Genomic DNA, 72,089 nt, shown 5'->3' on the forward strand with positions numbered 1-72,089 from the left:
CCTGATTTATCCCTTAATTAAACGTGTTGAATTAAGATAAAGTTTTCAAAAGAAAATTGGCAAGTGAAGAGCACGGTTATTTCTTTATAATTGAGTTTTCTAGAAGAAACAATTAAAAGTCAAGAAGTGTCGAAGGAGTTTCGGGTTCATCAGCCTCTGGTATGGACACCTGTCTTTGACCAATCCCATTTGTGGTCGGATGGCATGCCCAAATCTTGAACAATGTCATTAAAAACAAGATACATTACATTATTCTATTAACACGGAGGAAAACACCTCCATTATCTGATTATGTAATGGATCCTATGTCATCCAATCATTAAACGAAGCTTCGAATCTCTAGAGACCGCAGTTAAAAAAGATAATATTTTCAATAACTTGTGTCTTAATCAAATCATAAATCTTTTACTCTTTTTTTTTTGTTGAATGGAAATAATATAATATTATAAACTATTAAAAATAAAAAATTATAAATACAAATTCTCATCCTATAGCTTGAAATATTCCCTGGGCAGCATTCGATTCCTCTGGTTGCACAGCCATTCGAAAAGCTTCGACTCCTTAAGCTTCATAAAACACAAGCAGACAATTCGACCTCCCTTGATGATTTAATCCAACAACACGATTGTGCAAGTTTCTCTAAACTGCCTTGCAGCTAAAAAACTTGAATGCATGTTTGAGGTGGAAAATGAAGGAATTGATGCATGAAAATGCAATGGAGTTTTAGTCAAAATCTTGGGCATGAACTCAAACTCATAAGCATGGTGAAACATAATTCAAGATTTCCAAAGCCTCTTTGCAGACTCCCCGGAATCAATTGCTTTTTCTTTGTTCACTCAAAATCTATATAATCAGTAGCAAGATTGAGATTCTTGGAATTGAATCCCCAAATATAAGAGAATAGAATTCTAGCAAAACTACCTCAGTGGATCTGACGTTCATCAACAGATTTAGAAAGGCTCTTGAGTATCATAAGTTGTGATGAGTTTATCTACTCATAAATGTTTCATTATATTATGTATATATCAATAGTTGTTATAATGAGTTTTAATTTATATGTGGGTGAATTCGACTGAATTAATATGTACTTTTTTTTTTATTTATGAATCTTCATGTATCATAATTTGTAATAAATTTCATCAAATAATACATGCTTTCTGATATTATTAAATTATTTTTTTATATGCCAACCTCTATGTATGTATGAATATCATAAACTGTAACGAGTTTATTTACTTGCACATGTTTTTTTCTTTATTAAACACACCCTTATTTCTTATTTTTTTATGATTATTGAAAATTATAACGACTCCATCCACTTACATGTGTTAATGGTATATTATTAATTTAATTTACTTTTTTATTTGTCAATATATATTTATAATTATTTTACTTTATCAACTGATATATTCATACATTCAGCACAAAGGAGATGACAACAGAAACCCTGAACTGACATATATATATACATATCAATATCAGCACCTGTAATAGTCCAAATTTCAGCGATGTCAGAAATAGTAGTTCGAGACCACCAAATTCAAAAAATGAACTCGTAGATTATATTATTTAATATTTATGAGCCAAATGTAGCTTTTAAAAGATTTTTGAAATAGTAAATTGTGTTTTATAAAGATTTATTTAGTCAAGAAATTAAGAAAAAAAAGTATTGAGATCTCGATGTTATAAACCAAGCCATAAATATTTTTATAAATATTTACGGAGTGTCAATAAGTTAGTACTAAAATTTCATTAGAAAATTTTGACGTTTGGGAGATTAATTAAATAAAAAGGACTAAATTGAAAAATGTGTAAAAGTTGCTAGAAGGATTAAATAGCTCAATTTTCAAATGAGGAAGGACCTAAAGTGAAAATAAGCCTAAAGGAGATACTTTGGGTGGCACAAGAAATAAGGAAAATTGAGGAAATAAGGGAAAAATGGGAAAATAACAAAATTTATTAAATAAAAAGGGGACTAGAATGGAATATCTAGAATTCTCTTCATTTCTCTTCATTTTCATCAGCTGAAAAGTAGACATGGAAGAGGGTTCAAGCTGGTTTTCATACTCTAGCTTCATGTAAGTTTAATTCTTGCTTTCTCCTTGACATTTCTAAGATTTTGGACTTTTACAATTGGGTCCAACTTACTATGTCATTAGTTTTTTATTCCATGGCTAATTTTTAAAGTTTCTATGGATGAGTGTTGGAAGCATATGATGAATAAATATAGAATTGAAGCTTTAATTTTGATGTATGATGATTTTATCAAGTAAAATTGATGGAAATTGATTTTAGGACCTAATTATGAAAGAGTTTGGAATTAAGGTCTAGTGCTAAAGTTCTGATTTTCAGGGGTTATGAAGTAGTTTAAAATGATAGAATAAAGTATAAATTTAGAAAATTTAGCTCAATTGAGGGGTTAATTGAGCAAGGACTGAATTGTATGAACTGTAAAATTTGGGGTAAAATGGAAATCAACATTTTGCATTAAAACTGTTTTGGATAGCAGCAGTAGTCTAACTTTGAAAAATCACCAAAAATTGTAGAAATCGAATTATAGGATGAATAAAATATAAAATTAAAGCTTATTGAGTCTAGTTTCTTACAGAAGAAGCAATGAAATTGTAAATCATGAGATATAATAAATTTTATGACACAAGGTCAGAATGATTTCGAGTTCCCATGTTTTGACTTTAGAATATCATCAAAAATTGAATAAAAATAATTAGGGGCTTAAATTTATATGTTTAGAATCCTGAATGAGTTGATTTTCAAGAGAAACAAACAGGAACATTATTCAAATCCCGTACAGAGAGATAATTAATTTTTAGTGAAGAAGGGCCGGAACCATCAGACAACAGAACAGGGGTGACTTTAAAGAATAAACTGTACTTATTGGTTAAACTAAAAATTCTAAAAATTTTATGGTAAGAAGATACGTGAGTCTAGTTCAGGGAAAATTAGCGGATCTTAATTTGGAGTTCTGTAGTTCAAGATAAAAAAAAATTAGTGACTATGACATAGATGGACAGCTTGAATATTCATATAAGTAAATAGTAAAAATTATAGATAATATTACTTACAAGTGTGTTATATACATTAAGGATGTGGAATGGAGAGGAGGAGGAGGAAAATATGTGAGTGGCTTATGCATAAATTGATCACATGCTCGATTATATTTGGTAAATATTAAACTTTGTTAAAATGAAAAATGTTATAAATTCATGTTTGAATTAAATGTTATATATGTTAAAGAATAATTTGAAATTGTGATAGACAAGAAGAAATAGTGAATGGCATGCTTATGTATGGTTATATGTATTTATCTGAAACACAAGAAAATGATGGTTATATATTTGATATATGGGGACATGAGACTATGATATATGAACATGGAATATATTTTATAAATGTGTTCGTTCATAATTATAGAATTGTGCAACTCAAGTGTACTATTTGTATAAAGATAGTATTTCAAATGATTTTATGAGTAAAGTTCCAATGTGAGATAGTCTGAAATCAAGACAAATTGTTATGAAAGCGTATTTAAAATACATAGATATGATTGATATAAGTTATGTGAATAAATGATGTGTAAAAGTATATGCATATGAGAAATTTAATGAAAGTTGAGCCCATACATGTTTCTTGATATTTATATGAATTATATGACTAACACTGTGATAAGAATAGGTATTAGGGCTCATAATCAATTCGAATAATTATGCTTCGCATAATTATGTTGAATATAGAGAAGCGGTAAGTTAATTACCATGTTATACGAATTTATTAAATATTACATGTTTACTTTGTTTTACTTTTTCCCTTAATTAATAATGATTCGGTAAGCTCCGATAATGCCTCGTACCCTGTTCTGATGACAGATACATGTAGAGGGTGTTATAGCACCACCCTAGATTTTTTTCCTTAAATAGGGAGTTCTAAGTAGAGCTGACAACATTTTCTCTGACATAAAATGAGAATCCATGGCAGACCCATGGAGGACAGGAACAAATTATTACAGGTGCTTGTTTCCCTCAAAACCCAGTAGCTTCAACTCCAATTCCAAATCCCCAGTTCTTGTACTTTAACCAATTTGAACATCAGCTTCCAAATTTTAACCTGTATCACATTAATAAACGGAACGAACGTTCACATTTGAAAGTATAGGTACATATTAATACTAAATCTAAAATACAAAGGCCATTTGTGCTATTATTCCTTATTTTAGAATTTCTTTCTTCGGCTTAAAACTCAATGGATCGCCTTAATCAAATTTCAAGCATTGAAAAGTGAAAGCTAATTAATCAGATCCAACCCACCATTAATAGAGATTAAATGAAATGAGTAATGACGGCCACAAAACCATTAACTAGTTGACTTTCCATTTATTAGCTTTGGCATAGTGGAGCTGCTGCTATCCACAATGGCAAAAGACGAAGAAGACAATGGAAGAGGGGGTGATCGATGCCTTGGAGCCACTCTAACAGGTTCTAAGTTACTTGAGCCTATCAAATGAGGGAAATTGAGCTTAACTTTTGAGCCACGAATCTTGAAAGCGGCTTTATCATAAGCCAAAGTAGCATCTTCAGGTGTTTCGTAAGTTCCTAGCCAAATCCTCAACCCATACTTTCCCCACGGTCTCTTTCTCACTCCCATGTAATTCACCATTTTCCCATTACCCACTGCCACTTCCTCTTTTAATTGACTTGCCTTTACTTCCACAGGCTGAGGAGTGTTATAGTTACTGTTAAAGAAAGTTAGTTGAGTAGTAGTTAGTTTGTTAAAGAAGTTACAGTAGCCTCACTCTGCTATAAATGCGTGTATCAGTTGCATATGTAATTCAATGAATGTATAATAGAAAAACCCCACTCTTTTGTATTTCAACATGGTATCAGAAGTCCATTTGTTCCTGGGGTGGTTTTGGCTACTTTCATAGCTTCACCATCTAGTCTGTCCATTCTTCATCCTGCTACTCCCACAATTGCATCCAGTACTGCCGATAACACTGTAGATAGCAGATTATTTTCTACTAAGAAAGTTAGTATCCTTATTGATGATTCCAATTACCTTTTACGGCGACAACAGGTGCTTTTGGCAGTTAAAACCTATAAGCTTCAAAGCTTTCTTGATCTCCACACTGTTCCACCCTCTTAGATGGTTACTGGAGATGATGGTGAACTTTAAGAAAATGTTGAGTTCGCTAGGTTCGAACAACAAGATAGTGTCATTGCCTCCTGGCTTTTGTCCTCGGTGATTCCGGGTGTGCTTCCTCATCTAATTGGTATAGATACAAGTGCCCAAATTTGGAATGCTATTGTTTCTTTATATGGCAGTCAAACTACCTTTCGACTGATGTTCTATCGTCGTGCCTTGCACTCACAATGCAAGGGTGATCTGTCTATGAAGGAATTTTTAATGAAAGTCAAGTCCTACTGTGATAATCTTGCCAGCTGTGGGGAAGTCATACGTGACCATGAACATGTCACTGCGATTCTCAATGGACTACCCCTAGAATATGAGTCCATCATCTCAATCATTGTTGCTAGTCAAATTCCTTACAACGTTCAGGCTGTCACGACCATGCTAATTGATGCCGAAGCTTGACAACGCGTTACAATGGCTGAGATTCCTAGCTCTGCCAATTTTGTGTCTCAACACCAACCAAAATATGTTTCTGACAATCCTATACCAGCTTATCGTCCCTCCAGCTCTCGTGGCTGTAGCCGTGGTCGTTCTTCTAGAGCCTGTGTTCAGTGTCAGTTGTGTGGCAAAACAGGACACCTGGTTGATCGATGTTATCACAGGTTTGATACCGCCTACAAAAGCACTGGCTACAGACCTCCTCCCTAGGCAAATATGTGTTTGTATACGCCTGGCTTGTCTCCCTAGGTATCGCTTTCTGTACACTCTATGCCTTCTATGCCTCCAACTCTTGTGCACTCTATGCCTCCTATGCCTCTGACTTCCTCATCAGGTTGGTCATATCAGACTGACCTTATGTCAAACTGGACAAATCTATTTCTGGGCTCCTCCGTGCAGTCTGCTCACACTCCTGCGCCCACAGCAGTACAGCCTCATGCATTTCTGGCTACACCTAAAATTATAGAAGACAACAACTGGTATCCCGACTCTGTCGCTAAACACCACCTTACACACTCAGCTCCTTCTCTTAATGATAATACTTCACATAGTGGGCTAGGTAAGGTTTATGTCGAAAACGGTAATGCTCTTCCTGTGTTATGCTCTGGTCAATCTTCTCTGCTTACTACAACAAGACCATTGCACTTGAAATCTCTATTATTTACACATGGAATAACCAAAAACTTGCTTTCCGTGTCAAAATTCACAAGAGGTAATCAGATAATGTTTGAGTTTTTTCCTACAAAGTGCCAAGTGCGTGACTTACGGGCCAAGGAGGTGCTTCTTCAAGGCTCAGTGTACCTTGGACTGTACAAGCTTCATTTACAAGATGCGCTCACGAATGGCCAGGCTATCTACAAAGCTCGTTATCTTACAGCCAGTACATTAATTCCACTAAGTGTGTGGCACTCTAGACTAGGACATCCTTGTAAAAACATACTGCTCAATGCGTTACTACGTTGTAATGTGTCCGTCGATGACAATAAATAGTTTTTTACTTGTGTTGCATGTCATCTAGGCAAGGAAATTAAGCTACCGTTTCTTCAGTCCATGTTACAGTACACTGCTCCTCTACAACTAGTTATAGCTGATGTTTGGAGGCCAGCCCCTGTTCTGTCTAATGGATTTCGATATTATGTGGCCTTTACTGATGCATACATTAGTTATACATAGCTCTATTTTCTGCATAAAAAATCTGAGGTGCTCAACGTGTTCACACTGTTTCACAGGCAAGTCAAGAGAGCCCTTGGTCTACAACTTCGCACTTTACAAACCGATGGTAGAGGAGAGTTTCAAATGCTCAAACCTTATCTAGCTCAAAATGGGATCACATATCGGTTCACATGTCCTTATACATCCACACAAAATGGTTTGGTTGAACGCAAGCATCGTCAAATAGTGGAAACAGGCCTCTCCATGTTAGCTCATGCTTCCATGCCTATAACCTACTGGAATGATGCCTTTAGCAATGCCATATACCTCATCAATAGATTACCTTCATTCCCCTTAAACCATATTTCCCCATATGAGAAACTTTTTCAAATCAAACCCAACTACTCCTTCCTTAGAACCTTTGGTTGTCTTTGCTTCCCAAATCTCAGGCCATATAATAACCATAAGCTTCATTTTCGGTCCACTCCTTGTACCTTTTAGGATACTCCTCCCTCCATTAAGGGTATCGATGTCAAGCCAGTGATGGCCAAATGACATCTTACTTTTCATGAAACCATCTTCCCGTTCGAAAATGCCATCACCAAGCCTGTCTCATCTAAACCACCCATTCAAACCAATTCCAAATTACTCGTCATATCTCATCAGCCCAACAGACGTCTATCATCGGTTATTATGCCTACCAATCCTCCCTTATCCTTACCCACCAACTCTCAACCCCGCTCACCTGCACCAATACACTCAATCTCCATTTCCCCTGTATCCTCATTTTCCTTTCCACCTTCTACTACTCTTGAAAGTCAGCCAACACACCCTCCTATCCCTATCCATATTCAACCTCCCCATACTGTCCCACACAACACACATGCTATGACCACCGTCAGTAAAGCTGGTATATTCAACCAAAAGCCTATTTGAGTGGCACGCCATGTCCAACTCTAGTCAACATTCATACAGCCATGACCCATCCCTGTTGGCAAGATGCAGTACATGCTGAGCTGAATGCTCTCGTATGCAACAACACCTGGACTCTTTGCTCCCTACCACCACATCATAGAACCATTGGTTGTAAATGGTTGTTTAAAGTTAAACAGAAAGATGATGGTACTATAGAACGGTACAAAGCTTGGCTAGTGGTGAAGGGGTTCTCCCAACATGTAAGAACTGATTTTCAAGATACCGTCAGTCCAGTGGTTCGTGCGGTCACTATCAGGACGATTCTAACGGTCGTTATTATGAAGAGATGGCCATTGCGCCAAGTTGATGTCAAAAATGCGTTCTTAAACGGGGAACTAACTGAAGAGATTTTTATGGACCAGCCACCTGGGTTTGAGGTACCAGGATCCAATAGTCAGAAGCTAATGTAAGTTGAACAAAGCCCTGTACGGTCTACGCCAGGCCTCTCGTGCAGGTGTCACACCCTCAAGCATTTTCTGATCAACAAGCTCGGGTTTCATGCCTCGAAGGTCGATCCGTCTTTATTCATTCGCACATCTTCAGCTAGTCACTTACTGCTTGTGGTATATGTAGATGACATAGTAATCACTAGCATCTCAAGCCAAGATATCAATAGTGTGGTGCGCCAGCTTCATAGTCAATTTGCCCTTATAGAAATGGGTCAACTTAGCTACTTTCTAGGTATTAAAGTTCAGTCTACTCCTCATGGGCTGTTCTTCAATCAGAAGAAGTATGTTTAAGAAGTGTTGCGAAAAACAGGAATGGAAGGCGCAGCTGCTACACCTATTCCCATAGTAAGCTCGCCTAAGTTGATGGCTACTGATGACAGTCCGACCTTTGTAGATAGTCATCTCTATCAAAGTACTATTGGCATGCTTCATTATCTCTGTATTACAAGGCCTGATCTATCGTATTGTGTCAACAAACTCATCCAGTATATGAACGCACTGAGTGACACTCATTGGCGGGCTATTAAACGTGTCCTACGCTATCTAGTTAGGACTATGGTGTATGGTCTGTGGTTTACTCAAGGTCAGTTCAAGCTGGTCTGCTACTCTAATGCAGATTGGGCTTCCTCAGTTGAAGAAAGACGTTCCACTATGTTGTCTACTTAGGCTCGAATTCGATTGCTTGGTGTTCCAAGAAGCAAGCAGTGGTTTCCAGGTCATCCTCAGAAGCTGAATATCGTAGCTTGGCAAATTGTGTATCTGAACTGCTATGGGTCAAACAGCTGCTAGAAGAAGTTGGTATATCCATGAAGCAAATCCCAATGGTCTGGTGTGATAACACCTCCACAGTTTCTATGTCCGCCAATCCAACTCATCATGCACTAGTCAAGCATGCTGAGGTTGATCACCATTTTGTTAGAGAAAAAGTACTTGATGGCACACTGCAGGTTAATTTTGTACCATCAGCTACTCAAGTTGCTGATGTGCTCACTAAACCCCTCACTTCCAAGCAGTTTACAATGCTTCGCTATGCTCTTAGGGTCACGACAACAGATCCAACTGTTGTTTTTCAAAAGATAAAAGGACTAGGAGAATGTTAGAGTTACTGTTAAAGAAAGTTAGTTGAGTAGTAGTTAGTTTGTTAAAGAAGTTACAGCAGTCTCACTCTGCTATAAATACGTGTATCAGCTGCATGTGTAATTCAATGAATGTATAATAGGAAAACCCTACTCTTTTGCATTTCAACAAGGAGGGCCAACATTCAATGGATTTCGAGGAAGGCTGGAAGTATCCCCGCCATATAAAGGCTTCCGATCAAAGGAGATGACGTCGTCTAACAAAGTGAAAGAAGCCTCAAAATCATTAGCTAGAATATGCTGGCTAATTGAGTCCAAAAAGGCAAGATCCTCAGATATTACTGAATTACTCTCAGACTAATCGGTCAACATTTTTTGTATTCAACCTTAAGTAACCTAGGGAGTGAAACAAACAAGCTAGTAATTTGTTTAAGAAAGTGATGAAGAACAGAGCGTTCTCTTGTTGGAAGATAACCCTAAACCTAAAGTTTATATTTAGTCCAAAAAGAGTTGCTCTCTGCCACTTTCATCGAAGTTTCAGTCTTCTCTTGTACAGTATAACATATAGTTTACTGAAACACGTGCTTATTATGGAGAAATTTGTTAACATATAAAACATGAACTTCCATTTGTTATTTAATTTCATGGAAAGGAAAATCTTTTGTCCAATGCATGGATCTGATCAACTTTAATCTTTTATTTCTATAACACTTTATTCACCTAATAAACTTAGGATGGGTACCTTTCAAGGACGTCACCCTGTGCTTATCAAATAAATAAATGTATGATAAATCAGAAATCAACTTTTATTATTTTAGATATGTTTGATAATTATTTTTTAAAAAAATTATTAAAATATGTTGAAAATATTAAATTTGATTTTATTTCACTAAAAATTATTTGAAATAATGTTTTTTTTTAAATGTGATAATCAATTTATTATATTTAACCTTTGCCAAACTCTATTCAAAATAATATAAAACTTGTAGTATCATGTTAATGGAAGAATTAATTTTTTATCATTATAATATTAAAAAAAAAAAAGAAGAAATATCAAAGTTCAACCTCATGTATCAAACACACGTTTTAATTATTACTTCAAATAAATTTTAACAATACAATGAGTATGACTTAAACCTGGACATTAGACCCATGGGCTAAGGGTATTCACCCCATCCATAATTTAATAACCTATATGTCAAGGTGCATGACTTATACTTGAATGATATTTTTTTAAAAAAAAACATAAAGAATAAAGAAAGATATATATAAAAGATGGAAAGAGTTTTGATAAACTGTTAATAGAATTTTTAGACTTTTAAATTTTAGAAAAAATATAATTTTTTCAAAAGTTTCTAAGGCTTAATTATTTTTTTAAAAATTTCAAAAAATAATAAAATTGGGGGAGGCCCCTGCCGCCATAAGGATCTGTCTCTGCTTATATGTGAACCATTATTAGCACCATTAACATTTAAACCTGTTGACTCTTTAAAGTTACCGGACGGTTTCAATCATCGTCTTCATAGGAAAAAAGAGAGTGAAAAAATTTTAGACTAATTATAAAAAGGTTTTTAAACTTTACTCAAAAGTAAAAAAAGAAAATAATATGTTACGTATCAATCATTTCATGCTAAGTTAATAATCTGTTAAAAGAAAATAAAAATTTTCACGTCAGTAATTAATTTGTACAATTATTTTTTCAAAATGATTAATTAAAAAAATTTAGAATAACCAAAATAAAGTTTATAATAGATGTTGTTTACTCTAATTATAATTAAAAATGATAGTTACAAACACTGAATTAAATAATTAATTAACTATATTAATTCATCGAAATAAATTTAAAATTCAAATATAAAATCTCAAAATTCAATTAAGTTAAAAGGCGTTTCCCATTACTATTTGAATAAACAGAGTTTCGAAAATTTTGGAAAAGAAATGCATTGAAAAAGTTTTGATTTCGAAGACTTTTGAAGTATTTCACATTGACGTGAAAAACATTAAAATGTTAAAAAAATATTAATTTAAAATAATAATAATTCCCATTTTAGGTTTATGAAAATAATAAAATTATTTCATTTAAAAATTCCACTTCTAGAAGTCCAAAAAATATTTTTTTTATGATTTTTCAAATCATAATTTTAATTGTAGAAATTAAAATATTTTTATGCACATCATTCAATTTTTTAGCTTGGAATTCCTGATGATATGTTAATTAAGTGTATTTTAATCTCTAAACTTAAAAGAATGTAAAAGATTAATAACTTATAATCATTAAGTCCACTTTTTTAAATACAAATTTAAAAACTTAAACAAACGTATTTTCGATAAAAATAAGTACAAGGTTGACCTAACCCTTAATTTTATTACGAAAGATATTTTCCATGTAAAAAACTGTGCTAACAACCCTAGTAAACACCAAACCCTAAAATTTTGGTGGAATCCGTGGTGACCAACCTTCCTTCCTCCTTCCCCGTTCCCACTTCTTTTGAATTTTAAATCAGAATTAAAAGGATATAGGTGATGTGTATAATCCCCAATCACCTGACCATCACTCACGAATATTTAGACAAATAAAATAAACCAGAAGAATATTGATTTTTTTTTAATAAAAGAAACAAACCTGAAGCATTTAGTGAAAGAAATACAGCATGTGCTTAATTTTAATTAATAATGCTGCACGCCGCAGGAAGATGCACAGAAATTAATCTCAGATTGTTTCTTCCTTCCTATATATAAATCACAATCACCTCAGCCACGTCTTCACTCTCACATCCTTAGTTACACTCATCACTCATCCATTCTTTTTTAACCCAAAATAGAAGAACAAAAAAATGAATGTGGAGATCTTGTCTGAATCAGATTTCAACATCCTTGAATCTTTTCAACGTTTCTTTGATGGCTTTGACGAATCTCCACGGCCACCGCCGACAACAACTCCCACCTGCGATGATATTGTTCTTCAACCTTTCCATAACCGGTGTTTAAGTTTTAGTGGTGTTTTTTTGAATGAAAATTGGGGGGATTTGCCTTTAAAGATCGATGATTCCGAGGATATGCTGGTTTACAGTACGTTGCGTGATGCAGCAAACTCTGGGTGGAGTCCTTCGAACGAGGCTGATTCAACAACAGTGTCCTCCGAGGCATGTAGTGAAGGGAAAGAAAAGTTGAAGGAGGTGGTGGAGCGTGAACCCAACGTGCTGCTGCCGCCGTCGTCGAGGAGGGGGGCGAATTTTAAAGGGGTGAGAAGAAGGCTTTGGGGGAAGTACGCGGCGGAGATCAGGGATCCTAAGAGGAACGGTGCCAGGATTTGGCTGGGGACTTACGAGACACCTGAGGATGCTGCATTGGCTTACGATAAAGCCGCTTTCAAAATGCGTGGGGCTAAGGCTAAACTGAATTTCCCTCACTTGATTGGCTCTAGTTATTATGAGCCAATTAGAGTCGGCTCAAGGCGTCGCTCACTGGAACCTCCTTCAGCTTCCACAACGTCGCCAAAGAGAAGGAAGAGTACGGCTGCTGTAACTAACTCCACGGCGCCTACGGAGGTGATTCAAATGAGTTCTTGTAAACCTGGAGGCCAGGTTTGGATTTTCTAGTTATTTAAAAAGAGTCCAACCAACCAATTTTATTTTCAAAAAATAAGATTAATTGAGGAAGATTAGCACCAAAAAAACAAGTTTTTTTTTTTTTTTTGTGATCAAAACTGGTCATTTGAATCTGGATCGGCGTTAAAGCCTCTTAATTGCATCTGTTTTTCTTTTTTACTTTTTTTTTTTTCCAATTTTAGTTCATTTCTTCGGGAAGTGAAAAATTGAGGCGTGATAAAACATTTTGTAAGATTTAAGGTGGTTGTTCGATTGATTTATTCTAATAAACAATTTGGCTCTGGTTTAAATCATCTGATTACTAGTCTAATTTCATCTTAATTCCCAACAAGTAGGGCTTGAGAAAAAAATTGAGAAGTTAGGAAACCGATTCTAACTAGTGGTGTTTGAACCTTTTTTTTTCCCAAGTTAAAATTTGCTAACTAAATTCTATTTCTTTTATTTAAATAATAATTCATTTTATTTTTTATAATGTTAAAATTAATATTTTATAATTTTTTGGTACAAGGACAAAACGATAAACAAATATTAGAGTTAATGAATATCATCAAAACTAATTGTTGATGTTTGTGTCGTTGCTCACCCCAAATAAAGTGTTCCATCAAATGATGTCAACGTCGAATTGTAAGATGCACTTGCTATAGTAGCCAGTGTATGTCATCGCATGAAGGTTCTAACTTCTAATGGACAATACAGCTAACAGATATTATCGATTTCCTTTTCTTTTTTTCTTTTTTTTTGATAAATAAGAGAAGGCATTACATTGCCTTAAATCATTTTTATTCTTATATGGAGATCACCTATTTTATCTTCTAAAGGTAGTCTCCTAACATGAAGCATAGGAACATTAATAGTAACTAAATCAACATCATTAGAAAGACATGATCGGGCTAGCCAATCAGAGACCATATTTCTTTCCCTACTCACAAATTGGAACTTGACTATCAAAAACTGTTGACACACTTCCTTGATTTTCCTGACAAGAGTCGTTAATGGTGTACTTCCCAAGAATTCCTTAATCATATCCACTGCCATCATACAATCAATTTCTACAATTATGAGTCATCGACACACTTCCATGATTTTCCTTGATTTTATCGATTTCCATTTGTTGCCACTTGTATTGATTGTCCCATAGCCGACTATGATAGTAACTAGTTTTGTAACACCCCTAACCCGTCTTCTTCGCCGAAGTCGAGTCACGAAATATTACAACGTCAATTTAAACCTTTATCATTACTTACTCATAAATATCCAACCATGAATATAAACAATTAATCACATTGCAATTATAACAAACATACACTTATGGGCCTTAAATTGAGTTTGCAGGGCCCTAAAAATAGTTTGGAAACATTCTAGGTCCGATTTGAAACAAAACAGAAAAATTAGAAAAAAGTTGAAAATTTTGAAAATAGGGGACACACGGCTGTGTGTCACAGCCCAGACTGTGTAGTCATTCAAAATCCAGACACAAAGTCGTGTCCCAGTTCATGTGTCCGCCCGTGTGTGCATTCAATGTTGGGTCACATGACCATGTCACAGGTCGTGTCACAAACCATGTAACTAATCGTTTTAAGATACACAGTCATGTCGCAAGCTATTTCCCAACCTATGTGTCCGCCCTTATGTGCATTTAATGTTGGGTCACACGGCCATGTCGCAAGCCGTGTCTCAGACCATGTAACTAACTGTTTTAAGATACACGGTCGTGTCGTAGGCTGTGTGAAATCTACACCTAAATCATTATAACACATGGCCATGTGGATAGACCGTATGAGACACATGGCCATGTGACAGCCGGTATCCCAAGTCGTATGCACCAAATTTTGCTTCTAAAACAAGGCAATTTTTGCATCTATCTTGGTTCCTAAGCCAAACCTAAAACCACATTAAAACCATGACCAAAATTATACTTAAACAAGTAAAAAAAATACATATTAAAATCCTACAATTCATGTGCTTAACAAATGTGCCACTCAAAGGCACCTCAACAAGAATTTAACATTCAATAAAGCAAGATAAATAGACGCATAACTCAAACTAAGCTCTCACATTCTAACATCAACCAAATGACCAAATATATATATAAACATGAGTACATATATATAGACTTTCTTCTAATACTAATTCAAGCACTTCAATAGCATAATATCAAAGTGACTAATTCACTAGAATAACCACCATGTGAAAGCATTGACATAAATAACTCCAAACCTCTATATATAACTATGTTTTAAAGTAACACATCATTCACAACTTATAGAACTACATTCAATACAAGTAACCTTCACTAGAATTAACCATAATCAAAAGATCATTGTTTCAATATTGACAACCTAGGTACATGCCAAGACACAAAAGAAATATATCACCAACTTGAGTTTGGGATTGATGTTGGATGCCGAAATGTCAACCAAAAGTAGGTACCTAACCTGCACATAAGGTAACAATCAATTAACGAATACTTTACTTGACTCAAAAGAGCTACAATTTCATTTAATAACCATTATTTCATAAATTAATTCATATTTAATCCAATTTAGTTATCATTGAATTCAACCCGAGTATACATAATTATATATATCTTTCTTAATAATTCTCATTTACCAATCTTCTTCAATGTTTTGATTATACCTGATTTGTACGAGTCATTTAGTGGATGGCACCTAGTGCCTAATGGATAAATCGTAACAGAGATTTACGCCCAGCACTAGTCGGATAACTGACGATAGATGGGCTTAGCACTAGTCCAATGAATCGACGAAAGTTGCGCCTAACGGTAGTCGGGTAAACCAACAAATATAATGGTGTGCCCAGCACTAGTAAGATAAATTGAAAAAGGTTGCACCTTGCGCTAGCTGGATAAACCGACAAGTATAATGTTGTGCCCAACACTAGTCGAATAAATCAACAAAGATTGCGCCCAGCGCTAGTCGGATAACCAACAATAGTTGTGCCCTGCACTAGTTGGGTGTACCAACGATGAGTTGCGCCTAGCGCTAGCCGAATAAATTGACAACTTTGATTGCATAATTCCACATTCCATCAATTGATAATCAATCTTTCGCATTAATCAATTATGCTATATCCCATGATCGAATTTCAAAACATTCAATATAATTCTATGATATTTCATTCAAGCAATTTAAATTCTAATCATTCATTGATTCATTTCATAATATCACATTTCATAAATATAATTCACAATTTCTCATTCCATAATTTAATCATTTGCATATATATAAATATAATTAAGATATCAAAGTAATAATTTATTATTTAAGTTAAATGAATAGAGTTAGAATTCAAACACTACGAACTTACTGAATTTACGATAGTTTCTAGTGATCGAGGTTGATTAATCGACAACTTTCTCCTTCCCTCGATTAACGACCACTTTACTCGTTTCTTGATCTAAATACAATTAATTAATTCAATTAACTAACTCAAAACTTCAATAATTCAATTTGCAATCAATTAAAAAATCATATTTCAACATTTAACCCTTAATATTTGGTCACTACACAACTTAGTCCTTATCATGAAAATTAACTTCATCTCATCCTCATTTAATTTCCATAGCTAATCGAACATACATATAATTCACTATCAGCCCCTAAATTCTTGAAATTTATAATTTAACACCATGACATTTTAATTTATAAAACTTAACTCTTTTAAAGCTAATACTAACTAAATCACTACTTAAAGTAATAATTTCTCATATCATACAATTTAATACCTCAACCAAAAATTCCTAGAAAAATACATAGTCTCAACACAGTCCTTATATTTATCATAATTTATCCATTTAGTCCTTCAATTAGTAATTTTTTATATAAATTAGTCCTTAATGCAAAATTTCCTACATTCACTCTACAAGGTAGTCTCACTTAACTTCGAACCCCAAAATCTATCAAAACAACTTCAAAAACTTAAATTCCTCAAAGATAACATTTTCCACAACATTAAGAATTCTAAAAATTCCAACATGGGTAGTCTAGCTTATGATCTCAAGGTTCCGAAAACATAAAATTTATGTAAAAAGGACCAAATTTTACTTACCAATTTGAGTTCCAAGGTTAAAGATTAAGGCCGAAAATGCTTCTTCCCCCTCCCAAGTTTGGCATGCAAGAAATAATGAAGTTTAAATTTGTTTTTCTCTTCTCCCACTAAGCTATTTGTTTCTTCTATTTTATTATCATTATCATTTCATTTTCTTTTTATTTTTATTTTATTCTAATATAATTTACTAACTTAATTATTTCAATATAATTAACATACATATAATATATAATACCCTCATAATAATCCATGATAAAAACCCATATAAATATTGGTCTATTTATTTAATAAGTCCCTTAATCTAATCCCAACTCAGATTAACGGCCTCAACCGCGTAATGTAATGACCTGAAATTCACGGGCACCGGAAAAGTGAGTTATATGGCCTCCGTCTTAGTGAAATAAGTTCGAAAATGATTATTAAAAATATTTATGAGCCTAGTGGTGTATCTAATTAGGATCTAATTAAGTGAATTTAGCTTAATTTAGAGTAAGTAATAAAAAGGATTAAATTGAATAAAGGGTAAAAGTTTAATTATAAAGCAATAGAAAATAAAAAGGATTAAAATGGCAATTAACCCATTGACTACAAATGAGGTGGCATATTGGTGAAATAAAATCAAAGATTTTTTTTAGGTTTTATATATTATAATGATTATTATTATGGTTTTATATTAAATTGTTATGATTATTTAATTGATAACATATTATAAATAAATTAAATAGTTGATAAATGTATGGTAATAAAATATACATGTGTAAAAATTATATTGGTACATTTGTAATTTAAATATTTAATTACTTATAATTTAAGTATAAAGATATTTGTTAATTAAATAATTAAATTATAAGATTTTTGGTATGAAAAACAAATTAAATAATGACATTTGTAATAATATGAATATATACATTTGTATTATAATTATGTATTTACTTAAATTTTAAGTTAAAGATATTTATTAATTAAATATTAATATTATAAGATTTTTATTTGTTAAATAAATAAAAGAAAGACAAATGGATGGTAATAATAGTGTACAAATGTACAAAGATACATGTATACAAATGTGTTAATTATATTGTTATTAAATTAATAATAATATATATTAGTTAAATGATAAAATAAATAAGTAAAATAAATGAAATAATAAAAGAATAAAAAGAAAGACAAAAGAAACAAAGAAGAAACAGAACAGAAGCATTTCGAAACAGGGAAAGAAAAAGAAAGAAAGAAAAGAGAAAGGAAAAACTAGGGTTTTAAGGTTTGAAGCTTTAAAAGGTAAGTCAATTAAGTCGTTTTCTCTTAATTTCGATGTTTTAGAAGCTTTGAAACAAGATTTTGATGAAATTAAGTTGATAGTTCAAGAGTTCATATATTTCCAAGTAGGGTTCATGTTGGAAAAATTATGGAATTAGGGATTTAATTGAATGAATTCTAAGTTAGAATTGATTAAGGGATTAAATTGTAAACTAGGCTATAAGTTTTATGTTGTAGGGACTAAATTGAAGAAATTTAAAAATTAGGGAAATATTCTGGAAATTTTATAGTTAAATATAAGTTTAGACAAAATTTGAATAGAAAAAGAGAGAGAATTAGATTAAGAAAATAATTAAGTTTAGTTAGGATTAAATTGGAAATAAGGTAGGAATTGTTTAGAAATTTAATTATTTATTATAATTAATGCTGTAAATAATAATGTAAATTACTATTATTTTCGTAGCCAACAAAGAACCTGAAGCATCAGCATCGAAAGGAAAGGAGAAAGTCATCGATGACTAAAACGGGAGAATTACGGTGTGTATTACTATAATTCGAATTTTAATTATTATTGATTGCTGAAATTTTAATTGTCATGTATGGTAAATAAGACTTGAGGTAAGTATGTGAAATTGATATGAATATTGAGCGAAAATGAAAGTGATATAAATTGAATTAAATTGAATTGAATAAGTGAATTATGGAATATGTGATTATTTGAAAAGTGTATTGATTGAAAATAAATAAATTGTGACAAATGTATGGTGTTGATGGTATACACTTGTGTGAAAATTAATTTGTATATGAATTAAGATAATAGATATTTGAATTGAATGAGTATTGAAAATTTTTGTGTAAATGAAATTGAAATTAGAAAAAGTAAAATACCCTATTAACTTGTCGGACTAGATTCGATACAAATGGCATGCCATTGGATTTGTGATGTGATGAGGAGATTGTAGTTCGGCCGAGAAGATGTTTCTGCTATTATATACTTCGGTTTATCCGAATAGGCATTTAATGCCTTATTGGTGTGTTTGGGAGGATATATTGTACCAGTGTGTTATGGAGGATTTACAATATTCCGGGTGTGTTTGTGTTGGATATTCTGGTGTGTTTGGGTGGAAATCCGCGTATCTGTCATAGTCCGAGCTTTGTTAATAGGGTAAATAATTGAAATGAAATTTTGAAAATGAGATTATTTGTTTTAGCACTATTGAAAAGTACGAGAAAGAATGTATGAATTAAATTATGAATTGAGTTAGTATGAGAAAAATGAATTATGAATTTAAGATTTATGAAGTAAAATAATTATATATAAAAGTAGTTTAAATAATTATAAAATTTATGGTTGATGTTTGTAATTTATTAATATTAAATAGTTTTGATTTATAGTAATACCACTGAGTATATCCATACTTAGCGTACGGTTGTTTCCATGTGCAGGTTAGTAAAAGTCAAGTGTCCCGGCTCAGCATCCAGAACAATCCCGACTCCAACACAAACTTGGTGATGTATATTTTTCTTTTGGGTAAAGGTGGCATGTACATAGGTGTTATTTAGTCACTTGAATATGTATATTACTTTGGGTAGTGAATGATGAATTATAAAATTTAGATGGTTAAATGAAATGGTAAAGAAAGTACATGATATTTTGATACATGAACTTTAAGTTGTTAAATGAATGAAGTTTTTAATCAATTTTGAATGATGCTATGATAGTTATTAAATTAAAATTTTGTTAACAATATAAATATTAGTATATGAATGTGAAATATTGGTGTTGGTTGTTTTGGTTTGAATTTGCAGGAGGTTTAGGTAAAAATAAGCAGAAATGCTGCCGAAATTTTTATTAAAAAAATTGGAATACTCGAACAAGTCCCGTTCTACTTTTAATACGTGTTTGAACTTCGAGAGTTCAAGATAGGGACTTAATTATTATATTATACTATGAAAGTTATATTAATTGTAAATTATTCGTAAGTTGTCTGATATGTCCGGTAATGCCTCATAACCTCGTTCCGGTAACGGTTTGGGGTTAGGGGGTGTTACACGTAAGACATTTAAATCCGATCAAATCTCTCTTAACTTGTTCGTAGAAATCTGAAATACAATACGGCCAACTCGTCTTTCCAACTTTATGCCAAAACAACTCCAACCCAACACGCCTTTTGAATTGAACTCGAGTTAAATTTAAGGGATAAATTTGTCAATCCTAATATTCTGGAGAGATGGTGAATACTGATTTGAAGGATTTATAGTGCAGATACGTTTCTCACGATTCCTGACCGGAAAGAATACCGGCCTAAAGCTAATTTGAATGTAATGAAGTATGAATTTAATCATGATTTGATGGGTTATGGAAGTGGATTTGAATGGAAATGGTGAAAGATGAAAGGGGAAGGGCTTGGAAAACAATTAAGTCAAAAATTGAAATGAAAACAAAAGTTGGAAGAATGCCTACATTCTTTCATGCAAAATAAGAAAGAAAATAAATTGATTTCTATTCAATTGCAGACAAAATCAATGTGTCTCTTTTCAAGTGTGCCACACCACCTATTTATACATAAACTATATACTAATTTTAGGCTTGTTCCACCAATTACTAACTACATAAATTAATATCAGATTTCCTTTTTAATTTTGAATTTTACAAGATCAAAATCTAACTAGTCCCTCAAATGTCTCAAATTTACGATTCAGTCTTGTTCTATTTCCCATGCTTCAATTTAGTCTCTTCTTTGCTTGCCTGAAACTAATTTAAGAACAAGTCGAGTTAAGCACAAAAAATATGCAAAATGAACAAGCTATCAATGACAAGAATTTTAATCCTAAGTTGTTCCATTGTTGCATTTTCCTGGTATTTGTTATTTGCATTGCTTCTTTTTTTATGTCTGTTCAAATGTTCCCTACCAGTACTTTTACTGCAGATTTTTTGTAGTTTCTCGAAACATTGGTTTATTGACGCCTGAATATTTACAAGTTTAATTGGCTTTCTGTTTGATTTTCCATGAGCAGCAGGATGAGGGCAAAGCACGATATCTATATGTGGAACTAGATTTTAAGGAGGTTCAATTTTGAATTTATGAATGCAATTGATTTGTACTACGCTCTGCTTTAAGTGGTGATTTCTTTTTTCAGGTAACTAGTAAAAGGCTATTCTTATTGAATCCCATAGGCAGTTGAGGGACAAAATGGGAGCAACAGTATCAATCTCACAAGGTAGGTTCCCAGGTTATTGATACATAATATCATCATGATATTAGTTTCGTGATGGTTTTCTTTTCTTTTCTTTTTTATTTCGCAAAATGTCGTTTCTTTTTTCTAGTGTATATGGATACATAGGACTATAAACTTTAAAGAATTCAAGATGCCATGCAAAACATAATGCAGAAAACTGTCACTTTCAATTGTTCTGGGAATAATTCTTATTTGGTGTGAATTGGTTTTCATTTGTCAAGAATGCCTATAACTTTTTTTTGTTTAAGAATCATATATCTAGTAATTTATTAGAAGTTTCAAGGCTTTAGGGATAGATTTTTGTTTTTTATGAGCCATCATCTGTCAACACACTTTTGATTGAATGAAATCTAGCTTTTTTGGTGGAATGATAGGGAGTCAATGCATTTGCAGAGAATGGAAAAGTGCATGGTGACAACTACAAGCTACTTCCAGCTGATTTGTTTGGCATACAAAAATTGGATGATATCATAACCTTGGCAAAAACAGATCCTGGGTTATAAATCGATTCTTATTCTTTAGCATTTGTTATCATTTTGCTCTTATTCTTTTTTTCCATTTCATTTCTCACCTCTCATTGTTGTAGTTATTTCCTGAATTTTATGTTGTTTTCCTTGTTTGTGCGTACAATTTGCAATTTATTTTAGCTTTATTCTTTTCCCCATGAAATTTATTTCTTTGTTGACTTTCTTGAGTGGAATCTTTTTAATCTTTCCCTGGTTGGGGACATTATGGGTCATCTGATATTGGTATCAGTTTGCCAATATTTATAATTACAGAATGTGTCTTAATATACCTGGATCTAAAGTCAAGCTGTTCTATCGTTGGTCGGACATCTAGAACTTTCTCAACAGCGATATTTTTCTTGTATGAATAGTGTAGTAGGCCCAATTTGCCCAACCCACTAAACCCAATGAAACCCAAAATGATAAAAATCAATTAATAGTCCAAGTAATGTTACAAGCCTAATTCACAAAACCAATTTACAAACCCAAACAGGCCCAAATAATAAAAACCCTAGTGGCCCAACAGCCTATAACTTAAATTAGAAATAGAAACCCTAGACTCCCTAACCCTCTTCAGCAACCACTGGGGTCGCGCCGCGTCAACTCTGCACGCCCCGCTCCACCACGTTCACTCCACACTTTCACGCCTTCACGATACCTGCAATAGGGGCAAGAAAATAGCAACAGAAACAGATATTGTATTCGGCTATAAAAAGCCACAATATTATTTCTGTTTTTTTCACGGATACTACAAACAAATACGAACAAATCAGTGAATCAAAGAAAATTTCAAAAGGTTTTTATCCTGTTATTTTCTTTTTCTTTCTATTTTTTCTTCACTTTGTTGTTGTTTCTTTTTTTTTTAAAAAAACAAGGAATAAAAACAAAATAAATAAATAAAAAGAGGAGGAGCCAAACCTTACCTTTGGCGTTCGCGTCGTCGTAGGGCTAGGCTGAGGTGGCCATATCCGATAAAATATGGTATTTTCTAGGACTAGAAAGCAAATAGGCCAAAAAATGACCATTTTTTTATCTTCGGCCACCGTGGACGGCGGTGTCGTCACTGGCGACCGGCGGCCGCCACTGTGGTCCGGTGACTGGTCTTAGGCCGGAGGCTTAGGGCTGGATGAGAGAGTTGAGAGGATTTTTGAAGTTTTTTTTTTAAACAAGTGTTGAAATAAAATTTTTGTTGAAAATTTTGCTTAAATAGAGGGCTAAAACGACGTTGTTTTGGCTTGGGTCTTTAAACCCCAAAGCGGCGTCGTTTCATGCTCAACCCGTTTGACCCGACCCACTCCAGCCTAGGATCCGCGTGTTTTGCTTTAAAATGGTCTAATTGTCCTTTAGGTCCCCTCTGCTTTTTACATTTGTTTCAATACGGTCCTATTCCCATTTCTTGTATCCTTTTAAATTCATCCCGCTAAATTTTAAAATTTTTATTTAGGTCCCTTTTTAAACGATGCGCATATGCGGAGGGATTATTTCCCAGTTGATCCTTCCATGTATGCGCGCGTTACAATTTGACCCTTCTCTTTTATTTTATTCATAATTTGCCCTTGAATTTATGTTTTAAATTTTAAATTGGTTCCCTTTTGTTATTTGCGCTATTTTATTAATTATGTTAGTGTTATTATTGCTCTAATTATATTTTCTTTTTACGCATATTATTATTATATTACCATATCATTATATCATTAATTTAATATATTATTACTATTATTATTATATTTCCAGATATTTTCTTACTCAAATACTATTATTTATCTATTATTGATTTATCTATTTATATTTCTATCATTATTATATTTCTATGTATTGTATCTCTATTTATATTTATATACTAATATCATTTTTTATTATTATTTTTATATATTATTATTATCATTATTATCACTATTAGTACTATTATTATTTTTTATCATTATTATTATTACTTTTTTCCTACTATTATTATTTCGTACTATTATTGTTATTATTACTACTATTATTTTTATTATTTTTTACTATTATTATTGTTGTTATTATTATTATTATCTTTTTAATTTGTGTTACTTAATATCTTATTATTTTTATTAAACTTTTACTTGCTGATTTATTTACTCTTTTAGTGTTTTTTACCAGCTTATGGGTTTTATTTATTTTATGCATTATTTATTTTAAACATTTTTATTTGTTGTCTAAAATCGTTTTTTTGGTTGTTTTATATGTTATTTTATTTTAGATTGTTTTACATATTAATCATTTTAAATTGCTTTGCATTATTTACTTCAAGTTGTTTTTTATAATCTATTTTAAACCCTTTTTATCATTTATTTAAAATTGTCTTGTTATTTGTTTTTAAATTATTTTATATCATTCGTTTCATTTTTTCTTGATTATTAATATTCGCATTCAAATGATGTGTGTTGTGTGATTATGACCGTCATATGTGCTATGAATTGTTCACTAGTGTATCCATAATGTTGTCATCCATTAGCATACTGTTTTATTCATTTATCATTTCTCTAAACTATAACAATTGTCACCCTAAAATTCATAAAAAAAAAGGGATTCTTTAATAAAGGCAAGATTTTTTATTTGGAAATTTGAGAGGTCGTGCCCTAACGCACTGGGTTCCATTTTTTCTGGTTTGATCCACATGACCGGATAACCTTTGAAAATTAAAATGCATGAGTTTTGAAAATCAAAGGACAAGCTTATTCTCGAGGGTTTAAAATGTTGCGTCCTAACGTACTGGATGTGACATTTTATTACTTCGAGACAAGAAGGTCTTTAGCATCCATTTCTATTTACTCAAGCAAATTCTTTATAACAATCAACATTAATAAAAAGATTGTAGTTTTTTAAATCTGTTCAAATATTCAATCTCGACACTAAGACATTAATTAATCAACTAGGTACCAGTTTTGGGTGTTACGAGGGTGCTAATCTTTCTCGTGGGTAACCGACTCCCGAACCCATCCTTCTGAATTTCGTAGACCAAAAGCGTTGTTTTAATAAATCAAAAAGGTTTATTGAAAACGACCATTTTACGAGGTAACCCGATCACACCTTATCAAAAAGGATTGGTGGCGACTCCCTCTTTTCGTTTTCAAATAAAAAGTCGACATTGATTTTTTCTTTTTCAAAAAAGGTGGTTTCGACAGCTTGGTGACTCCATTGGAGACTGAGAGAGTCAAGCCATAAATTGATAAATTTATGTCTTTTCGTTGAAAATTGAAATTTTGATTTAAAATACAACCCTTTCATTGCATTTCATCTGTTATCTTCGTGATCTTGGTCATAATACATGCTTTGTTGGTTCGCCTCTTTAAATATTTTTGCATATTGCATGCAATGACCGCTCAGTCTTACCCTTTAATTGGGAGTGAGAAACTAGTCTTTTGTGAGGTTTTCATCTCCGTATAGGATAATGGATTACTTTCGGGATGCATCCGTACCTATGTCTTCGTGAGATTTTCATCTCCGTATAGCCATAGGGAAATGTATTCCCTTGAATCAAACTCGATCTATATAAGCCTATAATGGGTGAGGATCGAGGAATCTGCTGGTTCAGTACCCTGTCTTTAGAACTGAACCAAATGTAGTGACCCATAGGAGCCCACCCTAGGTAGAGCCACACCAAACCATTAGCGATCGTCCGAATAGGAGTTCTGCTTGTTATTTCTTGCTTGCTTTAATTTCATATGAATTGTACTGACCTGGGTTGTTTTGCTTGTGTTTGCATGGCATTTCATCATAAAAGGGTGTCGGTTCGAGTTCGATTACTAAATAGAAGGCTTGTCATAGAGAACGAATTTCTTGATAAAGGGGAGGATAATGCGGCTGTCCGTATATGGTCAGAGAAAAAGTAATTGGAAAAGGAAGATAGCTTGACAGTGGGGTATACATCAGAGTTATGGGACTTCACTCGTATCAGCGTGACACAAAATGATCTTCGGGAATTGAAGAAAATGTGGGCCCAATGGGGTGATGAAATCAAACAGCTATTTTACAACAATTACGGTGATCTACCCTACTAATTCGACATCAAGATAGATAAGCATCTGTTTCGGGCTTTGGCCTAATTTTGGAATTCGGCCTACAGTTGTTTCACCTTCGGGAGTGTAGATTTGGCACTAACAGTGGAAGAATATACCGCCCTACTTTAATGCCCAAGGGTTCAAGTTGACAAGGCCTATTCTAGAGCCGCTAATGTTCCGACCTTTACGAAGAAATTAATGAATATCACCGGAATGAGTGAGCAGTGAGTTACGGCTCGGATCAAACAGAAAGGGGAAAGCAAATGTATTCCCTGGAAAAGTGTGCAAGACTTGGTTTTGGCACACCTAGATGTGAAGAAGAGAGTAGATGTTTTTGCTTTAAGTATTTACGGGTTAATGGTTTTCCCTAAGGCGCTAGGGCATATGGACAAGGTAATTTCTGATCTGTTTGACAGACTGGATAAGAGGGTTACGCCGATTCCCGCAATTTTAGCCTAAACATTCAGATCTTTAAATGCATGTCGAAGTGCTGGTGAGGGTCGATTCATAAGATGTGCACAACTGCTGCTAGCTTGGTTCCATAGTCATTTCTGGAAGGTAGACAAGGTGTCATATCGAGTGTTCTCCGAGAATTACTTACCATTAAAGGAAATAATGGTTACACCAAGACGGGATGACATATCAAAAGAAAGATGGATAGCGATCCTCCAAAATCTCCAAGAAAAGGATATCAAATAGAGAGCCCCTTGGTTGGTTCCCGACGAGATCTTATATCGAAGTGAGAATTTTGACTAGGTCCCCTTACTTGGGATTTAGAGAGCCATAGGATATGCTCCTTTACTCATATTAAGGCAGTATAGATCGAGACAGTTCATATCGATGACCCATAGGTTAGCTTAGTGTGAGTTTCCATATAAGGGAGATACTTATAAGAAGAAGGTACGAGAGATGTCCAACACTTGGAATTAGACTCGCCGGCTGAAGAGATTTGCAGTAGGTCCGATAACGACCCCTAAGTATAATGGGTGGCAGAATAATAAAATCAACGATAATATTCCCGAGCCAAATCAAGAAAGAGCGCAATTGATGGAAGAATATCTACAAATGGTCCCATCCGAGTTAGAAATCATAAGGCAGGACTTTGAGAGAAGGAATGCATAACTCAGAAAGAAGACAGAGCAACTGGAAGAGGAGAATATGCATTTGAGACTAGATGCTGATGTCCAGAAACTGGAAACTGAGAAAGTGAGAAAGGGCAAGAATAAGGCCAAAAAATATTTGGATATTCTAAAATCGGATTATAAGAAGCTATGTTTATCAAATAGAACCGCCGGATTGGGGAAAACACCAGAGCAATGGCGACATGAGATTCAAGAAGAAAAGACCAAAGTTGATCGATGGGAGAAAAAATTCCAAGTTACTCAAGATCCAAAGGAAGCCTTAGAAAAAAGCTTATCGGAAACTCAAAATGAGAAAATCAAGTTAAAAGCTAGAGTGGTAAAATTGGAAAAGTCGCTTCATCAGTATCGTAGCTGAAACTTTGCAATGGAGTTGAAGGCGAGCTCAAACAATATTGAAGAGCTGAAAAGGAAGATAGAAGAACTCGAGACTGCGTTGCGAAACTGAAAACTCCGGGTTGAACTCTTAGAAGCAAATGAAGAGGATTGGAAATAGCAACTCCATCGTTCCTAGGAACAAGTTAGGGACAGAGATTATATTACGGGTGAAGCTGTGGCTCAGATGTGAAAAGTGGCTGATCATTTACAGACTCTAACAGTTCAGGCTGACGTACTAAGTGTGAAATATGAATTAGAATTGGGCTGGGTTCGAGAGCTCGCCTGGCTCCTTAGGAAGCTTAAAACCTTGAGCATTAGGGCGAAAGCATATATGTAATCTGTTTTATATAAAAAAATTTATTTTCTAGTAAAATTATTCTAAATGGAATTGAATCAGAGTCGACGCATTTTTGCATTCATTCCATGCATTTGCATTACATCGCATTACATGCATTAACTTTCACAAAAGGACTCTAATTAATTAAAAATTATTTCAGTGAATCTGGAAACCGACAAAAGCCCACTGATTAAGTATTATTACGGTACACGAAAGAAAACTAAGGCAATGGACCAAAGATTGGAAAGTTTAGAGCAAATGTAAAAAGAAATACAAGATCGGCTGCAAATACAGATGCAAGAGCAGCTGGCCAAGATTCAATAGGATATAAAGGATCAGATGTTAGAATCCCAAAAGTGCAAGATGAACCAGTTAACTCAGTTGCTGATTGGAGGGCAAGAAAAAAGGAAAGAGCCCTATGGTCAATTCTGGGGATGACAATGAAGACCCTATCTATCCATCGGGCTTCACCCCAACAAACACTCAAGCACAACCTAACGCATATCCACATAGGGTGTCTGTTAACATCAGTTCCCAACATCAAGCAGGTGCTTAAGTAATAACAAACTTTCTGATAGGATCGGGCTCTGAAAACAATCCAGCAAATCCTGTTGTCCCGATATTCATGACATGGCAGAGGTAGAAAAGGTAAAAACGGAGCTCTCAATGTAACTCGAAGATCGAAGCAGAAGACTGAAAGAGAAGTTCAAGGAATTGGAAGGTTCTAATTACCATTATAGAGTTAATGCTAAATGCTTAAGCTTGGTTCCAGACCTAGTTCTCCCACCCAAGTTTTAGACCTCAAAGTTTAAGAAATATAATGGGACTAGCTGCTCCAAAGCTCACATTACAATGTTCTGTTGAAGGATAACGGGCTATATTGATGATGATCAGTTGTTAATTCACTGTTCCCAAGATAGTTTGACTGAGGCAGCGGCCAAATGGTAAAATCTATTTAACCGTGCCCAAATTAATTTATGGAAGGACCTAGCACAAGCCTTCTTGAATCAATATGGCCACGTAAGAAATACGGCACATGACAGGATCACCTTGCAGAACATGGAGAAAAAGCCAAACGAGAGCTTCAGGCAGTATGTTCAAATGTGGAGGGAAGTCGCCACACAAGTCCAACCACTTCTGCTAGAAAGGAGACGGCAATGCTCTTATTAATACATTGAAGGCTCCATTTATTAATCACATGCTGGGGAGCACAACTAAGAGTTTCTCAGACATAGTAATGTCCGATGAGATGATAGAAAATACAATAAAGTGCAAAAAAATAGATGTTGGGGAAAACACCAAGAGATCAGCCCCAAGAAAAAGGGAGAATAAGGTAAATAACATGAGTGTATACAAAAGTTTCATTCAAACTCAATTACTGTGAGCTAGCTGAAGACAGTAACCACTAACCAATAGGGCTCCCCAATGCAGGAATCCAATACAAAGGGAAAATATAAAAAGACTACAGTTCACACCTATACCCATGACGTATAGGGAGCTGCATCAGAACCTATTTGATGTGCACGTGGTATCCCCTTTGTACCTAAAATCGATGCAACCCCCATTTTCTAAATGGTATGACGCAAATGCTCAATGCGAATACCAATTAGAATCACTAGGCATTCAATTAAAAATTGTACTGCGTTTAAAAAGTTAGTCGAAAGGTTTATAAAAATGAGAATTGTAAAGTTTGATGACCTATCAAGACCAAATGTAGCAGGAAACCCGCTACCCAATCATGCTGACCAAGGGGTAAATAGGATAGCTGAAGGTGGGAGTAAGAAAGTAAAAAATGAGGTTACAAAAGTCAAAACCCCATTGAGATGGGTTTGGAAATAGATGGTAAAAAAGGGGATTGATCATACCAGATTTAGAGGGAGACCTGAAGGAATGAGGAACTACTGTGAGTTCCATAATGGAGAGGGGCATGAGATCCAAGAGTGCATTGATTTCAGGGCCCTAGTACAAGACATGATAGATATTAAGGAAATAGAATTTTATGAAAATGTTAAAAGCCCTGAAGAGGGAAATATATGCTTGTCGGAGGGAAAACCAACAATGAAGGTACAGAAAGTTAACTACCCAGTGGTCATCATTTCACGACCAATAAACAATGAAGCTAGAATACAAATGGCACCAAAGATCATAATCCAGAAACCTGCAGTCTTCCCCTATAAAGACAGTAATAGGGTTTCTTGGAATTACGACTACAATGTGACGATCCCAAGAAAGGAGAACCCGGCTGGTGCTTCAAGGGAGAACCAAGATGTGGGTTTCTATACACGTAGTGGAAGGTGCTATGATTCAAAAAAATACAAGAGAAAAACCTGTAAAAGGAAAAGCTTGGGCGGTCCAACCAAAGGAAGGAAAAATGGCCAGATCTGAGTCACCTGTTAATAAGCTAGTGAGTGAAGAGGAGGCTAAAGAATTCTTGAAATTTTTAAAGCACAGCGAGTACAGCGTTGTAGAACAGCTGCATAAACAGCCGGCTCACATATCAGTACTAGCTCTACTTTTAAGTTCGGAAGTACATTGTAGCACATTGATGGAAGTATTAAACAAAACTTATGTCGCTAATGATATTTCAGTCAACAAGCTAGACCATTTGGTTAACAACATAAGCGTTGATAATTTTATCTTCTTTAATGATGATGAAATACCGCCCAGAGGCATGGGATCGACTAGGCTTTGCACATCACCACCCGTTGCAAGGGGTATACGTTACAAGGGGTGTTGATTGATAATGGATCGACCCTAAATGTCTTACCCCTATCTACATTGAATAGGTTGCCTATGGATAGCTCTCACATGAAGACATGTCAAAACATAGTAAAAACATTTGATGGCACCGAAAGGAGAGTAATGAGAAGAAACAAATTACCCCTTTTGATCGGTCCAAACAAGTAAGAGGTGGACTTCCTGGTAATGGACATCAAGCCTTCGTATAATTGCTTATTGGAGAGGCCATGGATACATTCAGTGGGGGTAGTACCTTCATCACTTCATCAAAAGTTGAAGTTAGTAACAGAAGGCAGGCTAGTGACTATAAATGCAGAAGAAGACATTATTACAGCTATGACCAGTGATGTGCCATATTTAGAGACGAACGATGAAATGATTGAAAGTTCCTTCCAATCTTTAGAATTCGTGAATGCAACATTTATCACCGAAGGGAACATGATCCCTATGCTTAGGATATCCAAAACTACGAAAATGAGCTTACAGCTGACTGTTGGAAAATGGGCTTTACCAGGAAGAGGACAAGAGAGATACCTTCAAGGAAGGGTTGAAGCACTGATGATGAAGGATAAATGAGATCGCTTCAGCTTAGAATTTAAGCAAGAGGTGAGACAAAGAAAGAGTGAGTTAAAAAAGAAGCAAGAAAGGAGGAGAGCACGGTTGAGCGGGGAGAAGATCAAATAGGAACCAATGATCTTCCCCCACATATCCAGAACTTTTGTATCCAAATGAATTATTCACCCTGAGCGAGGGATTCCAAGAAAAGAAACCATAGAATAAATGTTAGGAAATCTGGACATTAATGCCATATCTGAGGAGGGAACTAGAGAAAGAAATTTGTAGGACATTTGCCCTTATGTACCTGGGAGCGTTCTGAACAACTGGACTGCGAAAGAGATTCTTGTAGTTTTTAGAGATAATTCTGAGTAATGTTCAAAACACACTTTGTAACACCCCTCGCCTGCATCCGACGCCGGGACGGGGTTCGAGGTGCTACCTGACTTTTACTAACACTTCCATACTAAACAGGGTCATGAAATCTCAAATAATTAAAAACTTTTATTTTCACATACAATCTGTCCCATATACGGGCTTACGAGGCCCAAAACATACATCCGGAGTGGTTCGGGACCCAACCGAGAACTCATGAAAAACTTAGAAAATCTCTTGCATCAAGGTTTCATACGCTCGTGTGGGTATAGAGCACACGCCCGTGTGCTAGGGACATGCCCGTGTGCTAGGGACACGCCCGTGTCCCAAACCCGTGTCCAAAAACCTAGACAAATACAAGGCTATTTTCCAAGCCATTTTGTCACACTCACAATAGATACACGCATACTTATACAATAACATGCAACATGAAAAAATTAGGTACTTAAACATTCCTAACATGTCATGATTATGGCAATTTCACATGTAATAGATATCATAGATTTTACTCACATCTTTACCACATTCATACTATAATCATTATAAACTCATCACTTAATACCATAGCACATGCATGCATAATTAAAATAGATTTCCAACCCCATAATCCAAATAGGCCAACACATATGGTTAAAGCCATATCACATACTCTAATATTTAAACTCCTATACATGCCATAGGCTCAAAGAACTTGAAATCACTACACTAATAGCGTTAGCTTGGCAGTGTGATAATATCTCTGACGGCCTCCAACCCTAACTTGGAAACTCTAGAAAACATAGGAAAGAAGAGGGGGGTAAGCTTTCGCTTAGTAAGTTCATATGAAAACAATAAGCAACTCATTAACTTGTTTTATCAATGTTTACAACATATTCTCAAGTTCACGACAAGCTGTCTTCCTGCGCAACAGTCACTAAATTATTTATCTCTAGAGCTACGAAACTCTGAATTAAGTTCCGTAAATTTTCTCTGAAACTAGACTCATTTATATTTCTGCCATAAAATTTCCAGAATTTTTGGTCAAGCCATTTAGTACAGTTTATTAGTTAAAGTATCCCCTATTTTAGGGTATGACTACTCTGACCCTTGTGCACTATGAACCGAATTTCTCCCTGTACAGAATTCCAATGACCATATCGTTTGTTTCCCTTAAAAATAGACTCAATAAGGAATCCATGCATATAAGGTATGACTTAATAATTTTTTTACAATTTATGGTGAATTTCTAAAGTCAGAGCAGGGGATCTCAAATTCATTCAGACCCTGTTTTACAAGAATTCAAATATCTCACAATATAGAATTCTTTTTCTTCCCCTGTTTCTTTCATGTGAAAACAGACTCATTAAGCTTTAATCTCATAATTTATTCTGCCTCTAACTCAGTTTCCACTATTTTTAGTGTATTTTCAAAGTTACACTACTGCAGTAACTCAAATCTGTCAAGGCTAAATTACTCATTCATGATCATTGTTCACAAAATTAATACAACATCGTTTGTATAATCATCACCGAGACATTCATATCACATTTTTATTTACCATCTTACTATATTGTTGTTATGTCGAGTTTTCAACCCGAGGGTTAAGTATATACCTGTTCAAAGTATCTATTTCACAACATTTACCAATACGCCCCTTTCATCTCGAGTATTCCTCCATTTGAGTAGAATTTTACCCGTTGAACACATCGAAATATAATTCAGATACATGGAAAGTTTGCACATAAGTGCCACAGATATAGCCAAGCTACCATGTAACCTGCCCATAAGTGAACTCGGACTCAACTCAACGAGCTCAGGCGTTCGCATCCATAAGTGAACTCGGACTCAACTCAATGAGCTCGGATGCCTAGTTACATCTCACGAACTCGGACTCAACTCAACGAGTTCGAACATTCGCATCCATAAGTGAACTCGGACTCAACTCAACGAGTTCGGATGTTCAACCATCCTAGTGACATGTCACTTGTATCCTAATCTATTCCTAAGGTTCAAACGGGATTTTCCTCGAACACATATCCTTGCCATCTTCCGTAAAATACTGAAACCAATACTCGGTAGCACTTTATATTTAACAGATAATACACATTACTTGCATTTTATTCGAAAATAACCACAAAGCATATATTTCATGATAAAAATCAGCATATCATATATTTAACATCAATAACTTAAAAATAACAATTATGCTACATTATTTACACATGAACTTACCTCGATACCACAAAGGTGAAAAAAACGTAATTATCCCTTAATCGATTTCTTTCCGTTCTAGGTCCAAATCTTGATTTTCATCATCTAAAATATCACATTCAACTTATTAAAACAATGTACTAATCAAATTAGTCCATTGACACACTTGGGCAATTTTTACAATTTTGCCCCTATATTTTGCCAAAATTACCAAATTACCCTAGGCTCGTAAAATAATTTTATCACATTTCTTTACTCCTTGAGTCTAGATGAATCATTTTCATAACTATAGCAACTCATAATTTCAACTATTTCACACATTTACAACTCATTTTACAACTTAGCAATTTAGCCCTTTTTAAGGTGTTTTCATGCAATTTCTTTCACAAAAGTTGTTTATTAGACAAATAGGACTCATAATCTTCCATAAAAACACAGAAAACAACACATTTACTCTCATGGCAAAACCCTAGACTCTTCATCATTTTGCAAAATAGACCCCTCATATGAAAGCTCATGCTTTAGGGGTTCCAAAAATGTAAAAATCATCAAGAAAAAGCATTAAAATCACTTACTATAAAGGGAGTTTCTTTGCTGAAAGTTTCCAGCTTCTAAACCCTTTCTTTGCTGCCATTTTTTTTGGTGGAGAGAACATGAAGAAAAGATGATATTTTCTTTTCTTTATTTTATTACTTATTTGTCAAATAAGTCACCCAACACTTACCTAACATGTTTGACCATTTCATTCCTTGTCTCATGGCCGGCCATCACTCTTTGAATGGCCTAATTTCACTTTAAAGACCCCCAATTTAAAATACAAGGCAATTTAACACATTTAGGTATTAAAACTCAACTTTTACCTTTTACGCGATTTAGTCCTTTTTCGAAATTGGACTAGAAATCGCTAAAATTAACTTACCAAAATTTACATGCACTTATAAAATTATATTATAACACAAAATAATACTAAAATAAATTTCTCTGGCCTCAGAATAGTGGTCCCGAAACTACTGTTCCGACTAGGCCCAAAATCGGGCTGTTACACACTTATTGCTCTAAGCCTAGGAGTGATAAGAATCCTTTTGTGAAATAGGCTTATGTCCAAAATCTTTATTATAATTAAATGCATCTTTGCTATCATTCTGAGCAGATATTCTTTTATTCTTTCCATTTCATTCATAATCATGCTATATAGATGATTTTTCTTAGATTCTTTGGTCCTATTGGACTTTCTTTCAAATATTCTTTTATTCTTCATTCATCATACAAATAATTATTCTTAAACTCTGTTGTTTTTTGGATTGCCCTTCATCATCATAACAGGTTTCTGGACATCAATGATATGAGCGACGATGACAACGACTCAGGGTTTCCTTTTGAGCACGATATGTATATGAAGGATCCTCAAGATTTTGAAGATGATCAAGACTATAACCTATCTCCTGACTTGTTGAGAATGGTAGAGTAAGATGAAAAACAAATCTTACCTTACAAAGAGTTAGTCGAAATCGTGAGCTTAGGAGAAGGAAAAGAGGTGAAGATTGGAACTTGTATCACCGTAGAGACAAAGTGAGATCTCATTGAGTTACTCCAAGAATTTAATGATGTATTTGCATGGTCATATCAAAACATGCCAGGGTTAAATACTGACATTATGGTACATCGAGTTGCCGTAAAGGAAGAGTGCAAGCCTGTTCAACAAAAGCTCCGAAGGATGAGGCCTGATGTTTTGCTAAAAATAAAAGAAGAGGTCAAGAAGTAGTTCGACGCTGGGTTCTTAAAAGTGGTGAGATACTTAGAATGGGTAGCCAATATCGTCTCTGTCTCGAAAAAAAGATGGAAAAGTACAAATATGTGTATACTACAGGGATTTGAACAAAGCTAGCTCGAAGGATAATTTCTCATTGCCTCACATCGATACCTTAGTAGATAACACGACATGTTACTCACTGTTCTCCTTCATGGATGGTTTCTCGGGGTACAACCAAATTAAGATGCATCCTGAAGACATGGAGAAGACCACATTTGTAACTGTATGGGGAATATTTTGTTATAAGGTGATGCCATTTGGGCTAAAAAATACGGGAACAACGTATCAAAGAGCTATGATTACCCTTTTCCATGATATGATACACAAAGAAATCGAAGTTTATGTCGATAATTTGATCGTAAAGTCTCTGACAGAGAAGGAGAATGTACAAGTCCTGAGGAAATTGTTCCTAAGGTTGAGAAAGTTCCAACTAAAATTCAATCCAATAAAATGTACCTTCGGGGTTAAGTCCGGAAAGTTGTTAGGATTTGTAGTTAGTGAAAAGGGGATTGAGATCGACCCAGAAAAAGTCAAGGCCATACAGGAGCTACCTCTACCATGTACTCAAAAAGAAGTCTGGGGTTTCCTAGGGAGGTTAAATTATATTGCCCAGTTCATTTCACAACTAATTGAGAAATGCGACCCTATATTCCGTCTCCTTAAGAAACACAATCCAGGTGTATGGGATGAGGAATGCCAAAAGACTTTTGATAAGGTTAAATATTACCTATCCAACGCCCCGGTGTTGATGTCACCCAACCCAAGTAAACCATTAATATTGTACTTGGCCGTATTTGAGAATTCCATGGGGTGTGTGCTCGGCCAGCATGATGAGTTAAGAAGGAAGGAAAGAGCAAGATACTACCTCAATAAAAAATTCACTGAATGTGAGACAATGTATTAACCAATCAAGAAGTTGTGTTGTGCATTGATCTGGACAACTCGGAGATTAAGACAGTATATGTTATATCACACCACTTGGCTCATTTCGAAACTAGACCCTCTGAAATACATGATGGAATCGACAGCTTTGAACGGAAGGATAGCCCAATGGCAAATTCTACTTTCTGAATTTGATATAATCTATGTTAACCAGAAAGCTGTAAAAGGAAGTGCAATAGCAGATTTCCTGGCTAGTAGAGCTCTAGAGGACTATGAGCCCTTGAACTTTGATTTCCCAAACGAAGATATGATGTATGTTGCAACCACTGAAGAAGATTCTCAAGAAGGCCATCTATGGAAACTAAATTTTGATGGAGCCTCAAATACTATGGGTAACGGAATCGGGGTAGTCCTAATATCCCCAAACGAAGATCATTATCCCTTTACTAGTAAATTAGATTTTGATTTCACGAACAATATAGTAGAATTCAAAGCATGCATCATGGGAATTCGTACAGCAGAACGTAAGATCAAAGTGCGCTAGTGATTTATCAACTTAAGGGAGAATAGGAGACAAGAGATCTCAAGTTGATTGATTATCGAAAGCTGGTTCTTGAATTGATTAAAGAGTTTGATGACATCATCTTCTGCTACCTTCCACGAGACGAAAATCAGATGGCTGATGCCCTAGCTACTTTAGCTTCTATGATTGAGGTAAACAAACAAGAGGATGTAAAACCTATCCGGATGAGTATTTTTGAAGCTCCAACTCATTGTTACAATATTGAGAAAGAAGAAAAGGATAAAAGAACATTGAGAAGACTAGCTAGTGACTATGTCTTAGATGAAGAGGTCCTACAAAAAAGAAAAAAAGATCAAGTGCTGTTAAGATGTGTGGGCGTCGTTAAGGCTAAGAAAATCTTGGAAGAAGTCTATTAGGGTGTCTGTGGAACACACGCCAATGGCTTTACAATGGCCAGACAAATTATGAGATTCGGGTGTTATTGGCCAGAAAATCTTCATGTTATGACTTCTCCATGACCTTTATCTATGTGGGGCATGGATGTGATTGGGCCAATATCGCCAAAAGCTTCTAATGGACATCGATTTATCTTCATGGTCATCGATTACTTTACCAAGTAGGTAGAAGCCGCTTCATATGCCAATGTCACAAAGTCGACAATCAGCAAGTTCTTGAAAAAAGAGATCATATGTCGATGTAGAATGCCAGAAAGGATCATATAGAATAATGCGCTAAATTTGAACAATAGCACGATAGTAGAGGACTGTAGTCAATTTAAGATCAAACACCACAACTCATCGCCATATCACGCAAAAATGAATGGTGCGGTGAAAGCAGCCAATAAGAACATTAAGAAAATTGTAGGGAAAATGACTGAGACTTACAAAGATTAGCATGAGAAGTTACCATTTACCCTTTATGCTTACCGAACGTCTGTCAGGACCTCCACCGGGGCAACGCCTTTCTCTTTGGTCTACGGAATGAAGGCAGTTTTGCCAATTGAAGTCAAGATTCCTTCTCTCCAAGTTTTATCAAAGGTGAAATTGGATGAAGTAGAATGGATTCAATCTCGATATGATCAATTAAACTTGATCGAAGGAAAAAGGCTAAGGGCTACCCGTAATGGTCAGATGTACCAAAAGTGAATGATGCAAGCTTATGACAAAAAGGTTCGCCCAAGAGAATTCCATAAGGGGGACCTGGTATTGAAAAAGATCCTTCTAATACAAAAGGACTTTAGAGATAAATTGATGCCAAATTGGGAAGGACTTTATGTGGTAAAGAAAGCCTTTTCCGGAGGAGCACTGATTCTAGCTGAGATAGATGGTAAAAACTTGCTCAATTCCATAAATTTAGATTCAGTCAAGAGATACTTCGCCTAAAAAAGAGGGAGAGGCCAATGTGAAAACCCGCAAAAGACACTTTGAGACCTTCTAAAAAAATAAAAAAATAAAAAAATGGAGAAGTCAAAGCGAAAATCCACAAAGGACGCTTTGAGACCAAATGGGTTTTAAGTTGAAAACCCGAAAAATGACAGCTCAAATTTTGATCGAAGGCGGGGCATGCGGTAGTCTTGTCTTCTTCGAATTGACAAGAAGGAAGGGTGTTACATCTTGGGGCATCAACAAAGTACTGTAGGCCTTCTAGACACATATCAAGTTCAAAGGGTCCTCGAGAAGTTTTGTGTAGAGAAGCTCATACTGTGATATCTGGGGCACCTATTTTCATCTTATTCATTTTGTACTTTAGCAAAATTTGTTATCTTGGTTAATTTTTCCTCTTCGAGTTTTGCTCTTAATAAAATTTCATCTTGTCCATTGTGATAATCTTTTTCAAGCATTTTTCATTGAAACAACAATTACTGGGCTGATAATATTCACATAAAAGAAGTTTTGCATATTACTTTAAGAAGTTTCTAAATAATACAGGAACCTGAAATAGGATTGTTATTTAGAACTCACCAAACTTAAGGGTTAAAAATATTTGAGAAAGAAGAGTCTAAATTATGAATATTCCTTTAGGTTTTCTGTCAAAGATATCAGCTGAATAAGAAGACATGATATTGTGTCAGTGATAGAACCTTGAAGAACAATGAGCAATGACAACCTAAACATTAAGAAAAGATTATTCTTATGACATTTTGCATTCATGCAAATATCATTCATACACATCTAGTTATGAGCATTTGATTCATTCTGATCATGACATCCTAATCATTTGGGCATAAGCATAGGCCCATGAAATCGATTCTACAGGTCATGTTCCCTAGAGGACGATTTAACAAGATCGGTGAATCTACAAACCTCATCTCACTGAAGTTGCAGTAGAGCAGGAAGTTACAAGTCTTATCTCCCTGAAGTTGCAGTAGAGCAGACTGAGGATTACAAGTGTTATCTCCCTGAAGTTGCAGTGGAGCAGACTGAATATAGCAAATCTTATCTCCCTGAAGTTGCAGTGGAGCAGATTAAAGCTACAAATCACAAACCTTATCTCCCTGAAGTTGCAGCAGAGCAGACTGAAGAAAGCGAATCTTAGTCCCTGACGTTGCAGTGGAACAGATTAAAGCTACAAATTATAGAGAATCTTATCTTCCTGAAGTTGCAGTGGAGCAGGTTAAAGCCACCAGCCTTATCTCCTTGAAGCCGCAATGGAGCAAACTAAAGATTGCGAGTCTTATCTCCCTAAAGTTACAGAGGAGCAGATTGAAGATAGCATATCTTATTTCCTTGAAGTTGCAGTGGAATAGACTAAAGCTACATAACCTATCTCCATGAAGATGCAGTGGAGGAAATTGAAGCACCAATTACGATTCCCCTGAAGTTGTAATGGTTTGGGACGAGGCTACCTGAAGCACCAAAGATATTGAGACTTGGCAAAGCCGGGCAAAGTTGGTCCTTCTTAAAAGTTTTTGCTCCATTCTCGTTATACGACAACGAGCAAAGAGGGGCAGCTGTAGTAGGCCCAATTTTCCCAGCTCACTAAACCCAATGAAACCCAAAATAATAAAAATCAATTAATAGTCCAAGTAATGTTACAAGCCCAATTCACAAAACCAATTTAAAAACCCAAACAGGCCCAAAATAGAAACACTAGTGGCCCAATAGCCCATAACCTAAACTAGCAACAGAAACTTTAGCCTCCCTAACCCTCTTCAGTCGCCGCTCGTGTCGCGTCGCGTCACCTCCGCGCGCCCCTCTCCACCACGTTCGCTCCACACTTTCACGCCTTCACGGTACCTGCAATAGGAGCGAGAAAATAGCAACAGAAACAGACATTGTATTCGTCTATAAAAAGCCATAATATTATTTTTGTTTTTTTTTCACGGATACTACAAACAAATACAAACAAATCAATGAATTAAAGAAAATTTCGAAAGGTTTTTATCCTATTATTTTCTTTTTTCTTTCTATTTTTTTTCTTCACTTCGTTGCTGTTTCTTATTTTTTAAAACAAGGAATAAAAACAAAAAAAAAAGAGGAGGAGGAGCCGAACCTTACCTTTGGCGTTTGCATCGTCATAGGGCTAGGCTGAGGTGGCCATCTCCAATGAAAGATGGTATTTTCTAGGACTAGAAAGTAAATAGTCCGAAAATGGTCATTTTTTATCTCCGGCCACCGTGGATGGCGACGCCGTTGCAGGAGACCGGCGGCCGCCACGGTGGTCCGACGACTGGTCTTGGGCCGGAGGCTTGAGGTTGGATGAGAGAGTTGAGAGGATTTTTGAAGTTTTTTTAAAAAAAAAACAGGTGTTAAAATGAAATTTTTGTTGAAAAATTTACTTAAATAGAGGGCTAAAACGACATCGTTTTGGCCTAGGTCTTTAAACCCAAAACGGTGTCGTTTCATGCTCAACCCGTCCGAACCGACCCGCTCCAGCCTAGGATCCGCATGTTTTGCTTTAAAAGAGTCTAATTGCCCTTTAAGTCCCCCGCCTTTTACATTTGTTTCAATACGGTCATTTTCCCTTTTCTTGTATCCTTTTAAATTCACCCCGCTAAATTTAAAAATTTTTATTTAGGTCCCTTTTTAAACGATGCGCATATGCGGAGGGATTATTTGCCCAGTTGATCCTTCCATGTATGCGCGCATTACAATTTGACCCTTCTCTTTTATTTTATTTATGATTTGCCCCTGAATTTATGTTTTAAATTTTAAATTGGTCCCCTTTTGTTATTTGCGCTATTTTATTAATTATTTTAGTGTTATTATTGCTCTAATTATATTTTCTTTTTACGCTTATTATTATATTACCATATCATTATATCATTAATTTAATATATTATTACTATTATTATTATATTTCCAGATATTTTCTTACTCAAATACTATTATTTATCTATTTTTTATTTATCTATTTATATTTCTATCATTATTATATTTCTATGTATTGTATCTCTATTTATATTTATATACTAATATCATTTTTTTATTATTATCATTATTATCACTATTAGTACTATTATTATTTTTATTATTATTATTATTACTTTTTTCCTACTATTTTTATTTCGTACTATTATTGTTATTATTACTACTACTACTACTATTATTATTATTATTATGATTATTATTATTATTATCTTTTTAACTTGTGTTATTTAATCTTTTATTATTTTTTATTAAACTTTTATTTGTTTATTTATTTACTCTTTTAGTGTTTTTTTTACCAGCTTATGGGTTTTATTTATTTTATACATTATTTATTTTAAACCTTATTATTTGTTGTCTAAAATAGTTTTTTTTGGTTGTTTTATATGTTATTTTATTTTAGATTGTTTTACATATTAATCATTTTAAATTGCCTTGCATTATTTACTTCAAGTTGTTTTTTATAATCTCTTTTAAACCCTTTTTATCATTTATTTAAAATTGTCTTGTTATTTGTTTTTAAATTATTTTATATCATTCATTTTATTTTTTCTTGATTATTAATATTCATATTCAAATTTTGTGTGTTCTGTGATTAAGACCGTCATATGTACTATGAATTGTTCACTAGTGTATCCATAATGTTGTCGTCCATTAGCATATTGGTTTATTCATTTATCATTTCTCTAAATTATAACAATTGTCAGCCTAAAATTCATAAAAAAAAAAAGATTCTTTAATAAAGGCAATATTTTGTGTTTGGAAATTCGAGAGATCGTGCCCTAACGTACTGGGTTTCTTTTTTTTCTCGTTTGATCTAAATGACCGAATAACCTTTTAAAATTAAAATGCATGAGTTTTGAAAATCAAAAGACAAGCTTATTCTCGAGGGTTTAAAATGTTGCGTCCTAACGTACTAGATGTGACATTTTATTACTTCGAGACAAGAAAGTCTTTAGCATCTGTTTCTATTTACTTAAGCAAATTCTTTGTAAAAATAACATTAATAAAAGGATTGTATTTTTTTTAAATCTCTTCAAATCTTCAATTCTCGACAGTAAGACATTAATTAATCAACTAGATATCAATTTTGGGCGTTACGAGGGTGCTAATCTTTCCTCGTGAGTAACCGACTCCCAAACCCGTCCTTCTGAATTTCGTACACCAAAATTGTTGTTTTAATAAATCAAAACGGTTTATTAAAAATGATCATTTTACGAGGTGACCCGATCACACCTTATAAAAAAGGATTGGTGGCGACTTCCCTTTTTCGTTTTCAAATAAAAAGTCGATCCCGATTTTTTCTTTTTCAAAAAAGATGGTTTCGACAAGCAGGTTTTGTACTTTCTTGAAAACCCAACATCTTTACCTCTTTTTTATTGGTTGCGGTTTCCTGCTAGTGTTCCTTTCTTGAATGCCTTCCCTTCTGTGCCTATCAAGGTTGAAGAGAACATTGAATTTACAATTTATGGTCTTTGTCAACAGATTCACCCGGATGATATGTTTGGGCGGCAAATGATAAGAATTTAAATGTGAAACCGTCCTACTTTCTTATTTTCATCTGTTATGAGTTGGCTTAATTCAGTGAGTGAACTAGTTATTTCCCAGTAAGCTGTTTGCGCACATTTTTTAACCTATAGACATTTCGTATTGTTTTACATTCTTTTGATGCTAGATTAAAACTTAAAAGATATTTAGCTACGTCAGAACATCCCTTTCTCTCCTCTCTCTATCTTTGGCTGAAATTTTTTTTTATAGAGCGCCCCTTTTTCTCTTTGGTTGAAATGCAATAAATTTTGAACTTAGAGATTAAGACATATTGCAGTCAATACCTTTTATTTATTTGCAATCATGGAAATAAAAAGGCGAAAATGGGGAGCTTGGATGAATTGATGTTGGTTTATACAAACATACACTAGTTATTAGTTGAAAATCAGTAACTCTTCGTTGAAATTTTTCTTGTCAGAGTTGAGGCTATGCACTTTTGGGTATTTATGTTACGCCAACTTTGCTTGCAAAGGAAAAACTATTTCTTGATCAAGGATGACATGTATACAACTACATATTATCTTTTAATTTTTGCTTGACATCATATCTTATTTTTTATTTTTAATTTCCGTAACTTTAACTAGAAATAATGCCAATGATATAGGAGTTAGGCTATGAATATATCTGCTGATTTATTTATTTTATGGAACACATTTTCTTGGTGCCTTTAGAGTGCCATGTCTTTGATGGTAAGCATGGTAATGTCTCTGACCCAAAAGAACATAGTAATGAACAATATAAAGTCCAGGCCAGGTTCAGGCTAGACAGAGCTAATAATTTAGCAACTGTTAGTCCATATAATTTCCCCTTTCTTCCTCATAACTTCTAGAATGAACTTTCTTTTTTTGAAGGCATTCTAGAATGAACTTTCAATTGTAGAAATGAGGCATCATATAATATAACTGCCCTCCTGTCTTTCCTTGTGTCCTGAGTGAGATTCTTTCTAGGGCATGCTTTTATATATGCATATATATTGTTTCATTTACAACCTTTTGTGTAATTTCTGCTGAGATTCAGAAAGCTGTTGCCTGGGACATGAGAATTTATAGTAAATTTGTAGATGCCCACGAAAGATGCACGTAAATGCTTTGCTTATTTCATAAAAGTTTTTTCCCATCAGACAAACAATTTGCCAGCACTCTGAGCTTTGATGGAATTGCTCATTACTTATTTTAAACTTGCCTGAGCTAACTTTGAAATGTAGTACCGAGAACTTGAAAAAGAATTAGATCATGATGTAAGGTTATTTGATTACTTACTGTTATTATCTGTTTGTCGTGCGTAACCACTAAGACTTCAATTGTTCAACAAACATCTAGTTGCCAAGGTCATGGCCGGGTTAATTGGCTTAGGAACTGTGCAAGTAGTGACCATAGGCCATGAAATTGATGATTAAAATGAAAACAGCTACCAACTGTAGCTCCAAAGTTTCTTTCAAAAGATGTTCTTTCTGACAGATTAGAACTACTTTTAGAATTAGAAAGTTCAAATTTGAGTTGGATAATATCTTTATGTGTGTGCCTTTGTTGCTCTGCAAATGCCTGCTTAGTGAAAAGAAGAATTTTTGCTTCCTTTTTAAGCAGCCTTTCTTTTAAGGTTTTTGGGAAGATATAAAAGGAGATTCATTGCAATTTCTTGGTTCACAGCTTTAGCTCCTTTCTTCTACTTTTCGCTGGGAAGCTGGTCATTTCTGCGTTTCTGATATATTCTTTAAGGGGGCTCTTAAATGTGACTTATCTGGTGATCAGAATTGAGCAGCGGGAATTGTTTGATGAATTTGAGGAATGGCATATGCTGCAGGTAACGAAATCTTTCCCTGAAACAGAAAGTTCTCACCCTAGAATTTTTGGGAAAATAAGATGTGCTTTCTGTCAATGCTGACCTGACAAGTAACATGTAAAGTCCTTGGTTCTTGCAACCTGGCTGGCAGCTCAAATGGCTAAGTGGCAGTTGCATAATCTATGCTTTGCTCCTACTGATTAAAAAATTGTATGGAGTTCATTATAGTTGTCATTGGTTTTGTTTCAAGTCTTCAGGAGCACTTGTGTCGCTTATGCAATCAATATTGTCATGGTATGTCTGTCTATTTTTCTTTGTTTTGGCCTCGTATTCCTTGATTGCCGCATGGAAGCTCAGTAACACATTTGTAGGTTTATATGTACTGAGAACTATATTTGTAGGGTTATTTTCCTTGTGTGGTAGTAGCAGACCTGAAATGGTCCTTATTAGTGTTCCTAGATCAGTGGAACATGATACAGCATAAAGTATTAATTCTATCATTGCATTCACTGAAGTCAACTATTTTAGCCACTAAAAGAAACCTCTTAGTCCCTGGCATGACTTTTGCCAATGCAATCATCAAAGAGTTGGTTTAAGATCAAATTACTGCAGTGATTGAACTGCATAATTTTATTCAGTCTATCATTCTTTAATGATAACTACACATATACTGATCGAATTGGTAATAGATAATATATTATTTCATGGTTCAGGGGTTGTATGCGAAACTTGGGTTTCCTGATGACCGGCAACATGTGTCCGACACCTCTTTAGGCGATGCATCACCATGAGAAAATGAAGCTGAGCTGCTCTTCTTCTTCATCATAGCTTTGCTTACTTTGGATAAACGATGTAGTAGCAGAGACACACGTATGACATACCATGTGCCTGTTGAGCTAGGCAGGGGTTCCTGTCAGGTAAAAAAGGACCTCTCCAATCCATTCCAACTAGTAAGCCTTTAGCTCTAAAATGTCTTGAAAAGGTTCTTATGACTTGCGGTGGCTGTTTGGGTGCCTCTTTATGTGAATTTGTTTTGTTTGATTTGAGAAAATAGATCCTTTCTTTCTTTCTTTTTCTTCTGCTATGCTAGCTGTTTGCCAAAGAAAACGTGGTGGGACCTAAACAGCACCAAAAATGTCTCATACATAGCACATAAATACCCCCACGGTCTGTGGGGTCAGAAATCAGAATGAATGGTTGGTTGCTTTTGCTTCACAATTTGTTTATCTTAATATAACTCCCTTCTCTTTGATCTTTTTATACTTATATTGTAAACCACAATCCCTATTTGTCCTTTTTCCTTTCTATTTCCTGTTTTCTGCAATGAGCATGACCAAAACTCCATCTTTGGATGTTGGATTTTGAAAGTAAAACAAAGCAAGCATCTATTGTTTCAGTACCGTTGTAAGAAAAGAAAGCTTTGTGTCAAGATGGTTACGTGAGGACAGCGTTAGGGGCTTTGGAGACTTTTGGGGGGGGGGGGGGCTAGTCTGAGTTGGAATGTACGGTGAGTGTCTGAAATTACTGTGATTAAAGAATTTGAGGGGACTTTGTTTGTTAACCTTTTTCTATGTAGGAACTGTTTAATTTCACGCCTCGTTTTGACTTGAGGGCATTGAAACAATTGAAGTGTTTCTATTTGTTTGATATGCTGAATCCAGATTGATGCGGTGGCTGCCTTTAGTTGTAGTAGTGAATGATTTGTGTTTTAGAAAATTATAAGACCAAATTGTCAAAATTTACTGATTAATCGCGTTTCTATTAGCTATTTTGTCTGATGAAGCTAAAATGACTCATTTGGGTCTACTCTTAGAAACAATGTGGGTCCAAAATTATGTTAATCTAATCCGGGCATGTCCACTAAAACGATATAATAGAAAAACATTAAGATAATCAAATCTAGAAAAACGTATTCCTTTTGGGAAGATAACAAGTTCCATCTTTTTCTTTCGACTTTTAAGAACCTGCTTGGATTCTCGTTCTTGGACGCTTGCATTACAGAACCCAAAGCAGGAGCGATATAATATTTCTATACCATATGATATATGTACATCTGTGTGCAGCTTTTAGTTTACACTTGGAGAGCAAGAAGATTTGCCTCTGTTGTACTTAAAAAACAACTGTTTCAAAATTCTGGAAAATCTTTTAAAGGTACTTTTACGTTTGTTAATTAACTGCAAGTAGAAACAGATGTTTGCTGCATGTGTGTGGCTTAGCTAGTGAGGTGGGGAATTAGAATGGCTTAAGCAAGAAAGGATCTTTCACACTGTTAAAGGCTTCGTTGTTAATGGTTACATGGGCAAACTAAAAGTGTAGAATCAAAAGGTAAAATGAAGAATTAACACCAATAATAAGAAGAAAAGAAAAGACAAGAGAGGTTGGGTTGGGTCCAGTTAGAATATGGAAATAAAATAGAAAAGGATGAGGGAAAGTAAACCTCCCACTTGGTTTATTTTTGTTTTTAATGAACGTTGCTTTTCTTTAAAAGGATCCACTCATGGTCGAATTTTTATGTTACTCTTCCTTTCTATGCTTTTTAGTTGCACTGCTTTTGTGCATCTTACTAATCAGTTCAATTTTTGCCGATAAAATCTAATTTAGTTTTAATTGGAACGTAGCATACTTCACCAGTTGATGAAGATGAAAGAGATTCAATATTTTCAAAGGGAACACGAGTATTGATTCAAATCTCTATAATTACTGCATTTTACAAACAGTTACTATCAACTGCTTTTAGCTTAGTGAGCACAAAATACCCACTCATTTCATTTTTACATATTGTCCTTCTTTCCGCTAGCACAAAGAGGAAATGAATACTTAAAGCAATCATCTCTTTTTCTTCAGCATTTATAAATCTACTTTCACAAGTAATAGGATATAAAAAAGAAAAAAAAATTCAAAATCGTTTTTTCATGTAAATTTCAATTCGCTATATCTCGATACGGTTGTCATCTTTTGCTCTTTTTTCTAAAACAAAGTAACATTTGCAATTTACTAAGCTTAAATCAGGCGAGCGCCACCATTAACGTACGCGCAACTGCCTAAAGCTTCATTTGTTTTTCTATCCCTTCTCTTTTTTTGGGTTGCTCGCCATAGATTTCTTTACACTTTTTTGCTTTTTTGTTTTGACTGAGTAGTGCTTAAAAATGGGTTGTTCGGCATCAAAGCTAGACAACGAAGACACTGTAAGGCGGTGCAGAGACAGGCGCCGCTTTATGAAGGAAGCCGTTAGCGCTCGACACCACCTAGCCGCTGCTCACGCAGATTACTGCCGCTCTCTCCGTATCACCGGCTCTGCTCTCTCCTCCTTCGCTGCTGGTGAACGCCTTTCCGTCTCCGACGAAACCCCTGCTGTCGTTATCCACCCTGTTAAACCTTCTACGCCACCCTCCAATCCAATCCCTCCATCTCCTGCTCCTGCTCCCGCTCCTGCTCCTTTCTCTCCTTCGCCTTCCCCTTCTCCGACAGTCGCTAGCTCCAAACTCCCTCACATACTCTCCGCTCCTAGCATCTCATCGCCTGTACCCAATCGTCGCCGTCCACGTAAGTTACCGCCCAAACTCCCGCACATTTTGTCGGAATCGAGTCCTTCTTCTTCCCCTCGAAGCTCGAAATCCGGTTTTTCAAACAACTTTTTCCCCACGGCTTATCAAGCTAATTCCACTTACTCAACGACTCCTTCTCAAGCTTCTTCGGTTTGGAACTGGGAAAATTTTTACCCTCCCTCCCCTCCGGACTCCGAATTCTTCGAGCAAAAGCTACAACAACGAAAGCAACAATTGCCGCGACGCCATCATCGTCATTCAGATGAAAACGACCATGAAGATACTGAAACGGAAAAATCAGAATACGATTTCTTCCGTCCACAGAAACTGAATCATCGTTACGATACCAATTCCCATAACGCCAAGAGTAATTTCGACGAGGAAACCGAAAGAGAAGAAGTGCAATGCAGTGAGTGGGGAGATCACGACCACGACCGTTACACTACAACAAGTTCATCGGATGGAGAGGAAGCGGATGACGATTACTTGGCATCTAGATCCGAGATAGGGACCCGCTCCAATTTCGGGTCCTCGACGAGAGGGGAGTCGGAGAAGTTGAGTCATCTCCATAATCAGACTCCTAAGCCGGCCCAGCCACAGCAGCAGATGTATGGGGCCACCGCGGGGAATAAAATGGATAGTAAGTCGGAGGATGCGGGATCGTCTGCCGGCAGTTTTAGGATGGGTACTATGATGGATACGAAGATGGTGGTTAGGCATAGGGATTTGAAAGAGATCGTCGATGCGATCAAAGAGAATTTCGATAAAGCCGCCGCCGCCGGAGACGAAGTCTCGGAGATGCTGGAGATCGGTAGAGCTCAGCTGGATAAAAGTTTCCGGCAGTTGAAGAGTAAGCTTCAAACATTGAGAAATTTTAATATAATTTGAATAGTTCAAGTTTATTAATGTTAATTAGTTTGATATTTTATTAAATTAAAATATCTGGTTTTTTAACATTTACAGAGACGGTGTATCATTCGAGTAGTATGCTGAGTAACTTGAGCTCGAGCTGGACTTCAAAGCCTCCATTGGCGGTGAAATACCGGCTTGACTCGGCAGCGCTCAATGAAGAAGGCCGTTCAAAGAGCCTTTGTTCTACTTTGGACCGGCTCCTGGCTTGGGAGAGGAAGTTGTACGAGGAAGTTAAGGTAAATTTTCTCTCTTCTTTTAAAAATAAAAAGCTTTTTACTAATTTCGTATCTTAGACAAAAGGGCGTGACTAGGATGTCCACAAATAAAGGTGCCCTGTAGCGTAACTCCACCGCAGTTTTTGACTTTTTTCATATTTGGACGATAACGCCCCTTTTGAAACTGTTGCTTGCTTGGGATTTCATGCTTAATCAACTTTGGTTGATTAACCCTTTTATTTCTACTATTTTTAACTTTCATTTTATGTTTTTTTAATATAATTTGTTATCTTGTGCATATTATTAGTAATGTTATTAATTGAATTGGTGTTACAAATTAATTCGAAACTAATTTACAATGATAAACAATTGTAATGCATTTAGTATTGTTAATCCGATGTATTCAGTGTTTAAATTTCGTTTTACTCACTGTTTCTTTTTTAAGATCACGTGTATTTTATGTGTTAATATGATTAATTAATTTCAAACCATATGTTTCGCTATTTAAGGGGTGTTATTTTTTAAACACACATCTATATTCTAAATCCGTGGTTTCTATACTTATACGTGTGTAATAAGGATTTCTACTTATTTTTAATTCCTTTTTTTAATTATATATTATATATTTATGACATATTATAAAGTGTAATTATTTGATATACGAAGTTTTTTAGACTTCATAAATGAGTTGAGGGTGTGGAGTTTTTTTCTAATAATGTATTAAATAACTTTCCTATTATAAATATATTTAAAATAATTTTAAAAAATAATACATGATTATAAATTTTAATAAACCAATAATTTATCCTAAGACTGAAATTGATTTAACAGAGAAAGCAGAGTTAACGGAAATCAACTTGGCGGAATGGGTCTGACTTGTGCTTTCGTCGTCTTAAATCTTATATTTTGAGGTTGATATTGTATAAATTTTATATATTGTGAATCAACTAAATAAAACAAAATAAATTTATTTGTATTTACATATTTTAATGAAGTGAGATTATTTTACTATGAATAAATTTGATCATTTATTTTCAGGGTTAGAATGAAGTTGCTTTCGTTGGGACATTTGCTGCTGACTTTTTCCCCTTTGTTTTTTCCTCTTTTTCATTGAATGCTAAGGGAAAAAGTGGATAGGTGACTTTATGAGGTTACACTGTGGTGTCGTCTCATTGAGACTTTTTCAAGTTTCTTGAATGATTGAATTGGTTGGACATTAGAATTCTGATGTCATATCATCTCTTGGATAAGAATAATAAACATGTGGTGCAAAGATAATTTACCTAATTGTTGGGTTCCTCCCATGAATTTACTTACGGCATTGTAGTTATGTACGTTAGAGCTTTGTTGTGTTGGTGTTCAGCCTAATATAGGCAATAATTTTAAATTAATTTCAGGCCAGAGAAGGAGTAAAGATTGAGCATGAGAAAAAGTTATCAGCATTGCAAAGTCAAGAATACAAGGGAGAGGATGAAACCAAGATAGACAAGACGAAAGCATCGATAACAAGGTTGCAGTCGCTAATTATCGTCACATCTCAGGCTGTCACTACCACCTCTACTGCCATTGTGGGGCTTAGAGACAGTGATCTTGTTCCTCAGCTTGTTCAAATTTGTCGTGCGTAAGTACTCTTTTTCTCCTTTTGTTTCTCGAAATAGATTAGGCATTCTTTTGAGGTGTTTATCCTTCAATGTGACTATGTATCCATAGACCCCGTTAAGTACACACTTTGAAATTATATATGTATATTGGTACAACTCACACACCCTTAATAGTAGTAGATCACTGCCACGCGCACACAAGTAGGCAATCCCTGCTACTTGAACCCACAACGTGGGCTGTGGTGAACACTCTTGGCCAAAGGCCAAATGCTAGATCATGAAATCTGATCCAAGTACCAATGTAAGCATTCCAATAAATTATTGTTAAAGTTCCAATCCTTGTGCTGTATTAAACAAGAAAAGTTTCATAATTTCAACTCTTTTGCTATTTATAGATTTTTACTATAAGAGAACTTGTTCCCTGGTGGCTTGAGCTATTCAGGAAGGGATTGAATCTTGGATTATTTTATCTCATGTTAAACATTATAGTAAAGATTTCGGCATGCTGCAGAGTAGGGGAACCATTATGATACATAGCTCTGCTATGCCACTTGATCATCCCCTTAGCACCTTTGCTTTGTATTGACTTTTTACTTTTTTAAATCATTTAGACTCAGACAGTGACCCCATTCTACTTGACAGTGTTTCTCTGATCTATAGTCCTTTTAGGCCATAAAACAAGTAGGGGTTGGGTGCTCCTTAATCTGTTTTCACAGGTCGAAAATGAAATTCATCATAGTTGAACAATTTTGATGCTAAAATACTGTAAATTTGAACATATGCAGCTTCAGGTCTATGTGGGCGTCAATGCATCAATACCATGAAGTTCAGAACAATATTGTGCAGCAAGTCCGTGGCCTCATAAACAGATCAGGGAAAGGTGATTCAACTTCTGAACTGCACCGCCAGGCAACACGCGATCTAGAGTCAGCTGTATCTGCCTGGCACTCTAGTTTCTGCCGTTTGATAAAATTTCAACGCAGTTTTATCTGCTCCCTCCATGGTTGGTTCAAGCTCACCCTTCTTCCCGTCAGCAACGACAATTTCAATGGCAATACAGAGCCATCCAATGTATATGCATTTTGTGACGAGTGGAAGCTTGCTCTTGAACGACTCCCTGACACAGTAGCTTCTGAAGCTATCAAAAGTTTTATCAATGTTGTCCACGTCATATCTGTTAAACAATCTGAAGAGCTTAAGGTTAAGAAGCAAACCAAAACTGCATCAAAGGAGCTCGAGAAAAAGGCATCATCTCTCCGCAACATAGAAAGGAAGTTCTACCACTCGTACTCTATGGTCGGTGTCGGACTTCCTGATACTGGGCCTGATCACGGGCAGGTTTTGGATGCTCGGGATCCCCTCGCTGATAAAAAATCCGAGCTCGCAACCTGCCGAAGGCGGGTGGAAGATCAAATGCTGAGACATGCCAAAGCAGTAGAGATTACAAGAGCAATGACTCTGAACAATCTTCAAACAGGCTTACCAGGTGTTTTTCAAGCATTGACCAGCTTTTCTGCGTTATTTACCGAGGCCCTCGACTCAGTTTGCTCTCGTTCCTATCATATCTAATAGATGTATACATTTCTTTTACCCACTTGACTCGGTTGAAATTTATTAGAACGGGTTTTTTTTCTGGCTGTGCAGTCTTATTATTGTTATTTTTCGTAAATACAAGGAAAGTCTTTGTAGTTTTATCATATCATGTGTACAGGAAATTGCTCAGATTATTGTATGAAAAAAAAAGTTTGCAATTTCAGCAGATGAATAAATACACAAATTCCGACTTTCTTTCGTCCAAATTTTTGCATATTCTTCTTATATGTTCGTTGAGTTCTTTTTATTAAGATAAGGAGATAGTACAATCTTACAAAATGAGATGTCGTAAAGAGATGGTGGAGAAGATCAGAGCAGACAATAGAAAATAATTGCGATGGTAGGTGGTGGTGATAGAAGCAATAAACGTTCAAGGACAATGGAAGTTGTGATGGTTGTAGAGATAGTAGTAAGAAAGTTGCCGCAAGAGTTTTAAAATACTTGGAAGTTTAAACAAGAAAACCTCTATTTTTGTACTTTAGAAACTAAAAAGTGTTAGTGAGAATGAATTTGCTAAAACAGTGAGTAGTGAAAGTGAAAGAGGTTATATAGTGCGTTGTTTGTTCAATAAATATATAGGGTGAAAGTAATTGTATTCCAAAAAAAGTGGAGCTACTTAGAAATTGTGCCAAACTTCCAAGGTTAGCTCCAAAGTGTTCGCAAAAAATTGTTATGGCTATGAGAAGCTAATAAATGTTTTTGATACGCATGTTGCCTATTATTCAGCTTCCCTACATAGTTTAGCTATTGTCCATTGGCTCATTTTGTATGATGACAAATAGCTCACATCTTACCTTAATGTGTCCAATTATTTTCTGCCATTTTTTTTCATTCCTAAAAAGCCTACAAAAAGCAATATTGAGAGTGTTGAGAATCAAAAGAATAGATCGGAGAGTGAGAAATCTAGCTTGGAGTTTGCTTCCAAATTTAATGCTTCAAATGGACAGAAATTGAAAGCCTTTAGTGTCCTAAGCAATTGCAACTCCTCCAATCATATCATTTTGGCCATTACAAACAATGCAAAGTAAAAGAGTCGCAAAATGTCAAGAAGGTAAGCGCTCAGGACAAATTGGTGTAGATTATGGATCCTTCTAATTGCACTTGTTGGTAAGGAATCAACCTTTCAAAAGATGAGTTCCTTCCTTGATTTCCAAATAAACCAGAGAGTACAAGTTGTAATAGTGTAAAATCTCCTTGAGTCATGAGAGTTGGTGTTGTTTGAAGCTAATGAATAAACCTGTTTGATAAGAAAGAAACGCAGAGGGAATCAAAATGGAGAGTGAGAGAAGAACTAAGCCAAACAGAAAGGATAGAAATTATCATCAAGGGAAAGACATCTCAAGAGAAATTCCTTGGTTGAAAGGCAATTACTGCAAATTTTCCAAAGAAAAATGATATAATTTTGTAAGGAAGAAGATTGGTATTTATGCATAAGTGATACAGGAGAGTGTAAGCATTCTTCACAGAGAAACGATCATCGAAATCCAATTTTCAAACAATTTTGTCTTCACCGCCTTGAATCGAAAGGGTCCTACTAAAAAGATCAGAGGCTCGACCATGGTCGAGTATATTTAAAAATTTCTTTCGATCTTAATTGTTGATGTGCGGGAGAAGGTGTGATTGAACTTCAATGGCAAAGGTAGGTGGCTTAATAGTGTCTATAAAAGGAAAATTCATGCTACACTTATTCAACAGTTTTTACTCCCAAAGCTGAACATTATTTCCTTATATGCAGATATTTCTACCTCTATGAATGTCTTTCCAAGCCCAAGAGTTGGTTTAGATTTGACAGATTCAAAAGGATGGTGATTGTGGTACTGTTGGTGTGTGGGGATAAAATTATTTATATCATCTACAAACTATATCATCTAAATGCTAGTTACTATATCATGATTTGAATAAACAAATAATTTCGTATATTAAATAATTATATATCAAGAAGAAGAAATAATGAGTTAAAATATATCACTTTTTAAGTTGTACTTTTTGGTAAGAAACCATTCGTCCAACATTTTAAAAGTATTCGTTGAATCTAATGATGCAACTTGTTGAATAGGAGTATATTATATAATTTTATACCAATCAGAATCATGCATCTAAAAAAATCAAGCATAAAATAGACAAGTATTTGATTTTTTTGTCAAGTAATTAATGCATAAGACACCCGCATATTTTGCATAATGTAATTCAATGAACACATAACAATTGAATCTAAATCATGCAATAAGAGTAAAACAATAAGTTTGACATACATTTTCTTATGATAAAGATTTCTTTTAAATCAAAATTTGACAAGATCTCTAGACTTGATGCAACTACATTTGCCGATATCCATCCTTGTAGCATCATGCTTGTAGTGGCATATGAATACATGGTGAACAGACAAGATTTCTTTAATTTCTCATAAATTGTGAAATTAGAATCTTAAAATTGTTGAAGTGTTATGAGAAATTAATAAAGGCTTCAAGATGTGTATCAATGCCACTTTCTTCAAGATTCTATTCGCTCCCACCTATATTATTGTGTGCAAAAGAATTATTGGCAAATAAACCTCGAGGATACAATGAAGCTCAATGGTTGTTGGCGTTTTGCACTGACGGAAACAATCCATTGAGCATTGAGCGGAGCATAACAAGAATATTAATTTTTATAAAAAAAATTTGCAGTAATTCTTTATAGAACAACCTAGGAATATAAAATAATTGTGGAAAAATATAAAGAAACTTTTGATGTATTTTTCAGTGTGTTCTACAAATAAAACTTCACTCCTATTTATAGGTAGTTTTATGTCTCTTCATAAGGATATAACTATCCAAATAAATAGTCATATTTTTAATCATAACTACTGAATAAATACATTGGTGCTTCTGAGCAAACGGTAAGAGAGTCTAATCAAGCATTTTCTCTTTTACCATCTTTTATGGATGCGTTCCCCATTGATTTTTGCTTCTTGATATGCCAGTAATATTTATTATAATTCAAACCCAATATGTAGAAAATAACATATATAAACAATAATTTCTAGTGAGCCGTGTAAATGCATAATGTGTATGTATTATTAGTAATTACCTTGACTAAGTTTCAGCAAGTTTGTGTTACATGCATTTTAAGTATTGTATTAAAGGGTATGGGACTGCCGTAATATATTACTGTCAAAGTAAACTTTGCAAATTTGTAGATTTATTAACTCCCAAGGGACTAGGGACTAGGATGCTGAGGCATGCATATCTTATTGACTATTAAGGTTCATGCTCAAGTTAGTATCTTTCTGCTTGCTGCATTTTATTATTTTGCCTTAATGGTTTTGATGTATTTGTGTTTGTTGCAACAAGGTTAGTTCTCATGTATTTTGATACTCTTCTTCAAGTCTCGCTTGTGGTCAGTGTTGGATTTTAATGTTTACTCAAAATTTTAAAATTTTCTAAATAAATGAACAGTCCAATGTTGTATTTGCACATAATGTAGTTTCCATTGATGTCGATTTGGACGTCATAGCATAAATGACAGAAGGATTTAGCTGACAGAAGGATTTAGCGGAGCTGATCTCCAAGCTTTTCTCTCAGATGCACAGCTCGCTGCGGTTCATGAACATTTGAGCAGCGCGAATATCAATGAGCCTGGCAAAATGTTGGTCATAACTAATACTATTCTGAAGTCAAGGCAAGACCGTCAGATTCAGAAGCTGAAAATAGAGACTGTATGGAATCTGCAATCAGTTTCTGGATTCGAAGTGATCTGCCTCCGCATAGGTATTTGTCCCTTGCATACTAAATTCCTTATATTTGCAGCTTCTCATGTTAATCACTCACTTAACTGAATAAAATTAAAAATTTCCGTGCTGTCGAGGGATGCAAAAGGCAAGAGGGCAACTCTGGTTCGAGATATTTTCTCTAAAGCAACTGCTTCTGCACCTTGCCTCCGGTTTATATATGTATACATATATTACATGGTAGAGATTAAGCATCGTGAAAATCTAATCAATTAACCAACAAATAAAATCATGAATTATTGCAGACTTCTAATTGGTGGGAAGAGGACGTTGAGTTGAAGGTATCTTCTGCATGGCGTAGTTTGAATAGTCGAATAACAGCTAAACACAATGATACATATCGCACATAAATGGCGAAACTCGATGATGCACATAACAAATTTTCCTTAATAAGTAACATAATGTTATATTTGAATTTTCTTTTTTTAATGAAACAATATTTTATATCATAAACTTTGACCTCCTATTCCAGCAGGAATTGTGCAAGTGGTTGTGATTTGAATTTAAATATCATAATAAATCATGTAAATGCACTACTCTAACTATGTGTATGTTATGTGTCAACTACAATGGAGATAACTTGAGATAGATTCAAATAATAGTGTATTATTTTAAAATGTAGTAAATAAAATATTTTAAATATTTTAATATAAAAATAATTATATTAAGAATGTTATTAAATTATATATTATTTTTATTAAATTATTTTTAATAACAATCTTATTAAAATTTAATAATAATAATCACCTACCAAAAAAAATTTTGTTAAAGGTATTCTGGTCATTTTAGCTTTTTTCTTTATACTATTACAATCTATTCTATTCAACCAAACACAATAATACTATTACAATTTACATCCAATCAAACAATTGAATTACTAATTACAATTCTATTCTATTCCAGTGAGCTACATGTACGGTAAGTGAGTGGATATTGACACAAAGAACAAAGAGATAAAGTGAGAGGGGATCACCTCAACATAGGCCTCTAACAGGAGTAAAGCTTTCAGAAAGTGAGCCATTAACTAGAACATGATGATTCTTAAGAGTAATTGTTCCCAGCATGATGTCATTCCCAGGGCCAAGGGTAGTTGCATGTCATTCTTAAGAGTAGTTGTTTCGAAGGGTAAGTGTTCTCGCAATTTACTTTCACAATTTTCCTTTTTTAAGTATGGACCGAAAAAGTGATCCTGCAAAGAATGGTATTTTCCAGAACTACTAACGATAGAAGCATTAAAAAAATCAAGCATCTATATTCTACTTAATTTATTTTAACAAAAATTCTTAGCTCCTTAGGGGAAGGACTGGAGTGCTGGTGGGTTGGTGTCTCAAGGACGGTTATAAAGCTAGGGAAAGGACTGGAGTGCTGGTGGGTTGGTGTCTCAAGGACGGTTATAAAGCATAAACATGGTGAGCTTTGTATTTGTAGGGACCAATGAATTCATTATTGATCTCTCAGAGTAAATGCTGGCCATGTCTGCCAAGCAGGTGAACCTTTACTCTCTTTTTTCTCGTTGAAAACGAAAGTTCTTTTTTTATCAGAGACAAAAACAGTAGACATGCAAAGGAATTAGGTGCAACATTTGTCTCATGCAAATGGTGGAAGAAACGGTCAAAAATAGCACAAATGTGGTTCAGGTTACGGAAAGTTGGAGCATCCGCCTTCTAATTCCAATCCAATGTTTTGTTTCACCCTTTGATATTTCTCATACTATTTTATTTAGTACCTACTTTCATTACTTCATCCAAATGTCACTTCTGTTTATTGTTCCCATCTAATTAGAAACCACTTTGTTGTCCCATAAAGGAAGCCATTACAAACTTCTATTTTGTTGATTTTCACCAAATTATGAATTCGGTCCAAAGAGGACATGTGATCTTTTCACTTAACAGCTTCTGTTTTTATGTTTTTGTTTTTTTGGATTTCTCCAACTTTAACACTTTTTTACTAGGCTAATAAAATGCAATTCCGAATATGCCAGGGTGGGTCTCATCATCACCGAAGGCAAGGCGCAAGTGTTATACTCCTCAGCTATAAGGCTAAGCTCTCGCCTTTTCCAACACCGACACCGACAGCACGTTATACCGGAATCTGATAGCAAAATAAGCATCGATGCTTTGCTCAGGAAGATGGATTCCCCATCAGAAGCGTCAGCAACAATCATTGCTGACAATTTGCTTAGCTTTGCTCCATTAAGAGGTAATAGGGCATTGGGTTGCAAAAAGTTTTTTATACGACAATTCACAGCCCTCCAAAGGAATTTACAAGACCCTCTTTTAACTAATGCATATTAGGGAAGATAAAATAACCCCAACCCAAAAATTTTGGTGATGGACAAGACATTGGGTGAGGAGCAGATGAAAATTATTAAAAAAAAAAGGTCAAAAAGAACAAAGCATATTCGATTTAAACCATTGAGAATCGGGAAAGGGTGGATAAAGAGGCCAGCAAAGGGGACCAAAGATTTAGGCTTTTGAAATGCAAAAAGAAAAGGTGTTCTATAATGTTGGTTTTGTGGGCCTCAATTTTTCTTCCAAGCAAAAACCCTTTGTTTGAGGTTTGGAATTTGGAGAGAAATTGCTAGGGCTCAGGCCTTGCAATTGCATCGTTTTTACATCCATAATCATCAAAGAAAAGCTAATTCAGGCGGTGAGCTTAAGTATATCATCAGAACTAAGTACTGTGAACAAACTTTCGGAGGGATTGAGTAAATGGATACTAATACAACACGGCATCCTGTAATTAAGAAAACTAGAAGAACTCAAAGTCCAGATATTTACCCCCAGATTTCATGTCTGTTCCTACCTGACCTACCATCCTTTTACTGTTGCTACCAACTCCAACTGGCTCCACCGGCCCGAGTTTCCCAGGCATCCTAGGCATCTCGCTCTCCATTGGTCTTGGCACCTCAGGTGGGGTGCTGCATCGTATTAGAGCCCAATTCACACCTTCAAAGAATGGATGTTGCTTGATCTCGGTTGCCCCCCTCTTCACCCCTAATCGGTGTTGTGGCTCTTTTACCAGCAACCCGCGGATTAAGTCGCGGCTAGCATAACTGGTTGCTGGTGAATCCGGAAATTTCAGCTGTTGCCCTACAACATTGAATAGTGTAGCGCGGTTTCCTGAACCTTTAAAGGGGGTTTTACCATATAGCAGTTCATGCAAGAAAATCCCAAAGGTCCACCAATCAACAGCACTTCCATGGCCTTCTCCTTTGATTATTTCAGGGGCTAGGTATTCGTGGGTTCCAACAAAAGACATAGACCGGGCCGCAGTAGGCTCTGCAACAAGCTCTGGGAGGGTATGAGAAGGCGCCCCAAATTCTATTCGAGGTTTTCGGGTTTTCTTCTTGTTCTTTTGAGGGAATATCCGTGGGATAAAGCACGCAGGTTGAATGCAAACTGAAGTAGGCTCAATGCAGGCAGGTTGAACACAGAATGTACCAGCAGCTCCACGTTTTGAAGGATCAGAATCGAATGCTGAGGATTTTATTAGTGTGGGAAACACTGCACATCTTAAGGAAAGATCAAAGTCTGAGAGCATTATATGGCCATCATCACGAACTAGAACATTTTCTGGTTTCAAGTCCCTATAGACAACACCAAGCATGTGGAGATACTCGAGTGCTAATAGAACCTCTGCAGCGTAAAACCTGCATTTAGAAGAAAGATGGGGTTTGTAACTGTTCTAACTGAAATGCACTGATCTTATACAAACACACTTGCTTATGAAGCTGATATGATGACCAAGCCTTTAGCAATGTGTTTACGCCAACCATATGAAAAGAACTTCAGAAACATAATGAATGTATATGCAGTAACCATTTTGAACAATGAATGAGAAAAGTTTCCAAAACGAGCCAAGCAAAGACTGGGAACCCTTTCTTCATAGACTGGTAACTATTTTGGAACTCAACATAAACAGATAACAGTTTCAGTCCATGGCACCTACTCATAAAAGATGCCTATAAAGTTAAGGGAACCAAGGGAAAATGGGAAGCAAAGGAATCCATTTACACGACCAGCTCAATAGTATCACACAACCTCCTAGTTAAAATAGTTCTATGAACTCCAATTAGTTGTACATCACAAAAGACTTATAGAAAGAGATAAAAGCTAGCAGGTCCATAAGACAGCAAGCATCTCCCTGCCTAGAGTTCAGCAGTATGAAGGTGACAATAACTTTCATTAACTAGACATATTGCCCAAGATTGCATAGAGAACTACTATCTTTGTATGTTGTTAACTAGGGCTAGTTTTACTTGACACCATAACTCCAAATACATTAAGAAACCAACAGAAGTGAAATTTAAGAAATGCCGAAGGTTCCCAACGTGTGGAAAAATACAATAGAGATGAAAACCACATTCTCATGTGCTTGACGTTTAGATTGTGGAAGTGCATTACCCATCCAATAACTACTGAAAAATAACATAGAAGTATCAATACCACAAAGTAGGAGGAATAACAACTGAATAGAAAACAGATCAATAGACCAATCCTCATGGAAGTAAACTTCTGAGAAACCAGAGGAAAATATCATGAAAGACAATATGAGACTTGAGAAACAACAGTGAGACAAAAAGGGAATTCTTACTGCAGAAATTTATTTTATTTTCCTTTAAGGATGCTAATATTCAACACGAGGTGGATGTTTTCGAGTATATAAGCCATACCTTGCAGCATACTCTAAGAAATGCTTTCCAGGTTGCCGTTGTCTCAAAGTGTGTAGATCCCCCCCTGGGCAATATTCCATGACTAGACATGAGAATCTGTCAGTCTCAAAATGAGTATAAAGAGTGGGCAGAAATGGATGGTCCAGAAGCTGCAGAATCTCCCTTTCAGTCTGAGCCCTAGTCAACTTCTTACGACTTGCAAGTGATGCCTTGTCCATTACTTTCATAGCAAAATAACAAGAAGTACCACTCAGCTCTGAGAGATATACACTGCCAATGTCACCACAACCAAGCCGTTTAAGCAATCTGAAATGACTCATTCCCAAAATTCCATCTCGAGCCCGGATAGCCAGGATGGCATTCCACCTAGGATCATTTCCTTTGTGAGGCTTATTAGCACTCCCAGTAATATTGCTCCAGTTACTGTCATCACTAAGGCCACTGCTATCACTTGCTTGGCTAACACTAGTCTTTGCACTCTCAAGCGAATCTGCCCTGACACTTTCTTTTCTACTCTCACAATTCCTCTCCATGCTAATCATGCCATCACTTGTAACTGCATCACTCCTACATGTACTAGCAGAGCTATTGACGATGCTCATGGCAGTGACAACCCCAGTACTGTCAATGCTGCTATGTGGACTTACATTACCACTTGGAGGCAAAGAAACATCCCAAACACATTCTTTGTCATCTGAACCTCGATGAATGAGAGAGTTATCTACATTTTGTGATGCACGTGGACCTGAAAATGGTGAAGATAATGCAACAAAATCATTGGATTCTTCAGCCAAACTTTCTGCTGGTGAAAGAATAGCAGGACTTGGTTTCTTATGAGGAACCCTAATCGAAAGATCTTCTAGAAAAGGTCCCTTCACTGATATGCTCTTCATCAAACACCCAGGATCGGACTTCTTCTGACTGATTGGTACATACACAGTTCTCATTGGATCCGTGTCCACAGGTTCCGGAGGGTGACTAGCTCCGGAAAAAGAACTAGGTCCACCTTCCTCCAATGAATCACCACCGCACTTGAATGTAATAACATCAGGCATGATTTCTACCTGTTCAAGCAAGGAGTGTTTCCCTTTCCATGTCCTTACGGGTTCAGCTGACTCTGGCAATTGGGAGCTTCCCACATTAGATCGACCTGCTTTATCTCTAGCATATACAGGTTGCAAATTCAACATAAGACCTGCTTCTCTCTCAAAGACTATATGCGGATTTGGCACTGAACTCAGAGCGGGCAATTTCCTCGGAAGCAACTTTGATTCTGAGACCCTTTCCATTCTAGGTAATCCTGAATCTTTACATAGAATAATCTTAGCAGCAAAGCAACCCTGCAAAATGAGGTTGAGATTGAGTTCAATAATTCCTCTAGTTTTCTGGTTGGACTTCAAAAGGAATCTAATGAGCCATTTCTTTCTTTTCCAATATTCTCTAACCATATGCTTAGAATCAGCTTTTCTTCGTTATTTTTTTCCCTTAAACGGGTAAATAAATCAACAATAATATTCTCAGATTCTAGCCCACTTTATCAGCACACCAAAGTAAAATAAAGCATTAATAAATGCATACAAACAGAAAAAATCACTCACTGCCAAACCATTTTATCCAGATTTAGTCTTCAAAATAAAACTTGTAAAAAGAATAAGAAACCCAATATATAATATTTAATCTTCCTATATTTTCTAACCAAAAGTCTTTTTAACACATTTTAACAATAAAAAGAATATAAAACTTACAAGAACAGAGCAATCAAAGTTCTATCACTAAACCTCTAATTTCAGAGCCAACGCTTGAAATGATATGCTTAACTCGTAATTTGTACCCAAAATAAAAAAGCGAACCAGATCAACCAAATAAGCTCGTGAAATCTGTAACTTGAGCTGCTATTAACTAAATGCCGGAAATGGTATTAAATAAATTTGAGAAACCCTAGTTAATTTTCTTTTTTTAAAATAAAAGGATAAAATCACAAATAATAAATGTAGACATGCGAAATTCCGCCACTTCTCTCCTATTCCATTGTCACTTCAGCACATTCGCCACGTAAACCCTTCGATGCCACCCTCAAAACCTTTCAACCTCTCCCTCCTTCCAACATTTAAAACGGAAAAAAAGTGGAGAATGTTTTCTAATTCCAACTCACAGAACATACAGAGAGAAAGAGAGAGCGAGAGAGAGAGATCTAAAGGATCATATTAACAAAATTCAAGAACTAAGAAGAATAGGAACCTGTACGGACTTTTAAAACAAAATCAAATGATTAGGAAACAGAGCTCTGAAACTCAGCCTTCTAACAATTCCTCTCTCGCCAAGAAAATTTACAAACACATACGCTACAATCAACGATTCTTTTGGTTTTCTTCTTGTGTTAGTGCTTTAGCGACCTCTCTAGACTGTGCTTGTTTTTTCTTTTAGCTCTGCAACTAAGCTTGCTTTTGCTGTTGTGGTGGGTTTAGAATTGGCAGACTAGCTTTTGCTTTTTGTTTTTAGTTTTTTTATTTTTTATTTTTTTATTTTTTTATTTTTTATTTTGCTTTGTGAAGGACGGGAGGCGGGCGAGTGAGGGCGAGAGAGAGAGAGTGGAGGGCCCGTTTGGGGTCCGCATTAAAGCTGGTCCCATCTCTGTTCCTGCTTTAGCCTACATTGCTTTTCAAAGGCTGAAAGATGGTTCAAAATTGGTTAAAATCTTTCATAAGTCCCTATACTTTCTTAAAAATTTGTAATTTAGTTTATATACTTTTACTTTTAAGAATTTAGTCCTTTTTTTTAGATTTCAAAATTTAGATCTAATTGTTAACTCTATTAAAATTAATTTGTTAAGTTTAGGTTCATTAATGTTTTAGCTACATAATTATCAATTGAGGATTTTTTATTTCAAAATATCACATCAATAAATTTAACAAAAAAAATTTAATGGTGTTAAAACTAAACTTGAATTTTGAAATCTAAAAAATAGAATGATTAAATTCTTGAAAACAAAAGCACGTGGACTAAATTTCAAATTTGCAAAGAGTACAATGATCTATGGCATATTTTAAACTTATTTTTAAATATTTAATCTTTTTACTTGTCAGATTTTAAAATTTAGGTTCTACCGTTATTAAAATTTTTTTGTTACATTTAGGTTCATTGCAATTCTTTCTGTTACATAGCTATCGAGTGAGTTTTTTTTTTAAATTTAAAAATATTATATAAATAATTTAACAAAAAAATTAACATTGTTAACAATTAGATCTGAATTTTAAAATCTGAAAAGTGAAGGGACTAAATTCTTAAAAATAAAAATATAAAAATTAAATTTTAAATTTCTAAAAAATACAGGTACTTACAATATATTTTAACTTTTAAAATTTCACCTAAATGTGAGTGTTGGATGTACAAATTATGGTTATGGTCTGTGTGAATGGTTCCTAATTATAGTTTCGATTTGGTTTGGTTTGGTTGATAGAGCAGTAATCAAGGCTTAGTTGATTCCAATAACAACGACTCCACTAGTCCACTTACATCATTATTATATATTTTATCCATTAAAAAACTAAGTTAATTATAATTTTAAGAAAGTCAAATTTTGCTTAATGAAAAATTGTCTTTTGTTATTAATCTCTCTTAGTTTTGGAATTTCAATCATCATGTTATTTTTAAATTTTTTGTGACAAATATATTACCGTAAATGTAATGACATATAACTTTATTATTTTTGCCTAATACTGGAAAATATTAATTAATGATTTTAACTGTAATCGTTTGAGTAAAATTAAAAAATATATAAAAATTATGGATAATCAAATTAGATAATATTAATTAAATTCACAATGTATTCATTGTGAGGGACTAATGGTGAAATTTGACCCAACAAATCTAATTGTTATAATTTTAGATTTGAAATGAAATTTCAAATTTTGAAAATTATAATGATTAAATTAGGTATAATGACTTATTCAGCCATCCAATTAAATAAAAAATCATTTTGGCCCTCCATTTAAATTTTCACCTCTTTTAACATTAAAACTTATATTGTTTATCAAATCATCTTAACATAATGGAAATGTTAACGTTTGTTAACTTCACTGACATAAAAGTCCACGTATATGTCACGTTAATAATTAATAAATGTTTTTAAAAAATTATACATTTTTATTTTTTTAAACAATTTTTATACTTTTCAAACCTTTTTATTTTAAAAAAAATTAAGTAATTACTTACGTGGCATCCACATGCATGTCACGTCAACAAAGTTAACACACGTTAACTTTTTCAATTATTTTTGTTTGATTTGACAAACAGTACAAGTTTGAGAGTGAAAAAAGACGAAAAATTAAATGGACAGCTAAAATGAATTTTTTGTAAAGTTGGAGGACCAAATAAGTCATTATGCCTTAAAATTAATCAAATTAGAGTAAAAAAAAACTAAATTTATAACTTATATATAATGCAAGAACCTATAGCAAATTTTGACATTTTAATTAACGGTTAGAATTTGATACATTGACCGTTTTTTATTTTATTTCACGAACCGTTTTAAAAAATTATTTTGTGTCTCCTTTTTTTAAATATTTATTTTTTTAATATCTTAGTATACTCTCATAGGACACTTGTTAACTTTAACTCTATCTCTGGAGTCTAAAAACTCCACCAATAGTGCACTAAATATTTTCCTTTTAATTAAATGAATTTTTTGAATAAATTACACATTTTAAAATATTTGTATTTAATCTTCAATTAATACAGACTTTAAATTTTTACAATTGCATTCTATACATTTTTTTTTCCTAAAAGAATAATTCTTGAACCTCATGTGTTAGTCTGATAGTCAGGATATTCATCACTCCAAGTATAGCCTAAGTTCGAGTCGTACTAATAACATTGTTGTTGGAGGCTTTACTCTGCTATTGTAATTCACCAAAAATAAAATCAATCCTTACATTTATCTTATAAAAAGAAAATGAAATGAAAAGTTATAAAGGTGTAGTAGTTAGGCCAAGTTAGCATCTCAAAATCCAAGACTGAAATTCTATGATTGTCATTCCCCTTTTCTATTTATAATATGTAAAAGAATTTATTAGTATCAACGACTTTAAACCAAATTTAATAACAATTAAATAATATTTGTTTTCTCAACCCTAATGATGATGTCTAAATGACAACAATTTTGTGAAAGGTAGGCCCCACATTTCTAAATTATAATTAAAATGTATTATTTTCTCCGCTGCTTTTTCTCATCTTCCAATTATTTTTTCACCGTAGGTCTTATGTAGTGCTACAATTACTATTGTCAAAGACGCCAATTGATTAATGTGGTTGCCACTTTCCCTTTGTAAATAAGTGAATATAAATTTAAATTTCACGCAAATATATTTTTCATATTTATTTTATAATTTATATTTAAAATTAAATTCTGAACTGATCAATTTGTAACACACATAAATTTATTATTACATCAATAGCGTGATTGGCAATAAAATACTACCCTGTACGATAAGAAAGTTATATAAGTAATGCAACTATGAATCTTATGAAGAGTTTAATCTTAGCTGAAGATGAACGTTGGTGGCATGCTTAACACATGCAAGTCAAACGGAACGTGGTATTTCTAATTGCAGATAGGTGAGTAACACGTAAGAACTTGCTATTAGGAGGGAACAAATGCTAATACCTCATAGGTTGAGGAGCAAAAGGAGGAATTTATTCAATGAGGGGTATTATCTAGTTGATGAGGTAATAGCTTAACAATGCGATGATTAATAGCTGGTCCAAGAGGATGATCAATCACACTGGGATTGAGACATGATCTAGACTTCTACGGGAGGCAAGAGTAGGGAATTTTCCACAATGGGTGAAAGCCACCTTATAGGTTGTGAAAATTGAAAAGTAAATAATTTGTGAGTTGAATTGATTTTTTTAAGGTTCATGTTCAATATTTGAGTTGTCTCTTTCAACAATATCGTTTTTTAAGTTCAAATTTATATTATATTTTTAAAAGTACTATATATCTTATTACTACACCCAAGACTTATTAATTAAGATTACATTCAAATAAGGAATTGACATTTTTTCTTATCATGTAAACTATCATAATCAAACACAAAGTTTAAAATTAAGATTCAAACGAAATACTAGAATCTTACCATATGAGCTTTAACTAAACTTGACTTGATTACCCCCTTAATTCGTAGATGATAAAACGATTTTTTTTTCAACGTCACGAAAGTCTCTAACCTTTGGACTTCATTATCCGATCTTATTATTGCATAATTTATTATCTGTTTAGTTTTGAATATTTACATTTTTTTATTAATTTAATTCTTACTTTTAAGATAAATTTGGTCATTAATTTTTTTAAAAAAGTTAAAAATATATTTTTTAATAAAAATATTGAGTAAAATATTTTTTTAATACCGTTAGCGTGACAACTTGCAAGGCAATCTATATGCACATCATATTAATATAACACCATTTATTTTATATGTCACATTAATAAATAATTCAAAAAATATAAAAATAAAAAATAAATCAAAATTAAAATTTTAAAAAATATAAAAAGTACATGAAATTTAAAAAAAAAAGCATGGAATACACGTAAATTATAATACAGGCTGTCGTATTTAAAAATTTAATATTTTAATTAATATTCTCGTTTAAAATATCATTTTGACTCTTTATTTTAAAAAGTTAATTATCAAATTTAACTCTTTGAGGACTAAATTTAACTAAAAAAAATAAAGACAAAAAACATAAATATTAAGAGCAAAATTCAACTTTTTTTACCCATTTCAAATGGGTAAGAATAAGTAAATATTTTTCCAGCATTTTGTACCGATCGTACCAAACACGGCAGTAAAGTTTCATTATCAAACTACATTTTGTCGTCACAAATCGAAATGCGGAGATGAATTCCTTTTTCCTCTTTAGACGAAATTGCTGACCAAGAAGAAATAGGGTAAAACTTAAACGTGTATCCATTACTATCAAGGAAACTGTTGTTGTTTTTTTAAAATCTCTGACATCCTCATGCCATAAGGCTCCAACTAAATCTAGAATTAAATTGGGTGAAAGTGAAACTTCATTTCACAAGCCAAGTTCTTCATTTATTTAATTATTTTCACTGGATCCCAAAGATAAATTTCAAGAATTGTTTTAGTAAAAGAAAACCCAAACGTAAAATAGGTTTCATCAATTATGGGAAAGGAACGAATAAGATTCTCTGTAGCAAATTATGGACAGTTCATAAGTAGAAGGCAAAAGAGGCATGCGCATGAATGGTCTATCAATGTCGAGCTCTTCTTTGACAGTCAATAATCCAAGGCAAAAGCGTTTAATGATGATTGGGATCTGGGTTGCCAAGATTAGGGCCAAAACCGGCAAATAGCGAGAGCCAAGCCAAGCAAAAGCACAAAATGATGAAGCCACTGAGTGCCTGAATGAGTGGTCAGTCTCATCCATCCACTTGTCCCAATTGTCCTTCGCTTACACCATCCACCACCCCCACAAGGTTTCACTTCCCATATTCATAAACAATTAGACACAAACAGTGCTAATGAAACAAATAATAATAATAATAATAATAAAAGGAAGGAACTGTTTGAGTCAAAAGACAACTGTTTGGATTCAGTGATTTCCAGGAAAACAAAAATAAAAAAGTTGTTTAATTTGCTGATTTGCTTACCCGGTCGAGAAGAAAAAGTAAGATGCGAATCCTATAACAGACGACAAATATTCAGTCAAATATAATTCGAAGAATAAATAATTTTTTTTAAAAAAAGAAGTAAGATGGTGGTCACATTTTTTTATAAAGTGATTGCAATCATTACCTCTATATTTTACTTGAAATTTATGCCACATTTTCCAGAAAACAAGTGCTTTGTAATCCATTATTGACATAAATATATTTTTTTAATTATCTTATTTTATATACAAATATTTTAACATAATGTTTTTCCTTTTTCGTTTTTGATAACATCAATTTTATCATCCTATTTAAGCATTCATTTATTTGCATGTAAAATGACTTTTGAAAAATAAATTATTTTTTTAAAAAAGTTAATATGTTTGGATGAATTTATATAAAATATTTTTTATTGTTTGGTTGATTTTTCATTAAAGCGGTTCTAAAATGAAATAAACATACATTTGAGAATTGACTATCTTTTCATTGTTTAATTAAATTTATTTTATATCTATTAAATTTATATTTTATATTATTTTTATATATATTGCAATAGATTTATTTATAAATAAATACAAATATATAATAGTACATAATTATTAAATTAGAATATTAACAATCATAAATTGAAAACAACTAACACGAATAGATGACTCAAGTGTTATAAAAAAACAAAAAAATCGAATAATAATAAGTTAGCTTCCAAACTAAAATTATCACTACAAATTAATAATATTATCTAGGTGCATAATTTGTAATACATCACATGATGACTACAATATTGTCCAAGTGCATATTTAGTACTACACCACATAATTAGTACTACATCACATTAATACATTGATATCTTTAACCTTGGGAATATTTTTTAAGCTAAATTTTTCTATGCTTCGTACTTTTAGCCAATAAAACTTTGGCCTCAGATTCACAACCCACAAGATAATTAAACACACTACAAAGAAAGTCGTCATCAAATAATTTATATCATTCTACATTAATAATTTACATTGTCAATAATTTCAATATCCAACATGTTTAAAACATAATGATTTCAATATCAACATGTTAATGTCAATATCAATATCCAACAAACATTAATATAAATCACCTTATTATCTTTGTAATAACTAAATCGAAGAATTATTCACCTTGTCATCTTTGTTTTCCGTTGTTAATATAAATCATTTCAACTCAAACAAACTACCAAAAACACCCCGTAAGAAAAAAACATTAGATACATCATAATTTAGATGACTTGTTTATTTTTATCATGAAGCATTTTATCAAACACTTTCTAAATTGAACCCAATCCTTACACAACACAAAAGAATCTCAAATAACAATAAGACCTCCAAAATTGTCATTTGAAGATTGACCAATCAATTCTCAATTATCAGAGGGCCATAAACAATTAATTAACCAATCTTCACAATTTTCAATCTTGGACTCTTGAATAATGAGAAATTGTACTTTCAACTCAGTAACCAGTTGTTTAACCTTTCTTTTCTTTATATTTGATCCTAAGCCCCTTAGGTTCTAAAATAAAATGCAAACCTTATTTAATACACAAAACTACTTTAGTACACCAATAGAGATAGACTTGGAACAAAGATAACAGAAGCAACCAAGTCGACCCAAACACCACCCAAAGCACTAAGAATAGAAAGAAGGGAGTTGTACAAGATATATTGATTACTTTAATTGATTTATGCATACCAGTTTAGCCTAAAGTATAAAAAAAACTATAATAAAAAAATAAATTCACCTAAAATTAAACAGACCCATTTTGAATGAAGCAAATAGCTTCCATTTTTATGAAAAAATAAGTTAAATACAAAACCTCGATAAGAAGAAGACAGTGATATACCTTGATAGGACTAGAAAGATTGTTTTTCATTTTTTAGGATTTCTTCGAAGTGCAGACAAGAAAGGAAGACTTGGTAAGGATGACTGTTGACTAACAAAGATGATGAGGTAGTGATGAGGAGGTGAGACCAACAAACAAAGATGAGGAGGAGAGGCGGAGGCTGATTGGCAAAGATGACGAGGAATAGAGAACGACTATTATTTAAGTCAGTGATGAGACTGAAGAGGAGAAGGGAGAATGTCTTACGGGACAAAAATCGGTAAGACATTTTCCTTAAGAATGCATTGGTTTTACTCGTATTTTGAAGAATGTTTTCTTTTGGAAATTCATTTTCCACCAAACAAACATCACAAAACAATGAAAATATTCTACGGAAAATATTTTACTGGCAAACAAATGAACCCTAAATATTGATGGATAATTATACCATACAAGTTATTTTGCCTAAGTTGTAGTCATAAAAGCGGAGAACATGGTAGTATTACTTATTTTAGATTCATAGTTATATTTTAAATTAAACTTTTTTTGTTAGATGAATGAGTAAAATAACTTATTTGTTAAAATTTAATGTTTATATAAGGTTTAATAATAAATTTAACTCTCAATCTTTACATATTTATTCAATTTAATTCCTACTCTTTTATTGGAAGTAAATTTTTTTTTTGAAACACTCAAGTTTCATAAAGGTCTTAGTAATAAATTTTAAAAAATCAATTAAGCCTTTTAAAATTATTTTATAAAAAAGTTTTAAAATTTTTAAAAGTAATCTATTCTTTATCATCCTAGGCTCGTCCAAAAAGTGGGAGGGCTTGAGCAAAAATATAGGCTCGAAGAATGGGTTTGGACAAAAAATAAGGTTCGTTTTCTAAATGGGCCAAGCCTCAGATAGGATTTTTGTAACAACCTAATTTTCTGTGGTGTCGGAAACAGTAGTTTGAGACCACCAAATTCGACGAGTAAGCTCAAAAATTTTATTATTTAGTATTTACGAGTCAAATGTGGTTTTAGAAATATTTTTGAATTAGTAAATTGTGTTTTATAAAGATTTATTAGGTCAAATGGTTTAGAAAATGAGGTATCGAGACCTCGATTCTATAAACCGAGCCATAAATATTTTTATAAATATTTATGGAGTGTTATTAAAGTAGTATTAAAGTTTCGTTAGAAAATTTTAATATTTTGATAGTTAATTAATTAAAAAAGACTAAATTGAAAAAAAGGTGCAAAACTTGCTAATTAAAAGAAATAGTGATTAAATGGCTTAAATGGTAAATAGGGAGGACTTAAAGAGTAAATTAGCCTATAAGAGATGGTTGAGGCGGCATAAGTATAAAAAAATGATAAAATGATGTGATTAAAGGGCAAAATTGGAAATAAATGAAATTAAAATATTAAATTGAAAAATTTAAAAGTTTCTAGACATTTTCTTCATCAATTTTATGTCCAAAAACACCATTTAAGAGCTCTTGAAGCTGGTTTTTATATTTTAGCTTCATGTAAGTTTAATCCTTGCCCTTTTCTTGAATTTTTTTTATTTTTTGAGACTTTTACAATTAGGTCCAACTAACTATTTCATTAGTTTTTGATTTTATTGGAAATTTTGGAAGTTATCATTGATGAAT

General features: G+C 34.2%; 3 protein-coding genes, 1 long non-coding RNA gene and 2 pseudogenes across 9 annotated transcripts; 3 read left to right on the forward strand and 3 right to left on the reverse strand.

The window, feature by feature from the left end:
- Positions 1-4,368: 4,368 nt before the first annotated feature.
- Positions 4,369-9,667, reverse strand: LOC107929654 (ethylene-responsive transcription factor 13-like; annotated as a pseudogene).
- A 2,216-nt stretch (positions 9,668-11,883) lies between these two features.
- Positions 11,884-13,129, forward strand: LOC107929660 (ethylene-responsive transcription factor 13). The gene has a single exon (XM_016861149.2). It carries the CDS (start codon positions 12,130-12,132, stop codon positions 12,892-12,894), a length of 765 nt encoding a protein of 254 aa, XP_016716638.1. The 5' UTR covers positions 11,884-12,129; the 3' UTR covers positions 12,895-13,129.
- Positions 13,130-21,019: 7,890 nt separating this feature from the next.
- LOC107929653 (leucine carboxyl methyltransferase 1 homolog) lies at positions 21,020-43,338 on the forward strand (annotated as a pseudogene).
- LOC121204494 (uncharacterized) lies at positions 32,150-33,785 on the reverse strand. Its single transcript, XR_005899410.1, has 2 exons — positions 33,731-33,785; positions 32,150-32,288 (listed from the first exon to the last, which is right to left on the reverse strand). It is a non-coding gene; the product is annotated as an uncharacterized lncRNA (long non-coding RNA).
- A 2,544-nt stretch (positions 43,339-45,882) lies between the features above and the next one.
- Positions 45,883-52,677, forward strand: LOC107929670 (nitrate regulatory gene2 protein). Of its 4 annotated transcripts, none has more exons than XM_041074348.1 (5): positions 45,883-46,125; positions 47,756-49,013; positions 49,127-49,311; positions 50,688-50,911; positions 51,677-52,677. In XM_041074348.1, the coding sequence occupies exons 2-5, from the start codon at positions 47,765-47,767 to the stop codon at positions 52,458-52,460; spliced, it is 2,442 nt and encodes an 813-aa protein (XP_040930282.1). In that variant the 5' UTR covers positions 45,883-46,125; positions 47,756-47,764; the 3' UTR covers positions 52,461-52,677. The 4 variants fall into 4 exon arrangements, with proteins under 4 accessions (XP_040930282.1, XP_040930283.1, XP_040930284.1 ...); XM_041074349.1 differs by lacking the exon at positions 45,883-46,125 and adding an exon at positions 46,681-46,769; XM_041074350.1 differs by lacking the exon at positions 45,883-46,125 and adding an exon at positions 47,135-47,293.
- Positions 52,678-58,879: 6,202 nt separating this feature from the next.
- LOC107929668 (serine/threonine-protein kinase D6PK) lies at positions 58,880-63,469 on the reverse strand. 3 transcript variants are annotated; one of them, XM_016861158.2, is made up of 3 exons: positions 63,167-63,469; positions 60,929-62,268; positions 58,880-59,905 (listed from the first exon to the last, which is right to left on the reverse strand). In XM_016861158.2, the coding sequence occupies exons 2-3, from the start codon at positions 62,215-62,217 to the stop codon at positions 59,005-59,007; spliced, it is 2,190 nt and encodes a 729-aa protein (XP_016716647.1). In that variant the 5' UTR covers positions 62,218-62,268; positions 63,167-63,469; the 3' UTR covers positions 58,880-59,004. The 3 variants fall into 3 exon arrangements, with proteins under 3 accessions (XP_016716647.1, XP_016716646.1, XP_016716648.1); XM_016861157.2 differs by having other exon boundaries at positions 63,177-63,467; XM_016861159.2 differs by lacking the exon at positions 63,167-63,469 and adding an exon at positions 62,674-63,130.
- Positions 63,470-72,089: the final 8,620 nt, after the last annotated feature.

The sequence above is a fragment of the Gossypium hirsutum genome, chromosome A08 (genome assembly GCF_007990345.1).
Source record: "Gossypium hirsutum isolate 1008001.06 chromosome A08, Gossypium_hirsutum_v2.1, whole genome shotgun sequence".
In the NCBI taxonomy this organism is placed as follows: domain Eukaryota; kingdom Viridiplantae; phylum Streptophyta; class Magnoliopsida; order Malvales; family Malvaceae; genus Gossypium; species Gossypium hirsutum.

Bases quoted from the DNA above. Each gene is read 5' to 3' on its own strand.
- LOC107929660 (XM_016861149.2), top strand. From the start codon at position 12,130: ATGAATGTGGAGATCTTGTCTGAATCAGATTTCAACATCCTTGAATCT.
- LOC107929670 (XM_041074348.1), top strand. From the start codon at position 47,765: ATGGGTTGTTCGGCATCAAAGCTAGACAACGAAGACACTGTAAGGCGG. The intron at 49,014-49,126 runs GTAAGCTTCAAA...TAACATTTACAG, and splicing joins AAGTTTCCGGCAGTTGAAGA to AGACGGTGTATCATTCGAGT. The intron at 49,312-50,687 runs GTAAATTTTCTC...AATTAATTTCAG, and splicing joins AGTTGTACGAGGAAGTTAAG to GCCAGAGAAGGAGTAAAGAT.
- LOC107929668 (XM_016861158.2), bottom strand. From the start codon at position 62,217: ATGGAAAGGGTCTCAGAATCAAAGTTGCTTCCGAGGAAATTGCCCGCT. The intron at 59,906-60,928 runs GTATGGCTTATA...TTCTAAATGCAG, and splicing joins TTCTTAGAGTATGCTGCAAG to GTTTTACGCTGCAGAGGTTC.